Below are 60,948 nucleotides of genomic sequence, written 5' to 3'. Positions count from 1 at the left end.
AAAATTCTTAAAATCTTTAACAAAATAATGCTTTTAAATATATAGCAGCTATTTCTGCTTTATTGTATAAATGATGTTTTGTAAGTTTTTTCCAGTGTTAAAATGAATATATTAACCCAGTATGTCCCCACTTTTCAAATAAAGTCATAAGTGCTTGTTAAGGAACAAATTAGTTGTTCAGCAACCTTTGGAATATAAATACCAAGTGTTTCAGCATCAGACTGTGAAATAAGGCAAAAATCAAAGGCTGTTTATGTTCTTTCTGAAATCTAGAATTTTTATTTGATTCAGGTAACTGGACAACAGACATGATGAGATGTTTTCTCTTTGAATAAATAACAGCTTAATTACATCATTGAAATAAAATATACTATGGGCTTAATACATTGTAAATATTACAGAAGTACTACTTTGTTATAGTAATTTAATGACTGAAGCTACATTTAATAACAATCTTACCAGTACTTGTATACAAAGTATTATACAGATTACCAACGAAGATATTGCAGCAGGTGCAAAGATGTTACCAGCTCAACAAACATCTAACAATACAATATTCTTCTAAGAGGAAAAGTAATAATGTTAGATTTACAGACAATAAAGAGTTGTTGTCCACTTGAAACACTTGAAATAAGAATCCAGATAATCTGGTATCTTGAATCATATTATTACAAGAAAAGGTTTTCTTTCTTGGGGACTCCAATCCCCAGTCAGCCTAGTACAGTAAGTTTACATGAAGATATCGTTTAGGATGCCACAGCAATGTCAAGAAACACTCCTATCTGAAAATCACTGATTTGTAGGCCACTGCTTAAACATCTGACTCTTTTTAAAACCTATTTACATACATTCAGCCCAAATCAGTAGATAGAAATGTTTTGAATATATTACAATAGGCATTGTTAAACATTTCATCAGAAGGCCAGTGCAAGACAATTGTTAATAGCCTTGGTCTGGCATTGAGGAGATTTTAAAATATCATACAAATGTACAGGTAGAGTGTGAGAAATTTAGATAAGTGTGTGATGTCGGTGGTCTTTTTTACAGATATGGAATGGCAAAAATTAGTCAACAGGACAGTAACAGAGTGCTACTCATCCAGGGCCTAATTCTCATCTGGGGGCTGGGCCTATTTCCTGCAGAGTCTGTTCAGGCAGCAGAAATTCCTCATCATCTAATAGTAGATAGACCTGACTCCAAGTGACACAGAGGGTTGGAGAGCCACTCCAGTGCAGGCACACATCTGCAACACTTCTCAAGCCCCTATCTCTTCTACAGATATTTCATAGGTAATTTCAAAAGCAGAGATTCTTGGAGACAGCATTACTTGTCTACTTGAAACTGTTAGTCCAGGACTGACTCCTCATTACAGAGACTTGCACAGGTCGGGAATCTGGCCCTTTCTGAAGATGTGTGATGGAGAAAGCAGGGTCACGACAAATATGGCATCCTCAGAGGAACGCACACAACTCTGATGTCAGGCCTGACAAACGCTTAAATTTAAATCATACTTAAATTAATTTGCCTAATTAAGGGACTAATTAATGAATGATACTAATGAATTGTATTCTCCAAGGGTAATACATTGGAGGGAACATTTTACTCACTGGGGTTAGGAAATGATATGAGTGCCAAAGTGAATCCAACTAATTTTAATGTTTTTTAAATGAAGGTAGTATAACACATACATGATATTTCACAGGTATTTCTTAGAATATCAATAAGCACCAAGTTTAGTGCTGTCAGCCCCATTGTCCCTTAATTTATTATATATAATTTAGGTCTTGAAAGCACAACACACTATAAAATCTACATGGCATATGCACAGATACAGTTTCCAAAATGAATTCTGGGATTTTTCTACATAAAAGAAGAATTTTGTCTCCACCAGTTCTTCAGCGCTGAGAGAGGAGAGGAGACACAGCCTGGTGAGCTCTGACACATGTGGATTAATGTTCAGGCTGATGCAGGTCAAAACTCTGGCAATTCTGAAATGAAAACTAGACCCTGGTGAGTTTTTTAGTCAATAATCTTCTCTCCTTCTAAAGAAATCATATTTATCCTCTAGCACCTTGAACCTCATCTGCATATTGCAGAGAGGTAAAGTGAAGGAACAAGCAGGCAGATTCAAAAGGCATGGAAAACGGAAAGGGTCCACACTTGGTCCATAGACCATTTTCCACCTTAGACTATGAATTGCATGAAAGGAGCTACTCTAGCAGGCTGCTTGGGTATCCCAAGAGTTGGAAATCACCAGATACATGCTTGCTCTCCTAGTTTACTTCATGCTGTGCCAAATCTTAGGGCCCTGGAGGAGTCGTGCTTTTATCTCTATAAGGATATTTCTTGCAAGCAAGCTTTGGGAGGGTCAGGTGGCTTCTTAAGTGATATCATTCCTTACTGGAAAAGGGCCCAATTCTGAGCGTCAATGACACCATTTAGAGTATGAGAATGGGGCTTAAGAAGAAAGCAAACCCCGCTCCTCATTATGCCTTAGCATATATTGCTAACCATGAGCAGAAGAGGAAGCAGCCCAAAGTCACCCAGAGAAACCAGGTGCTGAGCTGTCACCAATGCATCTTGGGAAGACGCTCAGATGTCACAATCCCAGGTGTGTAGCTCCGCACTGCCCTTTTCTGTTTACCTCCTGCTTATTCTGGCCTCGTTAACCATCTGGGCCAAGCCTGGTAGTCCTCCTTTAGTTCAACACATGCACAGGGCCACTTAATCCAGAACCCACAGGCACAGTTGAAAGCTGTTACCATTAGAGATCTTTAAAACCATCTTCCTTTTAATGACTTACATATCCATAGCCTAAATCAAAACACTCTCATTTCTTGACAATACCACTGTAAATAAAAACCTCCTTTTCTGAATATCTGTCATTACTTATTCCTTGCTAAACACAAGTCTTACGTAATACCTGAAGAGAATTTTGTTACTACTTGACTCAATCTCTTAAGGGATGTGTGTGTGTGTGTGTGTGTGTGTGCGTGCATGTGTTGGGGGTTTGGTGGTTCTGTATGGTTGTGGTCAATATTGTTTATCAACAAGTTTCTGGAAGAACTCAATTTTAGAAACTGAATTCATGTGCAAGAGTGCAGCAAGTGGTAGGATTTACACTTGGTCACAGTTTTCTCACTTTATGACATTACTATAATGGTTACAGTAGAGAAACACACATACACACAGTTATATTCACATTCACACACAGTATAATTTTACTGATCCAGACAATGCTTCTTTTCAGTTAAAAAAATGAAGACTGTTGTTTGGCCACCCAGGCATGAAATCTACTTAAACCTGGGAGATAAGAATGCAATACTTGTCAAGTAAACAGCAACTGCACAGTGACAACAATATACATTAAGATTGACACATGCTGTCTTAAGAGGTCCAGTAAAAAGCTAAAGACTAAAGAAAGTTAGAAACGTCAGCCCAAAAAGTCAATATGCTTTCTCTCTTCCATTCTGATTATAACCCAGTACTTGACAGAACACTATAGTCCAGCAGATAATAAATGTCCTTCTAGGAAAATGAAAGGCTAATAAAATATTAAGTGTAAATGAATTCTGGTCAATACTTTGAATAGTCTTCAAATTCTTCCTGTTATAACAGTAAAATCAACCTTTACTGTTATTTCAACATCAAATTTAAATAGAGATATTTTAAGAAGTAGTAGGATTTCTAAAGTCATATCATGGGCAATAATACAAAAAAGGGGGTACCATGGGCATATTTCTATGGCACGCATTCCATTGTTCTCATGAAAGTTGACCTGTCAGTTTTTCAGAACAAGACAAATATAAACAACACACAGTAAACACTGACACACAACTCACAGGACACAACACAGTTTATAAAATGCCTCTACTTTAGTACTATAACTTGTAAAAATGGACACCACTGATACTACAGATACACTTCACATTATAATGAAAGTTGCAGTGACAAAGGCATTACTCATTTGATAGCATTTTTCTATGGGTACTTAGACTTCAAATTGTGTAGCCAAAGATTTCCCTCCTATTTCCTTAATACTTTGATTGACTGTTCAGTCACACAGGCAACAGCCTTTCTTCACTATAAACAACCTGGTGAGGGAGTCTGAGGACCTACACTACTGAAACGTCAGCAAAAACTAATAAATGAGTGTGGTGGCAATCACCTTTCACTGAGCATGATAGACTTAAAAAAATATAACCGATGAGACCACAGACTCTTCCAGGTTTTGAACTTAAAAAAAAAAAAAAAAAAAGAATTTCTATTCTATTCCTGTACTGCCAGGGAGGCATCAGGCTCACAGAGCCTCGGCAGACGTGTCTGTGGATACAGACATGGTCACCTTGGCAATCTTGACGGTGCTCTTGATGCAGCTCTCCGCAGCCCTGTGAACACTGGCAGCGTTGTTTGCATGTTTGTGCAGGCAGTCCGAGTCCCCCATGCTGTTATCCAGAGGCTGGGCGGTGCCTTCACACGAAGGGAACATGCTCCGGAAAGCATGCCTCAGGTCTTTGCTCCTCAGAGCATAGATGATGGGGTTCACGGTGGAGTTCAGCAGGCAGAGCATACTACAGAAGGCAAACACCGTCTTAATGAGTTTGTTCATCTTCCCAAAGACATCATACACCATGATCGCAAGCAGAGGGCCCCAGCAGATGATCAACACCACCAGGATCAGGACCAGGGTCTTGGCCAGCCTAATGTCCATGCGGGCTTGGTCTGGCCGGGTCACCTGCACCTTGCCATCCTCTGATGTGTGGATGATGATGCTTTTCTGGGTGCCGCGCTGAATCATGCGGACCGCATGGCTGTGAGCCTTCCAGAGAATGTACATGTACGCATACACGATGAACAGCAGCAGCACGCTGGTCACCCCGATCCAGAACATCAAGTAGGTTTCGTCAATGAGCGGGAAAATGTCTGAGCAAACGGACTGCAGTTTCTTGCAGTTCCAGCCCAGGAGAGGCAGCACAGCGATCACAATTGCTATGGTCCACATCAGGCAAAAGGCCACCACAGCCTTGGGCCTGGTGACGATCCTCTTATAGGCCAGGGGCCTGTGAATCGATATGTACCTGTCGATGGCCGTGAGGAACAGGCTGCCCACCGAGGCAGTGAAGGAAGCCGTGACCCCACCCAGTTTGAACAGAAACACGTTGGGGCTGTCTTTGCGGTGGAACACATGGAAGTCGACGAAGCTGTAGACAAAAATGACGCTCCCCAGGAGATCTGCCACTGCCAGGCTGCCGATGAAGTGGTAGGAGGGCCGGCAGCGGAGGCTGCGGGAGTGCAGGATGACACAGAGCACCAGCAGGTTCTCCAGAACCGTGAAGGTGCCCAGCGTGAGGGACAGCACGGCGATGGCCAGCTGCTGGCTGGGGTTCAGGATCATGAAGCATTCCATGTCCATGAAGTTCTCCCCACACTGGATGTTCTCCTCATTCTCCTTGTAGGATGAGAGAGACTTGTTGTAAAACTCTGTCATGTTCAGCGGATCTCCCGGGACCAGCTGGGCGTTGTCTCCCGCAGTCATCTTTTCTTGGAAGGGACTTCCACGAAAGGAAGTTAATGGAAATTTCTGTGGGAAGTAGCCTAACTTGGACGCCATGTCGCCTTTGATGTCTTCGTACTGAATGTCATTCGAGCCCACGTAGAGGAGGTCTGTGGTGATGGTGCGGAACGTGGTGTCTGCGAGGCCATCTAGGATGGACTTCATAACCTCAGTCTTTGATCAGGCCAAGCTCAAAACGACTGAGAAAGAGACCCACAGGAGGGAATCCTAACAGGAGGGAAAAAAACAAGCTGAATGGAGAGAGAAAGCCAGAACAACAGAAAGCAAGCAACACTGAATACACTGCAAACGTGCACCCTCATGGTATTTCTCTGAACACAGGTCACATCTTTGTCAGATTCAGCCAACAAAAGGAGCCAGTCATCAGAGAAAAGCCCCTCCCCCCAAAAAAAGTTAGGGGATGGAGCAGCACACACGAGAGACATATGACTCTTTTATTATTGAAGCAGTCAGATTGAAGTCGCCATGTGAAACCTGCTTGGGTCTCCAGGGTTGAATAAGCCAAGCTAAATCAAATGCTTCTTGGGCACAATGTGCACCTCACAGTCATGTCAGGAAGCATTCAGCACCCGGCTGCTGTTGTCACATACACAAAAGGTCCTATGCCATAGGGGCAGAAAGAGCAACAACATGTCACCTGGTCTCTGCTTTTGAAGACTACAGCTTATCAAACGGGTAAGACTAAGTGTATAAGAAAACCGGAGTCTAACAGAGTAGAGAATCAGGTGTTGAGTTAGGTAGTCTTTGTGTTAAGTGTAAAGGAGGAGGAGGCTGTTAAGAACCAGGGTAGCTCAAGGCTATGGTGGGAATATGTGCTCCACTAGGAAAGTTTTCACCCAGGTAAGGGGAGGTTTGGTCTACACCCTGGCTGAGATGAACTGTCTATCCAACTGAGAAAAATAGCCTAAAGGCCAAACTTGCATGAAGGCATAAGGAAGACCAAGATCTCTAATGCTGGGGAGGGATGAGACTGGAGGATGCTTCGTGATAGCACCCCTACTGGGCACTGTGGGGATGTAGCATGCCAGGTGACAGCACACAGGCCTGATGGAGTCCAAGACTTTCCATCTGGATGACGAAGAGGAGGGGACCAAATTTTAACACTCTTCAATTCTAAGCTAAGTGATTTGGTTTTGTTTTGAAATAAATGGCCAGAAATTAGATTTGACGATTTATAAATGTCCATTTAAAATGCAACTATTTGGCATACTGGTTAAGACACCTTGTGGGATGCCTGCATCCTATATCAGAGTGCCTGGGTTCAAGCCCAGGCAATGCTTTTGATTCCAGCTTTCTACTAATGTGCACCCTGGGAGGTGGCAGGTGATGGCTCAAGTACTTGAATCCCTGCTACCCATGTGAGAGACCTGAATGGGCTCCTAGTTGCAACCTTGTTGAGCCCCAGCTGTTGAAGGTATTTGGAGAGGGAGCCTGCAGATAGAAGATGTATTTCTTTTGCTCACTTTCTCTCCTTCTCTTTCTTTTTATCCTTCTCTCTCTCTTTCTCTTTCTCTCTTTCTGCCTTTCAAATAAATTTTTTAAAGTTTTAAATAAAATATGCCTGTTCATCTCTCTAGTTTATAAAAATATTAGAAGCCTTGAGTGACACAATTAATCATAAAAACAATTTTTATTAATTATTGTCTGTTGTCTTTAAATATAGCACTATATATTGGGGGCTGGAGATAGTTTTTACCTTGGAACAAATGAAAAAGTTCTGAGTCCTCTTGTTCAAATGCAAAGATCCTAACTTTCTAAATTCATAAATCATTCACGAGTGTGTTCATCCAGTCAACAAAGGATGGAGCACCCACTCTGTGCCAGGCACTGTACGAAATGCTAGTGTCTGGATAGCATCAAGAAAGAGTCCCTGCCCACAGAGTGATGATGGGGATATGCAGGGTACTGTGGGGGCAGACAGTCTAGGGGGCTGAAGGAGGCTTCCCCAAGGAAAGAATGTTTATGCCAAGAACATGTAGCATTCATGTGGGTGGAGACTGGAAACGAAACCAGAGATGAGTTTTAAATTAATACCTCGGTGTCGTGATTTAAAAAAAAAAAAAAAAAACAATTTGGAGCAGGCATAAAGTGCTAAATGTGACCCATCTTCCTACTGTCACTCCAAATCCAAGGCAGCATCGATGCTCACCAGAATTAGGGCACCTACCTCCTGACCAGTTTTCCTGTTTTTTTCTGGTCCTAGCCCCTTATGATCACTTGTCACACAACTGCAGGAGTGATCTTTGTAAATGTATTGCTGATTACATGACTTTACATTTGCTGTAAAGACCAAATATAAACTCTTTCATGAAATTTCCCTCCCAGGCTCACAGTGCAGCTCTTGTTTCTGCCTTCTATGCTGCAGCCCACCTAAACTCCTTCCAGGTTCTGACCCTCAGTCCCTTGCTCTCTATCCTCCTCATTTCCTGTTCTCCCTGAATGGAATAGGTTCTACCTCCCACTTACACACCCACAGGGTGAAGTTCAGTGAAAAGATCCCTGTGATAGAGTTCCTGCCTTTCTCTCCAACTCTCTTGCCACCTTGTTCTCATCACTTGGGCTGTACAAAATGATTTAAATCCCATTAACACATGAAATTAAATACTTTTCAACTTGGTGTCTTTGTGCCCTCTGCCCTGGATACTCCTCTGCCCAGTCACCTCTTCCTTGACAGTTTGCTGTAACCACCTCCTGTTGCTCTCTGCTTCCCATGGTTGCAGAACCCAGAATACCCAAGTAGAGTTCTACCATGGCATTTACTAAATTCCCTAATATTTCCTTTGAAGCTGTTCTACCTCTTCCTCCCACCCACCAGATGGTAAGCTCATTAAGGACCCTTTTGGGAAACTTATTTATCTTAGTATTTACTTGCAGCATTTAGTACAATGCCTGGCACATAAAAAGGGTCTCTAAATAAGTTGGTTAATATATATACATACAACATGTATGTATATAGACTCAAAACAGCTCTTTTATATTCAATGTAGAGGAGAGATTTTCTCAATTGTAATGAGAAATAAATTACATGTAACTCAAATCCAGGTTTCTAGCCTGTGAAACTGCCCAACTCATTTGTGCTAGAAAAAAAAACTGTTCTATTTAGGAGAGGCTATTAGCATTTTAAATGAAACTGCCTGTATTCTCAATGTTCATGGACTAAACTCTATGACCTGGGCAACCAGGGCTCAGGAGGTAAATGTGAATATTGGCAAGACAATACTAAATGGTGAGTAGAGCAGGCCAGAGGGTGACCCAGCCCCTCCATGGTCTTAGAGCTCTTTTACAGGAAGGGTTAGGGCCTGAATCTCCCAGGAGTCATTTTTGTTATCAGTCAGAAAATTGAGTGTTTTTCCTTAGTGTGGGTTCTGGAGCCGGTTCCTGTACTGTCATAGAACAAGGCACGTGAGAGCCAACAAGTGCTTTACCAGAGACAGAAGTTCCAGGATGCAAACCACACCAGGGGACCCAGTGTGCAGTGAGAGGCTGCTACGCCAAACCGAATCAGGGCAGGGTCCCAGGGCAAAGGCTAGCTGCTGAAGCTGTCCAGATAAAGGGAGCAGAGACAAAGACCAGAGCCAGCAGGCACACCGTTGCCCATTTTGTCTTGGTTCCTTTTCCCTAAATCTCCCCCTAGTTTCCACCCTCAGCCAGGACCCAACTGTTAGTTCTTAAGATTCCTTAAGTCCCCTGTTTCTCTCTGTCTGGCAACTCTCTCTCAGATCCTCTTCTCTACAGAACTCAATCTGTGTGTCTCACCATTAGGCAGTTTTTCAGGAGGCAAGTCTTGCTCTTTGCAAACTTGTCTGCTAATCAACTCTGTTCACATATGAACATTTCATTCACAGTCAAAGGGACACAGAAGACAGTCAGTCACAGGCTGGGAGACAGCTGTTCCTTACATGGTCCTGGCATATTTTCAAACTTAACTTTGGCCTCTCAATCCCTACCCACACTGAAACTCACAGCTCACAGGCTGAGGGAGCTAACTCGCTGCTCTTTGATGAGACCATCACATCCACACACCTTCTCCTTCCACTTGTTCCTGCATACTCATTTCCAAGATGTTAAATTGATCTTGCCAGACCTGTGTTGCTGCTGATTCCACATCTGAGCCCATCGTGACCAAATCTCCCCACCAGCAGCTAGTCTTCCCAGCTTAATCCTCATAAAGGCATTTCATCATAATTGCCATGTTCATTTCCTTAGCTGGATGGGGTTTCCAAACACAGAACAGTGACTTTTTTTCTTATGTGATTTACTACCCTGAGCGGAAGGGAGAGGGCTGGGCTCAGACAGCAACATTCACATGCACCTAATGAGAAAGCAGTTAGATTCTATCAGCTGATACATTAACACAGGGATTTAATTACTTATTTGTCTTTTCTTAAAATGAGAGGAGAGATAAATAATTAACTCAGTGGACTTTCGGCCTGAAAACCAAAGCTTGAGCCCATATTTCTAAGTAGTTGCTGGGAGTCATCTTCCCTCAAGTAACTACCTCTCCCTTCGCACTTCCCAATTAGCAAATAGTATGGAAACTTTGACTATGTATATACTAGATTCATGAGATTTAAAATGCAAAAGGTACTGAACAAAATAGCCTGAGAAATTACTCTCTCATTACATTATTCCAGCCAATCGGTTTTCCTCTCAGATGCAAGAAATAAGTTTTGTGTTGATTTTTCCAGAGATATTCATTGTTAATTCAAGCAAACATACATGATGTCTCAGAGTTTACGGAAAATGAAATTAAGAGATAAGCATGTGGTGCAGTGGATGAGGCCACTGGTTGGGATGTCTGCATCTCATATTGGAGGCCTGCTTCCTCTCCAGCTTCCTGCTGATGCACCTGGGAGGCAGCAAAAGATGGCCAAAGTACTTAAGTTCCTGCCATTCGTGGGAGACCCTGGCAGAGTTCCCGGCTCCTGGATTTGCCTGGCCCAGCCCCAGGTATTGAAGGCTCCTGGGGAGTGAAAAATCCATGAGTGGAAGACCTCTGTGTGTGTGCACAGACGTGTCTGTCACTCTGCCTTTCAAACAAATCTTTTTTAAAAGATAAATCTATTTTGCTGCTGAAATTTTTGAATTCCAGGCCTAATTTTTTCATAATACACATTTTTCATGAAACTTCTGAAGGCCCTGCTTCTGGATTTCAAAAATTTTTGTAACAAAATCAACTTATCTTTTAACTCCACTTTTCCATGAACTTTCCAAAGTACCCTCATATATAGGCACTATTTATTTTCTTTTTAGCAGTCATATACTATACAGAGATTGTTCTATACTTTCGTTTTCCACCTAGAAGTACACACTGAAAACAGCTCCATATTAGTAGATAGAACCTCCCTCATTCAGCAGCTGCCTTCAGGAGCTGCTAGATAAGTGTGACCAGCCTCCTACAGATGGGGGGCCTTAGAGTAGATATCATATTTTGCTATTACAAATGAATCTGCAATGCATTTATTCTAACCACATTGTTTTGTCACATTTCTTACAGTATAATCATCTAAGCTCATGACTTGCACTTTCTGTGACATCTCCTCCTTGGCCTCTACAACAGGTTACCACTAAGTCTTGTGGATGTTTTTTCCCTTTTAAGCACCTTCTGAGAGTTTGAAATCTTAAAATGAGAGCCTTTCACATCTATCAATAATCTTATTTTCACAATGTACCCATGAGGTGGGCAAGTGTTATTATCATCATTTTCAGATGAAAGGCACCAAAAGGGCAAGTAATTTGCCAGTACATGTCTAGTACATAGTATAATCAGGCTACAGATCTCCGCTCCCTTTATCTGGCTACATTTCAAGCACTAGGAGCGAGTGGCCACATGTAGCTAGTGGTCACCACACTGGGCAGTGCAGAGCTGGAGTCCTTGTTCTTAACCTTTATGATGCTTTTCCCCGTAATTCCAACCAAAGCAGTAGTCAATGAGGAGAACACTGCACTGGGATTTAGGAGACCAAGATTAATGTAAAACCGTATTTGGAAAGCACTTCTTTTTTCAAATTCTCAGTACTTCATCTGCAAAATGGGGATGATGATGATGATGATGATGATGATGATACTGAAACCACAAAATTACTCTGCAAGTTATATGAAAATAAATGCGTGTGTAGTGCTTAGCACATCGCCTTGCACAAAAGATGTCAATAAATAGTTTTACTATGACTAAGTACTTATAGCTTTGCTATATGCAAATGTTAGGAAATATAATCCTAATGAGAATATATAGTAATATCTCAAGATACACATTATTTTAATTAAAATGATAGGCTTCTTAATCAATTTTATTTTTGTCACAGCACTTAAAGGATGAAGCAAATAGAAGAAGCATCCATGGGTGAGGGAAGGAGAACATTTAATGAATGTTGTTATGTTTAAGCATTTGTAACACTTTACACATTGTTCTACAATTATATTGCCATGGCAATCCTGTCTGGTGCTTATCAATCTTCCCCATTTCACAGATGAAAAAATGTAGACTATTAGACATTAAGTAAATGGTCCAGAATATGAAGGATCTGCAGATGAACCAATGTTCTTCAAACTCCAGAGCATCTGTTTTTAGACTTCTATGCTGTATTAAGGATTTAGTAGCCACTAAATTAAAGCTGTTTTGCATCCCTTATTATAGTCAAACCTTCTGAACTCTTAAAGCAAATTAAGGTTGTTTTCCAAAAGTGATTACGACTACTTCCTACTAGATCATTATTTCCTATCCCAACCCAGCTAGGTAAATCTTCCTACTGGCATGATCTCAAGGATTAAGAGTTTAGTTAGTATTTGATTTGCAAGAACTATAAAGCTTTCTCAGTGAAGACAAAGAATCACAGACCTTATTCCAGTACTGCAAAACATATGTTCCTGTGATTTACTGTTTATTAAGGTCACCACATATGTGACCACAATTTCCCATTTTAATGCAACTGAGCATTTTCATTAAAACAAACCAGTTTGTTAAAATCTAGTCAGGGCATGGTGTGGTTATAAGATATACAGTAATTTCTGTTCAATATAAGCCAACTTTAATTAAAGAATACAGTATTTAAAAAAAATAACATGGATTTTGTGCAATTCAAGGATCTTGGTAATAACAAACTACCACTGTGCACAGACTATTTTAACAGTTAATGGGATCATGACAGGAAAACTGTTCTCTGTATTTTGGTAATTTTTTCTTTTATTTCTACATTTGGATTATTACAGTAATTTCCATGTTATTATTTTTTTGCATAGAGAATTTTCTTTGAGAGTTCATTAGTAATATAGATTAGGCTTTGGGGGATGTGGTTGCCATTAATTTTGTTTTTGTTTGCTACTGGGAAAATTATAATTGGAAATTTCTAGCAAGATGCACCTATTAAAGAGGCAGTTGGATTTTATTACAATTATAGTAAAAGAATGATGGAATGACATTTAAAAGATTTTCCTAGAATTCTGCTTTTAAAAATATAAATTCTAACAATGTAAGCTATAAATCATGCTTTTATAGTAATAATAAGATATTTTAATGCATGAATCTATTGTTTTTTAGAAATCACTTTAATTTTTAGAATAGTATCACCTGTTCTTTTTTTCTTCAAATCTTTCCATATACACACCTGCTTTTCCATATCAACCCCCGGAGAAAAACACACATATAGGGTACTTCAAAAAGTCACTGAAAAACAAAATTATCAGATAAGTTTATTTTGGTGCAAATTTCTTTTGGAAATCCATGCATAATTTTTTCATAATATGCACTCCCATGAACTCTTTGAAGATGTCTCACATGTATGCATTTCAAATTGTTTTGCACCAAAATAAACTTACCTGTTAATTCTATTTTCCACGAAGTTTTTGTTAACTTTTGCAGTTCATCAGCTAGCAGGCTATGGTATCATCAAAGAAATGTTGTGGCTATACAGCAGCATTATATATATATATATATATATATATATATATATATATATAGGGGCCAGCACTGTGGCGTGGTGGGTAAAGTTATCACCTGCAGTACCAGCTTCCCATATGAGTGCTGGTTCATTTTCTGGCAGCTCCACTTCCGATCCAGCTCCCTGGTATGGCCTGAGAAAGCAGTGGAAGATGGCCCAAGCCTTTGGGCACCTGTACCTGTGTGGGAGACCTGGAAGAAGCTCCTGACTTCTGGCTTTGGATAGACACAGCTCTGGCTGTTGTGGCCATTTGGGGGCTGAACCAGCGGATGGAAAATCTCTCTCTCTCTCTCTCTCTCTCTCTCTCTGTGTGTGTGTAACTCTTTCAAGTAAAATAAATAAATCTTAAAAAAATCAAAATATATATATCCAGAGTCCAGACCTTTATTTCTATAAGCATTAGAGTATAATATATATATATGTTTCTGATTAGACTGAGCATGAAATAATATCTTCAAAATAAGCCTTCAAATAGAATTACAGCCATTTCATTTCAGTATGATTTAGTAGCAGGGATTTTAGTCTTCATTGCCCCAGTGAAGACTTTTGTTTTCGAGAGATGTCTCAGTACTTTAGGTACTTAAACTGTTGCATCTGGAGTCAAGTCCATGTAATTCTATTCTGCATAGCCTCTCTGGGGAATACAGAGTAGCTAGGTATTTGCTACCCCCCGTGGTGTCATGTCTGGGAAAGAACACTCTAGAAGCGTCAGAGGGATTGGTGATTCCTGATAGATATGTAGACTGTACAGGCCCTCCAAATTCCTTCTCTAACAAGTGAACTTGAGAAATGCTTGGGAAGACAATGCCACACTGAGTGTCTGATAGGAATCAGAACATCAAATGCCCTTGCTTAACCCTGCTGTTTTCCCCACTTTGTTATCTCTGTATGGTTCTGCTTGGCTGGCCTCACACAGGAGCCCTGTGAAGGGATCAAGAGAATGAAGGCCCCAGTGAATGTATTTGTTTGTTATTTTCCATTCATTTCTGGGAACAAGTCTGGTTTCTACTAATTTAATCAAGAAAATACCTTGCTAATGTATTTCTCTAAGGTTAGTAGGGAAAATTTTAGTTGACTCTTCTAACTACATTATGTCTAAGTCATGCCCTCAAAATACACAGCACATCTCTTGGGCCAACAACATAACTCGATGAATGATGCCTCTTCTCTGTGGAATGGGCAATGAGTCTTTTCTCAATCTTACCTAAATTAGAGTATTGGAATTATTAAAACAGCTTGGTCATTTTTTCCATCATCTTTTAGGCAAAGTATAATAACGAATAGACTTAATTATCCTGATAATTCAGGCAAAAATACATAATCCTTCTTCCTTGTATTAATGTCAGCTCCTTTTCCTATATATGAAAGAAAATTCCATTATGCTGGTAATGCTTGGTTGGCTCTCAAAGCTTCAGCTCTTCATATATTTTGTGACATAAAAGGAAAGTTATTAAAAGCACTATTTTCCCTGGTCTATTCTTTACTAACAATATGAGTGTTACATTTTTCATTAAAATATATCCATTTGTATAAATTAAAGACATTAAGACAGTTATAAGGCGATGTTCCTTTTCAAATATAAAGCAAAATATACCTAATTATTTACCACTGAAAGGCTTATTAAAACTTAATTTCAGGTCTCAAGAAAATCATGCCTTGAAATTAGTCTGGTTTGTGCAGTTTTTGGTGATGATGCCATAAGAAAGCTTGTTGCAAAAGTGAATTAATGATACAAATGCAATGATTTGTTGACTTCAATAACAAAGTCCCATTTACCATTGAATTTTGTTCTGCCAGATGTTACCTCCTACTAAGCACTGTGATCTTCTTTTTGAGAAATACCTTGTTTTTTTACACAGTCTGTAAATAAAACAATTGTTTAGGCAGCCTTCTCATAGAGAACATGCAACATTTTCAATTCAGTAAAAGCCATGATATCTATATATAGATATAGATAAAGATGATATAGATATACACACAAGCACACACACACACACTCTATAAGATTGTCCTTATCTTACATATGATATTTGAGCATTAACAGCAGAAAGCAATTTATTCTGGTCTATATTATGTCATACCAAGTAAAGCAGCTCTTGTTTTTATAGTTCAGTATTAAAGACTCCATAGAAACGGTTGGAGGCATGCTGCATGATGGTGGTTGTGCTGCATAGCTTTCAGTTTCTTCTCCTTTCATCTATCAATGAAGGGGTACTTTCTCTTTTAATCAAATTAAGTTCAACTAAAAGCCAAGTCTTATTTTGCCATATCTAAAAAAAAAAAAACTTTGCAGAAAATCCCAATTCCCATTTTAACCTAAGAAAATCTATCATGTGCCAGGCATCATGTTGAGTGTAAGTTTTATTTTTCTTTAATATTTACAAGAAATAGTTGTCATTATAATGTCTATTCCATACACAAGAAAACTAAGGCTTACAGAGGTAAACGTTCTTTCCCAATGTCCCCAACTAGAAGGGCCACAGCTGGAACTTCAATCCAGATCTGCATAACTCAGAACTCTGCTCTTGAGGCTGTTCAGGAACCATTTAATAAGATACTTTTTCTTTCATTTATAGGGAAAAGGAAGAGTTGGTTTAGGGGAAAAGAAGTCATAGGTAGCATGAGCCAGTTTTATATAACAAACCACTGAAATCTGAAGGAATAATCTGTTGACAACAGAAAGGTTAGCCCTGGCACTGACAAACCATCCTTGCCCTATGGTGGTCAAGTTCAAAGTACAACAGCTAACTATAGGCTAGAAGCCCTGACCTTGGATAGCCTCCTTGTTTATAGTAACTGTTGGCAAATAACAAATGACTTATAAGCCATTTTTGCCACTATCTTGATTTAATTAGTGAGGTATTTTTGTTTTGTTCTGTTTTGCTTCATTACTCAATTATAAGGGCTGTGGATGGTTATGTCACTTTCCACCATACCCGTGAGACAAGAGGGGGCCTTTTCCAGGCCTGAATGAGATATGATGGTTGTCAGTAAACAAGAGTGTGAGACGTCCATTCCCTACATAAAGAAAAACAAACTCACTTAGTATCACTCAACTCAAGCAAGATGATTCTCTGTGGCCAGTTCCTAAGCTCTTGGCTAGAATTAATGTGGACAAACTAAGTAAGTGGTATTAGGACTCCAACAAGGAGTGATTGTTTAAGACTCCAGATGCCCAATGGACATCAAGCTATGTTACTACTATTATCACCAACATGGCTGATGGGTGCAGTTATAGGACATCACATGCTTCATTAACACATTTTCATGGGGCACGTACTCTGTGCCTAGCACTCAAGACACATTCCAAGCCCTGAACGCTGTCATAAACACCTCTGAAGCATACTCATGTTTCACATCTGTATAGTGAGCATGGGTTGGGTCAAGGAAGCAAGGGAAATGATTCTCCACTCCCTCAAATAAAGCCCACCATTTGTTCTCCTCTTCCCAAAATGAAAGAAAGGAATAGGATGTGAAAATGTGCAATATAGACATATAATGATACTTCAAAAATCTACAGAAAATAGAAATAAAGGTAAGTTTATTTTGGTGCAAAAATTTTTTAAATCCATGCATTAGAGGGTCCTTGAAAAGTTAATGGGAAATGGGCACTATGAAAAATTGCATTACTTCAATTTTTTTCCACCAAAATAAAATTATTTTTCACTTCCATTTTCCAGGAACTTCTTGAAGCTCCCTCATATATGCTTGAAGCTTTCTCCCAGGGGAAATGATGGGTTATTCTGAGCCATCCTGTAGCAGACTTTGTGTATAAACCCTCACATTTATGAAGTCTCATATGGCCTTGGAGGTCCTCTACCTGGCACAACGCCTGGCAGAGAGCAGTTATTCTGTTTACTAAAGCAATGTTGCCATGCATTAGCAACACGGCAGATTTCACTTAACAGAATGGCATTTAACCATGGATACCTTTCCTTGGCATAAAGCCAACTGATCATTAAGGGATTAAGTCTACAAACATCCATCTGAAAAAGTGCCCAAATGTAAAAATTACATAAAATGCATCAACAGTGATTTACTCCAGGATCTTGTATCTCTGCATCAAATGGAAAGTATATTGAGGGCAAAGAACAGGTATTTAGTTTTTATTTTTATCCTTGTCCAGCCTGTATGTACATTATGAACTATATGTGTGTACATACACACACACACACACACACATAAATGCATTTATGAGAGAGAGGAGAGGGGAGAGACAGAGAACGAGAGAGACAGAGATCTTTGCAACATGAACAACCTTGAATGAACCTAATTATACACTGTTGGTAAGCCTTTAGACACAATATATGAAATTATTATAATAGACATCCTCCTTCTCCTAAATGCATGTTATTCTGCCTTGATCTTTCCCAAATGGGTTTATTCATTTGCCAGTGTTTTCAAAACTTGTCAAGAGAAATTATGTGAAATTTCAACCACTAGATGGAGTGGCTTTTATCAACCCTCAGGAATAAATCTGTTATTCTACTCAGTGGACACGGTTCTTGCTTTGGTTGAGCAATTTCTCCTCCTGCTACAACATTTTATGAATTTTACAACTGAATTAATTAAAATATAAATAAGAAAATATGTTATGGAGGGTTTAAATAGGTTATTACTATTGCCTACAAAAAGTGAATATCTAATTGCTTTTCTGAGGGAAAAGGGCATTGAGAAAATTTAATATATTGATAAAAATTAATTGTGGATATTTGGAATTCTGCTGGAAGAAAGTAATTAAGAACTAGTAAAGTAGTTTTACTGGAAACAAATATGTTTATATCAAGAGATGCTAAAAGTAAGAGGAGAGATCTCAGGAGCCCCAAATCAATTCTAATAGCAAACTCAACTCATTTCTATTTCATGAAATATTTGGATTTCCAGTTTCCAAATATGAAATCACCAACATAGATCATAATTCTGTGATAAAAAAGAGTGGAAAAATTATTTTTTATTATTATGAAGAATAAAAATCAGATATTTCAGAAGAGAAATGAATATTGGTTCAAATACTCATACAAATTGGGGACACAGTGACTTTCTAAATAGTTCAATTTCCTTCCTATAATTCTCTCATAGGAACAATGTTAAATAAGTTTTTTTATTACTGTAAAGGTACAGGGGCCCCTTTAAACGTTATTTTAAAAACTCGGTACTTAACATAGCACCTATCTCTGCTGAAATAGGAAAATCTTCAGTGTGTACTAACATTGCAAGAAATAAACAGGAAAACATACATTCAAGATGTAAATAATTACATACAAACAGAACTGCAAGATCTATGTTTCAAAAGTGATATAAAATGTGCTTTGAAAATATAGATGAGATTAAGAAGTAAGCATGAAAATTGGATGCAAGTACAGAATTTTTATGCCATTGAAACCACAAGGTAGTACTATTATACTCACTCAAGGTCAAATCTTTCCCAGGTTTATGTAATACAATTATGAGATTCTGACAGAGCTGAAGAACTGTAAATGTTCAGAAAAAGTGACATGAAGAGTTAGTGAGCAAGACAGACACAGAAGTGCTGGAAAGACTGGTGTACGTCTTAATGAACAACTTAGGTTGCACAGTGGTTTGTCACTGCATGCAGCACTCTTCTGTGGGTCAGTGGCTCTCAAAGGGTCATCTCCCAACCAGAAGCCTGGCATCTTCTGAGACCTTAGGAGTCTCCAGCTTAGATCTTTGGAATCAGAAACTTTAGAGCTAGGGAGCATCTGTGTTTTTAACAAGACTCCAGGAGATTCTATAACATTCTGAAATTTTAGAAGCATTGTTTAAGATTATGGAGACCTACAGAAAAAGGCTACATGTTGGGGGAGGGGAGAAAATGAAATAGAATTAACCTTTAACAATAAAGGTTAGACAGAAATAAAGAATATTCTATGAGTATAGGTTCTGAGATCATTGAATGGATTGCTAAGGGAACTTGTCCATCATAAAGTGTCCTCCCTCAGAAGATCTCTAAAACCAAGGTATTCCTACTGGGCTGGAATAACGTAGCCTTGCCTGAAAGACAAGCGTGAGGAGTGTGGAACTGCTCCAGGTTTTTCAGTCTACAATTTAGGGGTTCTCTGGACTTTTTTGGGAATCTTAGTGTTACGTACTTGATGCAGCAAAGTAATGTGACTTCATGATGTCACACATTCTGATATAGTATGTGGCTATACATTAAGAAGTCCACAGCTCTCCTGATTCCATTTACAAAGTCCATGCCAAGCCTTACTGGATTCCTAAGCCTTCCCTTTAACATCTCTGCGAAGGAACCTGTGACTACTGAGCGTAACAGAGCAGGAAGAAAGAAAAAGTAATTAACAGCTCAGCTTATTTTTAAGCTACAAAATATTTCTATTTCTGTCCTCCTTTTCCCCAAAACTATATATCACCAGAGATGAACCCAAGAACAAACAAAGCAAAAAGTAGAAATTATGCAGCAGGCCCAAGTCATACAGGCCCACTGCTTACTATCCTACACGGTTACTCTGGTAATTATACAATTTCTACTACTTAGTCATAGTTGGTCAGCATCTTTCAAAAATATCTAAAAGTTATAAATATATGGAAATGTATCCCAAGCCACTTAAATGTACAACTTCGGGAAAACTGTTCCCTCTCCATTTCTTAAAAAAGAAAATGGGTCACACATTACTCATAGTTACCTTATAAGGATTAAAATTATTCAAAATGCTTGCCCTTTTTTATTTATAAGTTATATGTCTTTTACAAAGGTACCTGTGTCTCTTCCAAAGCCCAATTCCCACATAGGCAGAGATACAAAATTCTTTGGAATATCTTTTGCTTACTTTAGTTATGTGCTAAATTGTCTAGCTTTCCCTCTTAGAGATAACACTTTATCACCACAACTTATACAAGCTACAGAAAACATTTACAAATTCAATAATTCTCATTTAAGCAGTCTCAAATTCTGACAACAATGCACTGGAATGAGTTGAAAATTTGGTCTATTTAACCATCTGTGGAATGGACCAAAATACTCAGATCACAGTACCTTCACAGTCTCTCTTATAAGGAATAAATAAATACTTTTTATTTTTAAGTGTATTCTAGTTAAAAGTAAATGCATGTGACAAAAGCATACTACCTAAATAATCATTTTGGGAGATATCAATATTATTTTGCTTGCTATATTGAAAACATTCCTTTTAGTCTCTTGATCAACAAAAATCAAGTTATATGAAATTACCTGGTATAAATGTCCAAATAAGTAGAAGTTTATTTAAAATAATTTTTTAAAAAGCAGACAAAATTTATCACCTGTTTGCATGTAACATTACTTATAACAACTCAATTTGCAGAATTGATATTGATTCCAATTTTCATTTTTAAAGATATGGCTTAAAATGATGAAGAAATGAGAAAAAGAGGAGAACTGCTACATCTAACCATAAACTTTGAGAGATGTGAATTCTTAACTATATTGTATTTCAATTATATTTAAATACACTATGGACATACACAGTTTGTGAAAGCATTTGTCAGTATATTAAACTACCACAACAGATTGCCTGGCACATCTTTGAAAAATGCCTCTGCTTTTCTTTAAAAAGCAAGAGCAAAGAATTTGCTAGTAGGAAAAAAAAGATACTACATTATCATATTTAGGAAATTAAACTGCACCTTATCTCCTGAAGTTCAAAAAAAAAAGTTGAAATTCTCTTCAGAGTTGATCACAGTAGTTAAGAAATCAAGCCAAAGTCACCAAATCTCTATTAAATGAATTCAAATTCTAAACAGTTATGAATCCAAATAAGAGTGGAAAATAAGACATTAAATGATAAAATATTGTACTCTTAAGGATAAACTATTTGTCATCTATGTTAGAAGAAACAAGAACTTCAATCCTTTCTTGCATTCAAACAATGCACAATCTACTTTAGGAAACTTGTTAAACAATACATACTATAATGGCATAACAAAACAGATTTTTAAAAGAAGAGAGAGAGAGAGTTGGCTAAAAAACAATGATTCCCATGGGACCAATCTCTACTCACATACCCACAAACTAAAGAAAAGCAAAACTTTGAAATCTTTCCTAAAGTGCAGTGTGAAAACTCCTATAGCTGGGACTAAACAGAACTCAAAGTATTCCCAGAACAACTATGATAACTCTGCCAGGTCCATGGGCATAGGGTTGAGGGGCAAAAAACTCTCCCCTGAAAACTCCACACAGGTAAAACTAGGAACCTCTAGAAGTCCATGGCCATCAAGTTATTAACCTGTCCTAAGGAAATTTTTAAGTTAGAAACTACTCCACTATTCATTAAAAGTTATACGGAAAATACTTCAAATATATGGAGAATATCAACAGAAACTAGATCAGAATAAACCAACTATCCTAGGAAGATGATTTATAATGGAATATATGCACCTTTTCACCATCTAGCACCCTGTTGAGTGAAGAAATATGACTCCAGAAAGCTTTTAGTACATACTTTACGTGAAGAACAAGAGGTAATCACACTGATTACTTTATGTAAGGACTCTGACCTATTACTTACTGATATGTTGTAAGCATACCTATTGGCCATGTGGGCAAGTTTCAGGTCCAAGTTCATCTAATGTCAAACAATGTGTGTAGCAGCAAAAGGAGCAACAGGGACTACTGAAAAGCCTCCCTATTCCCTTTTATAGATGTCCTCTAGTTTTAACTTATTTGGGACAACATTACAATGCATTGTATATAATAAATGCAAGGATCTTAACATGAATTTTGTGACACAATAATAACCTTGCATATTTTCTTCCAACAGGGATAGCCCTATTCCCAAAAATTATAAGCAAAGAGCAAGATGTGTAAAAAGTGGCCTTAAACTCAACAGTGTTAATGATGAAATTAAAACTGATTGCAGTGATGCTCATCCTGGCTTATCTGCAAGATTCTTAGAACACAGAGCCTGGGATGGATTTCTACCTATCCTGGAAAACAAGAACAGCCTTGTTTTGATTTCAGGTGGATACTTCCTCTTGCTTTGAGTTTTCAGTGTCCATCTGCACAGCTGCTTTCAACTTGGACATTTAAAAAAAAAACTTGCAGTATTTATGAAAGTGAGGATTATATGTTCACATATATAAAGACAATGTGTCTAAATTTTTATTTTGGTCATGGTCTATATCTATGGAAAAGTTTATTCATGCATGTATAGTGTGTTTATACTAGTCATCTAAAGTTATACAAAAGATAGTTTGATACTATATATATATTCTGAATAACATTGTTTTGTTTAGTCTAGAAAGTATTTTGGAGAAATCTGAGATACAGATAAGAGCATCAAATGGTTATCAAAGCATGAAATAGCAATGTAATGGCAAGATGTTGAATGCTCCGAACACTCCCCCCTGACAACATACACACACGCTTGCACACACACACACACACACACACACACATACCACACAGTATCCAGTCAGTTACAACACTAAGTTAACATTTTTATAATAAAAGAACCAGGGAAGAACTAGAGATTCAGGAGGGAAAACATGAAGCTAAAATTTTGCAAATACAAAATACCTAAATTGGTTTGTTTTCCTCTTATTTTTTAAGTTCTCTACCAATCCTCGGTCAGTAAGAGGAAAAAATAAGCAGAGCTGGCTGTCTCACAAATGACAGATATACAATATGTAAACCTGGCCCTAGCAGTTTTTCAAACAATGTTGGATCCAGGCTGTTTCAGAGTCAAAAGCAGAATTATAAATAATTTAAACTCAAAGGCTGATTCCACTCTAACTATTTGTCAGTTCAATTAGAAAATGATGAATACGAAAATAGAAGAGACAGACTTACACTGGTGGAGACATGGCATCCTTTTTAGCAGAGAATGCAAGCTCTCATCTGTGTTCTTTATGCAACTGAGCTAACATAATTATCCCAAGAATAACAGCCAACAACCTGAAGGACAGGCTCCATCTTACTAACCAAATTCAAGAAACTATAACCAAATCTCTATACTAATTATGTGTCGTTAGGTATTTTACAAATTCAATTTTTTTTTCTCGCAGCATTCCTGGATAGCTAGTTACAGGAAATCAACCCTTTCTTTATTAGAACAACTGTTTTCTGGAAAGAAACATTTGATAAGTGTAGTGAACTCCAAACATCTATTAGCTCCATTTCATAATAATATATTCTTATACAGCAAAGTATCCCAATTGTAATTCATAAGACTAACATGCAAGACAACCAAGGCACCTGTCTAAACTTCCTGCATGGCTAATGCTAATTCTGAGTCAAAGCAAAGGAGAATGTCACAAGACTGTTTTGAAAGAGTTTCTCAGGCTTTGCCTTAGTAATTAATAAGCTGCCACTGCATACTAAACACTTATCAACACAATCAATGGGGCTGCTTCCTTCTTGAGAAAATAGGTAAACTCACTCAAGGAGTTTTCTTTTGGGATAGACTATAATACGCCACAAATATAGTGGTTCTTTTGGAGAATTTCATTCCCAGCAGTCGCATCTTGGTAACATTTAACAATTTCACTATTTTAACATTTTGAAATGCCAAAAAGAACACACTGATCCTGCAGCCAAGCTTATTAGAGAAGAGCAATCTCACAGGCAAGACAGAGAGGAACACAGTCCACTGGGAAAAGGGTAACAGAAAAAGACAGAAAACAGTGCAGAGCAAACAAAGCCAAGCACGACTCCAACGTGAGAGCTGCTTCTCTCCAGAATGTAAAACTTCACACACTCAATTAAATCACATCACCTACCGCTTGTTTAAGGTTGTAGTCATAACATTCTTTTTACATACACATAGACTGATCCTCCTGAAATTCGGGGACCTGAGTATCTCCTTTGCCTTCCTAACAAGGAGCATGCAAGCATTGCAATTTTATTTTTGAAAGCCCAGAAGGGAGCCCTTCCACCCCTGGCACTGGTTCACCCCCAAGTAGACTTGGCAGCACAAGGAGCTCTCTCTCCAGCAGACACTTCATACATACCTCAGTCAAGGGTGCCCCTTGCCTGCAGTGGGAGACATCTTTGAAACAAAAAAGAGTCTGTTTACAGTAAGTTCTCCTGATAACCCAAATGGATTAGTTTGTAAAAAACCATGTCCACCATTAAGCCTCTCACCCAACTGTGGTCATTGCTTCTGTGCCTACAAATCACCATTGGCAGCACACAATGTTGAAAATGCTGGAGGTGCATGTATTCTGTTCATGTAAGGATATAGTCAGAAAATAATTTGCTCGTTTGAGAAACTATACACAGCCTTTATTTTGATAAAATTGCTCCTAAAGGAGTTAAAGGGAGCGGGGGAGGGGGAAGGAGTGAGGAAGGAGGAGCTGGGAATGAACAGGAAAAAAATCAATCAGTGTATCTTCCCTTGCAAACTGTCAGAAGAGTGGGATTAGAAAAGCAACACTCTAAATCAGATAAAATCCTATGGGAACCTTAAAGGTTGGTTGCACTGAGCTTCTCAAGATTCTGCAAAACAGACTGATGTCAATAGTGACCCCACTAATACCCGATGGCCACTGAGTTTCCACTAACGAATTCCATTTCCTCCATTGTTCAAAAGACGTTAACTTGGCAATAAAGATGAGAAGTTAGTTATTTGACCCATAGAGATACCTTTCAGCACCTTTAAACCAGTAAATCTGCTGTAATCTTATTGGCTTAAATGCCCAAGAAGGATTAATGTATCAAGAAATCAACAACAAAGGCCATAGTTACACTTATTCGGAGGAAGATTAGGAAAGAAAAAAAAAAAGATGGGAGACAAAATGGTTAATTCTCTTAGGTTACTAAATAGGTGGTTCTTCTCATCAGTTCAACTTAAAACCTTCCAGAAATAAATAATCTATCAAAATTAGAAACATGCACGTAGCTGTTAAACTTTCAAATGATCAAACGACAGCTTCTTACGTCTATCACAGAAGCACATTTGCATTCGGGTGGTGATCCATCTGTGATTTGCGAAGCTTAATAAGAAAGGTCTTCTTAAAACGCAACATCAACTTTATTCACCTAATGGTCAGTTCTGAGTTCAATGGTTGCATCAACATTCACAATTAGGTATTAGCTAAATGCACATTTGTTTTCTTCTGAGGGAAGTGGTGCCTGTAGCTATCTTTTCCTATAACAAAACTTTATTATCTGACATGCGTTTCTTTATCTGACATTTCATGTTTTAGTCTATTTCTAGGTTTGGTGCAGAGATCGATGGATTTCTCTGCGAAGACTCAGTTGCTGACATAGTCTATAGACATTAAGCGCCGATTCTAGCGCCTGTTTTTCAAACATGCACAATTACACATTTCCTACAGACTGACAATGCATACAGAGAGCCAGGTGCACACACATTCAATAAATAGTAAACGGTAGAAACCTCCAGAAGTAGCACAGAGGTAAGTAAATACGAACACACGATTCGCTCCCAGGACTGAGAACTCCACGAAGGACACTTGGGGACCACACTGGTCAGTACCCGAGGGGGCGGGAGGCGGAAAAAAAAAAAGTCTTTCCAAACGCAACTCTGTCAGGTCTTACCCTTCGCATCCCCCGGTCCGCGGGGCAGAAGCTCCCTCTGCACCTTGCGCCCAGCTCAGGGGCTGGTTCTCCGCTAGAATGCAATGTGCCCCCAGACTCTACTGAGAGCTCCGCAGGGAGCCGAGGCGCCCCGCCCGGGCCAGGGGAAAGCACCGGCGCCGCGGGAGCCCAGAAGAGGCGGAGGCGGAAAAGAAGTGGAGAAGGAAGGGGTGGCAGAGGGAGTGGCGGGGGAAGGCGGCGCCGGGGCGGGGTGGGGGAGCGGGGTGCGCCGCCGGCGGTCGGTCAGTAAGTCAGTCGGTCCGCGTGCCGGCGGTCCCTGCCTCCAGCGCCCGCCGGCGACAGCGACAGCGACAGCGACGGGGACCGGCGCGCCCTCGGCTCCGGCTGTCAGCGGGCCTCGCCCCCTTGCAGGGCTCTGCACCGGCTCCTTCCGCTCGCCCCGCCTGGCCCGGCGTGGGGCCGCCCGTCTCCGCTGGCCTGAGCGCCCGTCGCCTCGCCCCGCTCGCGCGGTCCCTGCCTCTCCCTCCGCTCGCGCTCTGTCTCTGGCTCCCTCTCGCTCCGGTCCCATTTATGAAGCGCGGTCCCATCACGTGTTAATGAGCCTTTGTCCTGCCCTGGCAGCGGCGGCGGCACAGACCCCGCCGAGGGGACTGCGCGGGGAGGGACCTGCGCGCGGCGCCCGCGGCTCCAAACTTTGCTGGCGCGGGGCACCCGCAGCGCCGCCCGCCGGGGGCACGAGGGGACTACCCTCTCCGGCCCGCGTCACCTTCGTCACCGCCACCGTCGCCGCCGCCCGCTCCCGGGGGACCCCGCTGCCATGACCCCGCTCTCCTCCCGGATACCCTCACACACTGGCCGGGCCAAGACGGGGCTCGTGCCTGCGCCGACCCCGACCCCGGGGCCATTAATCACGCGCGCCCCGGCTCGCTCAGCGCCAACACCTTGCGCGGGGGTCACGTCTGGGCCACCTGGCTGAGCCAGAAAGGGTAGGGGAGCGGGAGCGGAGAGGCTGAGCCGCGCCGGGCAGGGGTTGGGGTGCGGCCTCGGGTCCCGATCGCCTTACCCCAGGCAGCCCCCGCGGCCGCCAACCGCGAGCCCGGCCCGGTAGCGGGCGAAACCCGAGGCACGCGCCACTTAGTCCCAGAGCCATTTGCTACCTGGCTGCGGCCAAGCGGCCACCTGTGCTCCGCCCTCGGGGCGCCGCTGGGCGCCTTCTCTGGCCTCCGCCGCCCCCACCCAGCGAGACCACTCGGGCGCGCCCCACCCGCCAGTCCCCTGCTGCAAACAGTTGGGCTCCGTAGGCGGCTGGCTCCGCGCCTCGGCCGGCGCGCCCCCTCCCCAGCCACCCAAAGTCCCCCTCCTCGCACCTTCGCGCTGGAGGACGCCCCCCTGCCGGACCGGGGGGTGGGTCTCAGGGCTCGGGGGCGGGCGCCTGGGGAATCCGCTGTGCGTTCGGCGGCCGTGGCAGGAATTAGGGGACATGCTCATTAATTGGTTCCACTATCAGCCGCCGTCTGCCTCCCGTGTGCGCGGATCAAACCTTAATTGGTCTTTACATTTATCATGGTGAATTGGGAACCTACAAACAAGCCCCAGCCGCGGCCTCAGCCGAGAGGGCGCGCCCGCCCCCGCCGGGCCGGCGGGTGGCGGCGGCGCGCAGGGTGATTTCGACGTCTCAGCGGCTCCGGAGCGGGATCGGGAGGCTGCTGCACGGCCTCCACCTGACGGCACGCATCCTCTCCGCTCCAGCCCTCCGCTGGGGGCCGCCTTCGCGTTCATTTCGTGACCCCCTCGCCCGAACCCGCCAGTCTGTCCCGGACGGCGCCCCCCCCCCCCCCCCCCCCCGTCCTGGGCCTGGAGCCCGACGGCCACCCGCAGGATCTGGGCTCCGTATTTGCACTACGTGGCGAGCACTCAGAAAAGCGAGCCTCTCCAAAAGGGCAGACATGAAGCTGCGGATGGGTGGGTCCGAAGTCCCGGAGGAGGGAAGGCTGTAAATCCCGTTTTGGGGAACCTCAGGCCAAATCCTGGAAAGGCTTTTTGCAAAGCGTCAATTGAGCCTTGGAAAATCCCCTTACATCGCTTTGGGTGAGGAAAAGTATCCCCCCATTTCACCATTGGGGAGATGGCCCCTTCAGGATAGAGTACACCGCTGGCAGATCAAGTTATACTCACTAGGCAGATGGAATAGGTATAAACAGAGATCGCATGGCCCCATCGAGAGGTGGAGGAAGATGGAGGGTGGCGAGATGTGGGACTAGGCTGGACCTTATGCGTGCCGTCCAGGGAGGGCTCGCCTTAATCATCTTTAGCTGAGATGGCACGCTGAAGGTTTAAAAGGCTGGGGGCGGGGAGCGGAGGGCTTTGAAATACATGGCCTCTTTTCTTTCGGGGGTCTTGGTTGCTAGCTTTCACCCTCACCTCACACCCTTAGCAGGGGATAAAGTTTACAAAATGTTGCCTTCCCGGGCTCTTGACAAATAATATTCATGTCCCCCCCAGTGCCTGGTTGCACAGGTTCAAATGCTTGCTACCCTTCAAAAGGAAAGATCCAGGGCGAGCCGTTCTTCCTCTTCCTAGGATGAGGACCTCGTTCGGTCACAAGCTGGGGGAGTTTGGCCCCTAGAATGCTTCCGGGCGCCAGGATTTGCTCCTGGGATGCCACCTCCCTGGTAGGCGGCCCCGTATGCTCTTGGGGTGGCACAGCTGTTTGGGGTCCCTCACACAGCCCTGATGCACCTTGGTGAGGCAGCTTACAGGATATCCTCCCACACATGGATCCACCCTCCTGGTGGTCAGTATCAGATCAGAAGGTGGGAACAGTTTACAACCTGTGGACTTACTCCATGGAAGTCTCATATCAGCCACACCAAATTTTGCTTTGTCATAAAGTGGGAGCTATCTAATGATCATTTGTGTCTAATACATCCCAGATCTCTCTGGATTGATGGATTCTTCGCTGAATCCTATGAAATTCCAAACAGAAACCTGGGATCTGAGTGGGTGGAAGTCTGTTTGTTGACTGACTGGCTGAAGTGCCCCACGGACTGAGCCAGTCATTAAGGACCTAATCAAGTACTGACACTGGCAGCTATAACCGCTTAGCCTGGGATTCTCTTTGTTGTTCAGGTGGGGGAGAAAGCTGGAGCTTGACAGCTGGTGAATTGTACTGACTTTCCATTTAGAACTCATGGATAATGCTCAGTAATGGAGTCAAAATTTGACTTGTGACCTGGCATTTTATTACTGCAAGTGAATGCTTTGTTGAAATTGAGAGTTATTATGTTGTTTGGAAAATGCTGTTGTTGTGAGTATGTAGGTACATCTTTAAAATGTGTCTGTCCTAGACTCCTCAGGGTATTGTATTAGACTGATAGTCAAAGAGCTGTGGTACTTTTCCGACTGAAGGGGGCCAGGTAGATGACGGCGTGAAGGCAGGATGCTCTTTAGAGCCTTGGTGTTCACATTTTGCAAGAATCAACTTTATATGGGATGAAAAGATTCAGGATCCACATGTGCTGGCCATCTAGGGTACTCCTGAGAGAGTCAGTGAGAATAACAAGTACAAGCTGTCAGGTCCATAGCAGGCACATTTTGTTGAAGACACATATAAATTTAACACAAAAATGCGGAGTGGTCCTTGATCACTACAAACCTAGGCTGAATTTGAGCCCGTGACCTTTGGGAGAAAGACCCTGGCACCTCCCTCACAGGCTTCACTAGTTCCTTCAGTGTTAGGCTGTCTGGTGTTTTAGATCTTTATCCTTTTAAAATTAGAACAGGGCGATGATGAGCCAATTTACTGTCGTTCTGTGTAATTTGGATTATTCACTCAATGAAATGGAGAGGATGAGGACACAGTTCAGGCTGCGTAGTTCAACTTCAAAGAAAGATGTCAGTTTATGCCTGCCAATGTGCTAATCGTTACACCGGACATAGAACACGAGAGCAGCACGCCTGCCTCCCTGGAATAGCTGTCGATCCAAAAGGAGCTGCACTTCAGGCTTTCTTTTTTTACTTGTCGTGTGGTTTGTCCTGTGTCTCTCTCATTCCCCAAAGGGTGGTCTGTTGGGAACCATGAGTAATGATTTCCTGACTTGGGAACTGGTGAAGCAAACACATCACTCTCTTTTGGAGTTTTGGGTGTTCGGTCCAAGTTTGGCCCTCATGTTTGATTTGGTATTTTCAATGTGATGCTCACGCCACAGGGCTGGAACGCGCGCTGATTAAAGACATTTTTGGAATGATATTATGACTACATGATTTCATTCTAATTCGGAGCATCGCTTTAGACTTTTGACAGCTGTTATTGGCTCTCCTTTGAAGCATTAAAGCATTTTTGTTTCTCTGTGGCTGTGGCTTGCTGGAAGGAAGCATTTCCTCCTTCCTTCCCAGTCTAAAGGGTGAGTGGCAGTAAGGCTGCAGACTGGACTGGGGCTCTGCCGTCTGCAGCGCAAGGGCCGAAATGCCTGCCCCTGAGCTGCTCCACCGGTGAGGCAAGCAGCCTGCACAACCTCCCGCACCACTTCTGTGTGCTTCTCAAGCACAGCAAGTTGGCGATGAGACGTGAGATGCTTTTCACTCTGCCATCAAAAATGAAACTTCATGAACCCTACTGCAGGTGAACAAGCTGGTTGCCAGGACAGGGAATGAATGGGTGAGGAAGGAAGGATGATGAGCTGCTTTGACCTTGGCGATACTGTGTTATATTCGGCACAAAGAAAATCACTGCCGCTTCTCAGTGATCTTTCCATATAACTAAACACACACTCATTAGGGCTTTTTTTTTTCACCTTCTCACCTTCTTTCATTAAACTCCAATCTTTAACGTCCCAGCTGAGCAGCGGCAGAGACGGCTGAGCAATGACAGGAAGGCATTTTTCCTTTGTTCCTATGTTTTGTTTTGTTTTTCATCACCAAGCAGAGGATCAGTAATGAGGAGATGGATCATCTTTTCATTTCAAACCATGAGGGGAGTATGCTGTAACGGAGGATAAACAAGCATATAGTGCAAATAAGGTGGGGAGGAAACCGGTGATGGAAGCTTTTGTTCCCCGTGATTAAACTCTTACAAACTAGACATAAAAACTCTATGATTGAAAAAGCTATGAGTATTATAGGTCTGAATATTTCCCGTTAAAAAGTAGGGCAAGCAGCAGTATTATAATATCAAAAATATGACAAATAATAGAAAAATAGTGCTAGGAGATGGATACTCCTTAAATAGTCACTTGGTCTTCCTTCTGAGTAAGCTCTCTTCCTAGAGTTCTCCATAGTTTATTTCAACCTGAGGTGGAAACTTGAAAAAGAAAAGCAAATGACTATCCATCCTGGACCATGAAGAGTGAATAAAACAGTAGACATAAAACCCTAGCCTGGTGACCGGAACTTAGGTGCTCAATAATTGATAGCTGTTTTTATTTCTCCCATGACTTGTGTTTTACTATGGTTGCATCTGTATTAAGCGTATGGAGAGGACCACAGTATGGCTGAAGCTCTTTAATTCTCCAGCCGGAGGGCGGGCAGCTGATTTGTAAACAAAGCTCTCACATTTGGAGTTTCTTGGGGCTCAGCTGTGACTTCTCTGCTGTCTCTTCCATTCGAAACAGATGCCCTAGATTATCTGCTTTGCACAGTGGTCTGGATGTGCTGATACTTGGAGAAGTCCCCATTACCTACTCCCTGCAGCTCACTAGCTTTTCCTTGAAATGCAGCTGCCAAGAAAGATTGAGGATTGGAAAAAGCCATCGAGGTGTATTATTGGTCTGTGGGTTCATTGCTTTGTCTGCTGCATCTAAAATATTGTTAAAGAAGCAGCTACAGCTCAGGTCGTGTTGAAGAATGGCAAGTATCAGAGCATGTTCTAATTTTTTTTTGCTTAAAGAACTATTTATTTAGACAGAATGTGAGATTTGGGAGCCTAGCACCTGGGGATGGAGCTGTCACCTGCCTCCCTCCCACCTCTCCACCCCCACCAGTTCTAGTGCTGATGGCCCTTGCTATCACTGACCATTTCTGGACCTCATTTTTCTGTGAAGATGAAATGACATTATTCTAACTTCTCTTACACCATTTTTGAGATTGTCTAGTAAGAAAGTACAGGTGGAAATACTTTGGAAAAATTTCAGGAAAAATTCCAATGAAAGATTTTATTACCAGTACCATATTTGATTTAATGGTCCACTGATTTCTTAGTTATATAAAATTACATTGACTGTTCTAGTTATTATGCTCATTTCAAGAAAAAAATTAATAAAATGTGAATCTTAGAGTTTTGATGGCAAAGTTTCTATAGCAAAGGCCCGGAGGATAGGATATAAGGTGCTCACAGACAAGTTAAAGACCCAAGCAAGAATCCTTGACGTAAGTAATGATGATGAGCTTGGGAATGGAATTTCAGTGTATAAGATGATGGTGCACCTCTTTAAGCTGGGAAATTGACTGGTCAATGAGTAAATCTTGGCATTCCTCCTAAATTCAAATGTTGAAGCCTAACCCACAGGGTGATGGCATGAAGAAGTGGGGCTTCTGGCTTAGTGTCTTTATAACATAGGCTGAAGGGTGCTACCCTGACCCTTCTGTCACAAGAGGACTTAAGAGCCTCCAAAAATGTGATAGATACAATTCTATTGTTTATAAATGACCAGTCTAAGGTAGTTTGTCATGCATAGCAGTCTGATCCACCTCTGACTATTGCTACTGCTTACTACACACTAATGTCCACTAGGGGTTACTTTTTCAACTTAAGCATGCATAGTTTCCTTATCCATAACAATCCAGGAACATATGATTGATTGTCCTTTAAAGATATCATTTTCCTCAGAACTGTTTGTTGAGTGTTAAGGCTGCATAACTCATACCCTTGTAGTAGGCACAGAGCAAAATGATGGTAACTTCAGCTCTGTGTTTTTTGCGGTTCTCAGGCACCAGAGAACTCTAAGTGTAGAAATCTTATGTGAGAAATTAAATAAGAAGCTATTAACAATTTCCCAGATGTGATCTCAGGTATCAACTCAACATAACTGTGTAGGAAAAAGATTGTGTGACAATTGTGTGAAATTTATTAAAGAACATCTGGCAGTGTGAACCATTGGTAAATGTCATTTAAAAAATAATCTTTTAGGGTGAGCATTTGACACAGTGGTTAAGACACCGCTTGATGCTCACATCCCACTTTGGAGTGCCTGGTTCGAGGCCCAGCTTCTGACTAATGTGCTTCCTGGGAGGGGGTGGATGCTGGCCCAAGTACCTGAGTCCCTGCCACCCTTGTGGAAGACCCACATGGAGTTGTGGTCTCCTGGCTTTGGCCTGGCCCAGCTCTGGTTGTTACAAGCATCTAGGAGTGAACCAGCAGATGGAGATTTCGCTCTCTCTCTCTTTCCTTTTCAAATATTGCCTTCTACAGGAGGGCTTTGTTTATCTGTCCTCCAGTTCTGTTTCCTTTGATATTGGGTTTTTTGTTAATAAGGAGCCTAGGTGAGGAGGGTGTGTTTGTGGAGATTTAGTAAAGGGAAAATGAACAGAAGGAAAAAAGAAATAGGAGAAAATTTTCAAAAAGTAAGATTTTTCAAGACTATTTCTATCTCTTAGAGTCCTTTAAAAACCACATATGAGAAACTTGAGATGATCTGTGAAATTTGTGACCTGACGTTTTGCCTAATAAGAAGCGATAATGGCGCTCAGCTTTCACAGGGCAGCCCCCAGAGTCTGCCTTTGGAGAATTTCTCTGAGTCTGTGATGGCAGGCCCCTGCTTAAAACATTTTTGCTCCAAAAGACCTCAGAGAAATAGACTGGTACAGAATTACCCCCTGAAAGTGAAAGCACACTGAAACAAAGAGTAGATATTTAATTCTCTTTGATTTTTAAAGTGATTCAAAGATAATATGATGTCAAGATCATATCAATCAGACACATACTGTTAATATGTTGGGGCTAGTATGCTTGATTGATTGAGTCACTAAATAAATGCATGGGTTCAAAACTCAAGCTGGTCATTCCATTTTCATGCCTTTATTCTTTTTGAGTAAAAATAGCACTTAAAAACTGCTTGTAAATATGCAGCAAAATGCGATCATTATAAAAAAAACTATGTAATAGAAAGTTTGAATCAAACTCCCCACCCCTTACTTCATTTCTGTGCTCTTTACCCAGAGAAATTTGCTGTAGTATCATTGTACACACACACACACACACACACACACACATTTCCTTTCAAGTGCTGAATGAAAATGTCAGCTGTGTACCAAGCCCTTCAAATAGATTTGATCAACTCATGTAAGCTCAGGGCTGGATTCAAGTGAAAATGCATTTAGCCCCTGCTCTAGGACAGCATTGGACTGGCTCAAAGACATAGAGCAGAGGGCCCCAGGGGCTGAGGAGGTTTGTAGAAGAAGGGATATTCTGTTGTCATCATGATTGGAAGCGTGCAATACGGTTCTGGGATATTAGACATGCAATATTCAGACAGTTCCACAGAATTCAAAATTGTCCTGTGTTAACAAATGTTTTCGTGGGCATTCAAGTTGGTGAAGAAACTGCTTATTATTCTGGGAAGAGTCAGCCTTATTTTATACGTAAGCTTTTTTTATCATGATGCTAATATACTTTGAATTTTTTAAGAATATAACCACTAAGTAAGTTGAAACTTAAATGTTTTTGGAACATTTCATTACTGGGGCAGTTAAGCCCTAAGCCAATATGTCAATGTGTATTTACAATTGGTCCATACACAATGATCTTATGTATAAACTGACTATGCTACTACTATATCCAATCTTACACATAGTGATGTAATATTATATAAATTACTTTTCTTTTAATTCATTTTATATTTTATTTACAGCATTATATTGACATTTGAAAACATGCATGGAATAAACTACATTATCTATGATTTTTTATTTCATTTTAGGGTTATACTATAAAAATACTTGTTAAAAAAGATCTGACATTATTGAAACTCACTGTTCTGGAGGACATTCACATTTACCTGTTGAGATGAGCTGTGCCAGCTCACATAGCTTCCAGTTCTGATTCCTCTTGGCTTGCTTTTGAGACCCTCCCGTATCCCTCCATGCCCCAGAACTCACAGGCCAAGAGTTACTCTGGTATTATTTACAGAGAACATGGCCCAAACAGGTCAACTGGGCCCAGTGCCCTCTGAGTCAAAAATGATTTGTCAGCAGAAGAGCTTTTCTTGGTTCCTAAGAGAACACAAGTTAGCCAACTTAGTGAGTATGAAGCACGGAGAAGGGGAGTGATGGCAAGAACATCAGCATTCCCTGCCTGTGCTTCTTTAGCTTTAGGAATGGAAGGAAGTGTGCAAGTACAAGATAAATATGGCTTACCATACAGCATGCTAACAATAGCTCCAGAATCCTCTATCTTCAGAGCAAACTATTGTGTTTAATTATGTAATTAAATATATTTTTGTTTTCTCTTATTCTTCTAAAATGACATACTACTATTGACTGAGTTTCTCTAAAATACTATGTATATTACCGCGAGACTCTGAACTGTTTTTTCAAAAAACTAGGAAATCTATGATCATCACTCAAACTTCAGCTCCACTCACCAGAATGCAGGTCCCATGAATGCAAGGCTCTGAACGTTTTGCTCAGCACTTAGCACCTATACCAATGCCTAACCAATTGTCAATAATGTTGAATTAATGCATTCCATCATTCTGTAAAGAATCCCTACCATGCTTCGGAGGTTGCAAAGATTTAAGAGAGGCTACTTTTGTTTCACCATGCAAGTATGCTTAAATTTCAAAGGCCAGAGACCTTTATGTTCAACCTTTTATATCCCTAATCTGCTAATCCACGCTAATGGTCATGAAGAGCCAGTATTGTTCTGGATAACTGCCACATAGGAATATTACACACATTTTCCTATCATGTATTATATAGGAATCACGAAATCTCAATTGTGGAATTTCATTCTTGACACTCATTTGTTCTCTAGCTTTTTGTTTGCTTGTTTTTCAGTCTTTTTTTTTTTAATTTATTTTTTGTTTAGTAAATATAAATTTCCAAAGTACAGTTACTGGATTATAATGGCTTCTCCCCCATAATTTCCCTCCCACTCACACCCCTCGCATCTCCCGCTCCCTCTCCCCTTCCATTCACATCAAGATTCATTTTCAATTATCTTTATATACAGAAGATTGATTTAGTATATATTAAGTAAAGATTTCATCAGTTTGCACCCACACAGAAACACAAAGTGTAAAATACTGTTTCAGTACTAGTTATAGCATTACTTCACATTGGACAACACACTAAGGACAGATCCCACATGAGAAGAAAGTACACAGTGACTCCTGTTGTTGACTTAACAATTTGACACTCTTGTTTATGGCATCAGTAATCTCCCTAGGCTCTGGTCATGAGTTGCCAAGGCTATGGAAGCCTTAACGGGGCCAGTCTTTCTTTTACAAATCAAATCTATTCCCTTATTTCATTTTATTTATTTGTTTATTTAAATTTAGCTGCATTTTCCAGTTTTTAAATATATTTTTACTTATTTATTTGAAATGCAGAGTTACAGAGAGAAGGACAGAGAGAGGGAGTGATGGAGAGAGAAAGAGGGATCTTTTATCCACTGTTTCAGTCCCCAAATGGCTACAACAGCCAAGAATGGACCAGGCCAAAGCCAGGAGCCAGGAGCTTCTTCCAGGTCTCCCACATGGGTGCAGGAACCCAAGAACTAGGGCCATATTCTGCTGCTTTCCTAGGTGCATTAGCAGGGAGCTGAATTAGAAGTAGAGCAGCTGAAACTGGAACCAGTGCCCATATGGGATACTACACTGCAGGCGGCAGCTTAACCCACTACATCACAGAATAGGCCCCCCTATTTCATTTTAAAGTTATGTGAATAATCCAGTGAGGCTCCTGTTTATTGACATACACAAGATAGTATTGTGGTATTTGTGGATATGGTTCCTTAAGCTTAGTCACCTATGCTCAAGGGTGGTGTGCCCTGAAATGGATCAGGCCATCTCCCATAAGTCTGTGCTGTAACTGGTACAATTTTGAAGTTTTAGGTATGGGAAGAGAACACAAGTGGCAGTTTACTGATGGCTTGGCATTGTTCCCAGCATGCTGTATCTCATCAAAGGAACATGTTTGAAAGATTGGTTGGTTCTCCATCCAAATGGTAGGTAACAGGATATGGCAGCCCAATCAAAAAAGGCCTATGGAAAAGTACTAATTGATTCCAAAAGAAACAGCAAAAAAAAGGGCCTCTTTCTGTGTTTCTTCATTTATGTATTTGCTTTTTGGAGACATTTTCTTAAAATTATGCAACCTTCAAATCTTTTAAGCAGTTGCTATCATGATATAACCATCATATTAGGAAATAAGTTAGATGCAAACATAAGGAAGATGAGGATCCTGGCCTTGAAAATTTTAGAGTAGTAGACAGACAGACAGGGATGCAGGAACTGACATGCAATAGGAAATGTCCTTTAATTGGGTAGAGAGTGCTGTGGAAACAGAAAAAGGAGTCATTATTCTTTTAGTGAGAGTTGGAGTGATGGGAGAACATTTAGAAAGGCCTGAGAGGAATAAATGTGATGTTGGCCTTAAAGAATAAAAGGAAGTGCAACAGACATTCCAATCACAGAAAACACCACATGTAAGGCTTAGAAGTACAAATAAGGGTGACATAATAGTGAAGGGAAGGTTTGGAGTGTCCAAATGGATGAGTCTGAGAATGAGGCAGGAGATGAGGTTGAATGTGCACGTTTAGAAACTTTTCTTAAAGTATATTATATGTTGGTCTAATAAATTTGGGCCTAAGGACTTACCAGATTAACTCATAGAAGATGGAGTGGAGAGGACATAAGATGAAGACACGGAGAACACTACAGAGTGCTTTAGGACAACTTAGAAGGAAAGATACCAAGGGCATCAAGCTAGAGCACTGGACTCCTTTAGAACTGAAAACCTCAATAGCCTTTTTGAGCTCTTCACTACCTTGAATGATCAAAGAGCTTAGTGTTAGACAATGTAGAGGTGGAAAATCCTGGGGAATGAATACAAAGACAAAGTGCCCATAAACGCTCAAATTCAATTTAAAAAGTAACAACAACAGCAATATGTATTTTGCTTTAATAAAACTCACCAGGGAGCAGATTTAATCTGCAGGTATATTTGCTACCCCTTATCAATATAGAATTATTTATTTATTCTCTTTTATGCCCTTTGCTAAGACAGAACTTCCCTGGTCTCCTCCAGTGGACCATACTGGTGGTGTTTAGTCATCCTGAATGTCTAGGACTTGGTACTTTCTCAGCTTCTGCTTCTTTGGTTGAAACTAACTTCCTCTTATTCTAACTTCAGTAGAGCTAGAGTTTATTTGTTGTTGTTTCTTCCCTCTTCTTTAGAGGCTTCCACATTCTTTACCTTCTAACTCAAATAATATTTTTTTAAAATCAGTTCAATGCATGACATAACAACAACTAAGGCTTGCATAAGGTTTCACAGTTAAAGTTCCCTTTTATCCTCTTTTATTTTGAGGGGATGAGATGAGGTAGATTTTTTGGATAAGAGAATTGAGACCTCATTTAAGTGACTTGTGCAAGTTATACAACTAGAAGGATGAACGTGGGGCTTGGACTTCTCTCTCACTAGATCAGTTTGCACTTTGCTTGACATCACCATGCATCTCATGGCCTATTTGCAAGTTGGATGACTCATCTGCATATTTGTTCTGTCCAAGTACAGGGGAAAAGTATATTGATTCAGAACTCAGAAAACAATGGCATTTTAATAAAAATGACACTTTAGGACTTAAAAACATCAAATTATTCTGTTCTTTAAACCCTCAATTGTATTGTATTGACAGTATGTTAGGATCATGAATATTTAAAAGTTTGATTTTTTTCTTAATGTGAAAAATTTCTTCCAGTGACTACTTTAAAACATGTTGAACTTTGAACTCATTCATTTGTTCATCCATCCATCAAATTTTCATTGCCAGATACTATGCTAGGAATATAAAGAAGACTAAAACATAGTTTTTGGCAACAACTCAAGCTCCAGGGTCATTTCTGAATTCTTTCATGCTGGACCCAAGGAATGATATCTTCTAAAACTTTTTTCTTTAATCCAGACCCTGATGACCCTTTCAAAGAAGAATTCAGACACATGCTCACACCAATCTTTGATAGAATCCATCACAAGTTTTTCTTAATCATAAGCAAAAACTGGGAGGCATATAACACCCTCTGAATGATGGGGAAGCAGAAAAATCATGTTGCCTGCAAATATATATGTGAAAGATTTACTTTTTATTTATTTGAAAGGCAGAGTTACAGAGAGAGGAGAAGAGACAGAGAGAGTGAGAGCAAGAGCAAACAAATGAGAGAAAGAGAGAATCATCCATCTGCTGGTTCAATCTCCAAATGTCTGCAATGACCAGAGCTGTGCCATGCCAAAACCAGAAGTGTGGAGCTTCTTCTGTGTCTCCTACATGGGGCAAGGGTACAAGCACTTGGGAAAGCTTCCATTGCCTTCCAGGTGCACCAGCAAGGAGCTGGATTGGAAGTAGAGCAGCTGGAACTCGAACTGGCAACCATATGGGATTCTGGCATCAAAGGCAGAGGCTTAACTCGCTGTGTCACAATGCAGCCCCTGAACATGTATTTTTAAACAAAAAAGAAAGATAGGGGAGATCAAACTCAGAGAACAGACATTTTCAGTATATTATTTTGAAAAATAACTGGTTTGTCTTCTCATTAAGATTCAAAAGGGAATTGCATTTATATAACTTGAATTAACAATAATGAAAACTTGAAGTAACCAAGGGTTGCTTGAATTTGAATAACACAACTAACAAATTTAAAACAGAGATGGAAGCAGTCAGTTGAAAGTCAGTATTGAAGAAAATCAATTAGCAGAAGTATAAAAGAATTTCCAAAGCTCTCCCAAGACACAGTTAAAAGAGGGTTATAATGAAAAATATGGACAAAAGATCATGGAGAGGAATATAGAAGGAATGTAGAAGGAACCAAGGAATATAGAATTCTCTAAAGAGAGAACTGAATAGATGAACCAGAATCAAGACCAGAGTGTTAAATGGAAGAAATTTGGCTGATCCAATGACACTCAACCTAAACATATAAACATTAAAAACACAAATATTCCCAGGTAAATGTCATAATAAAATAACAATCCTCAACCATTTGTATTAAGAGAGTATAGGGCCGGCGCCGTGGCTCAATAGGCTAATCCTCCGCCTGCAGCGCCGGCACACCAGGTTCTAGTCCCGGTTGGGGTGCTGGATTCTGTCCAGGTTGCCCCTCTTCCAGGCCAGCTCTCTGCTATGGCCCGGGAGTGCAGTAGAGGATGGCCCAAGTTTGGGCCCTGAATCTGCATGGGAGACCAGGAGAAGCACCTGGCTCCTGCTTCGGATCAGCGCGATGCGCTGGCCGCAGCGCACCGGCCGTGGCAGCCATTGGAGGGAAAACCAATGGCAAAGGAAGACCTTTCTCTCTGTCTCTCTCTCTCTCACTGTCCACTCTGCCTGTCAAAAAAAAAAAAAAAGAGAGAGAGAGAGTATAAAACTGCCAGACATTTTCAGGAACAACCTCCCACTCCCACACACAAACAAAACCAACAGCTCATCAAGTTATCTGTTGTTTCAGGTGGGATCCCTACAGAAAGAGACTTTAATGAGGGTACTACTTACAAGAGAATTATAAGTTCAAACAAGAATTGTAAGGCATGGAGCTTAGCAACAATGCAAGCTGGTGATATTTCTTAGGTTGAAGAAACAAGAAGAAAAAATAGAGTTAGCACAGCTCAGTGGGCCTGAACCCTGGAGGAGGGGCCCTTGGTACATTCTAATATCACAAAGGGACACAGCTACTGCCAAAGATGCTGCAGTAGGCAGAAGGTAGTGGGAAAAAGTTAAATTTGACCTTTTCCTCCCCTCCTACCATCTTATCTCCAGCTAGTACATCCCATTGGCTGAAATCTAACCGGGAACCAGCCATCAAGAGTGTCAACAGGGGCAGAAAACATCTATCAGCCTTCTAGTAGCCAGTGCTAGCTAAAGAAACAGAGCAGGCTTGGAGTATGGGATAGGGATTTGGAAAGCGTAATTGGTATAACTACTAAGGAGCAAAGAACTAATTCAATTGAAAAATATCCAATTAGCTTTGAGGAAGAACAAGACTGTAGTGCATGCATTCTATATCCAATTAATTTACTGTTCATGTGTGAATGAAATTTTTAAAAAGGCACACAGTCAAGGATAAACATGGGCCCAGGGACTCCTCTGGAAGCTTCAGTAGGTGTATGACAGAATCAGTCTTTGCTTTCTAAGCTTATAGTCATTTAAAATCAAGTTGCAATAAATAGTGCCATTTGCCAGCAGGAAAAACTTCTGCTCTACTAACTTAGGTTCTACTGGTGGTGGGGGGCAGGGTAGAATGGGGGTCTGTGAACTGGTGAATTATAAGGAAAAAGAAAACTATTATGCAAGCAGGAGTACCCTATGGAGATAGTAGCTCCCAGAACAGTTAAGGGTTTCTATACCAACCAGAAAGTGGAGCAGATGTTAGGCCTCCAAAGGATGGAAAGTTCTGATGAGGTTTATTTACACAATTTGTTTGGATTGCCCTGGTGCCCAAAAGCCAGTGCCTTCCTTAAAGGAGACCTCCTCAAAAGGGGTTTTGCACAGTTGACTCTCATGAAGTTCTGTTCTTGTTAAATAAGTGAAGATCAGGTAAAATTTCTTTCTATATTTTCTGCAGCTCAATGGTTTTCAGTTGAAATAATCCCTATACCATTTTCATGGGTGATTGGTCTCTTCACATGGCTATGAAAGTTAAAGTACAACATGGTATGAGAACACCTTGGAAGGGAACAACCAAGTTCAGCACAACCAGAGATCCTTCAGAAGAAAGTGAGATTTAATTTATTTAATTTGAAGGGCAGACAGACAGAGATCTTCCATCGATTAATTCACTTCCCAAATGTCTGCAGCAGTCAGAGTTGGGCCAGGTTGAAGCTAGGAGTTGGGAATTCAGTTGTTAGTGGCAGAGACCCAGGTATTGAGCCATGACCTGCTGCTGGCCAAAGTATGGGTTAGTGAGAAGCTGGATGGGAAGTGGAGGATTCAGGACTGTAACAAGGCAAGCTGATACAAGATAAGTTATCTCAACCAATGTCTCAACCTCTGCATCAAATGCTTGCTCCCAAGAATGAGTAAATGTTAATCAGGCAAAGCATCTTGGGAGAAATTCAGAAAAGCAACCTGCTGTTTGTACTATCAGGTTGGCATTCACCAGGTATTGAGTAACCATGATACAAGAGTGAATCAAAGTAACCTAATTAAAAGCCCTAAGAAAATGTTCATAGGGAACTGATGTCATACCTACATTCAAGAATACTGTTTATAAGGAACTGATTTCATACCTGCATTCAGGAATACTGATCATCCATTATGGATCTGACACTTGAAACACAAAAGCAAGTAAAGCATATTCAGCCCCTTGGCTTTGTCTGAGCATTTCCAGAGGGGAGTAAGCAAACACTATTAGAGGAACTTTGGATGAGAGCTGTGTGTTCAGAGCACCATAAGTGACAAAAGATACTTCAAAGTATACTCTCATTTGGCAAGAGGTTTGATTTGGTGTGTTGTACTTGACCCTCAATCATCTTGTCCTCAAAACTTTGCTGCTATACTTAGAGGGACTCTAAATAAAGTGTCACTAATTAATTTTACATTAATGTCATTCTTGTTGATGGGAATTGCAGAGGAAAAAGATTTCTCCCTATGGGTAGGTTCATGGCTATAACAAAAGGCAGATTAACAAGAGAAAAGGATACAAATTTATTTAATATATGTGTATATATCTAGGAGTCTTCAGAAATGAAGAACTAAAGAAATAGGGAAAATTGTATTTTTTGCTAAGTTTGATGAAGATAGTTGTCAAGAAGCATGCTTTGAGAAATGGAATACGATCTAATGATGATCATTTGGAGGGAGCTTGGCAAGGCCTGTTTGTTTAGGTTCTACTCTATGTCCCTGTGTCTCCAGAGCTCACATGAGGGTCCTGTGATCTAAGGTCAGAATTTTTTTCCTAGATACAAAAAAATATATTTACTTATTTGAGAGGCAGGAAGATAAAGATGGATGATAGGCCCATCTGCTAGCTCATTCCCCAAATGCCTGGCATGACTGGGGGGTGAAGTGGGGCACCAAGAATTCAATTTAGGTCTTTCACATGGTGGGTGACAGGGACAAGTGTCAAGTCAATTCAGCCAGAACTGACCAGCCTGGATATCTGATTGAATTTGCTTATCCTCCACCATCCCCCAGGTGGAATCTGATCACCTGGCCTGCCTTCCTCAAGAATCTTGTTAGGTCAGTTTAGTGAACAGTTACCCTAACCTCTTATTAATCTACCCATTGATCGTTGATTTCCTAACTCCGCTTGTCAGCTATAAAACCCCACTTTCCTTTGCTGTATTTGGAGTTTACCCCAATCGTCTCCTCTACCGTCAAACCCCATTAAAGCAGTGCCTACACCCATCCTGATAGTCCTGAACAAAGTTTGCCTTACTGTTTTAACAAATATTAAAATAATACTTTTGTAACATGACACACATTTCAGTAGATGTTATTCTTAACAATTCTTCAAGGACATACCAAGAAAAAAAAGCAAAAACAAGTAAACCCCCAAATGAATGTGGTAAAAAATTACATGTAGCCTGAAATTCAGATCCGTTATTAATTAGAATTGGAAAAGCAAGACTTATTATATTTATAATTAAGGACTCGGTGCATGTCCTGTATAAAGGCATGTTCAGACAGTGTAATTTTAATCAGTTTTCATTATTTCTCAATAAATGTGAGAAAAATGCAGGAGGACCTTGGAGTTCAAAACACAGAATCTTAGCTCTATCAGAGAGTTTGTGGGGGAAATGTAAACTGTTAGATAAGAAATATGGTGATTTTGACTTATTTTCAATTTATGAAAATAATGTGATTTTATATATGTATGTATGGATCTGAAAATAGAATAGTCTTTAATAAAATATATGCATGAAGGGAGCCATTAAGTCATACTCTGTCTTCTTTGTCTAGTCTTGTGATAAAATGTTTCCTACTGTTAAAAAAAAAAGTGCTGTGAATTGAAGAGCTAAGCTCTCTCCATCAAGGGACTAATGATTCTCCTGTTAAAATGTAAATGGAGCAGCCTTGAGTGCTTTAAAATTTGTGAGGAAAGACTATGGAATTGTCATTATCATATCATTACTGTGACTCCCCACCGGAGGGGAGTGGTGAACTGAACCTCTAAGTGTTAGGGACGCTTCCTGAGGAGTTGAGACAGTGGGAAGAAGCCAGAGGAGGCTCACGGATTGTGGAGGCAGCAAGTGAGAAAGCAGGGACAGGGAAGAGGTGTAGAAGATAGATGAGAGAGAAAGTGCAGAGTAGGTGCAAGAGGTGCAGAGCTCCACAGCCACCAGCTGAGTGGTGATGTCGGGGAAAGCCCGAATGGATCACTCTGAGGCTGATCTCCAGTTGGAAAGACCTATTCTTCCACTTGCAGAATGGGACATAAAGACTAGGAATTGTCCTTGGCCTGGGAGCTAGAAATGCTGCAAAACAAGGAAGTGGTCCAAGCCTATGAAATCGTGTGCAAAACATTGCGTCTGGGTGATTTCCCAGGCAACAGACCTCAGACTGTCACAGGGGTCAATGAGTCCCATCTTCCCTTGCCTCTCCCCCACAGAACACTAGCAAAATGCCACTGCACTGGGAAGGAAACTTTGCATTTGGGGAATTCTTTGCATCTGCAAATGGAACACCAATGGGGGCCTCTTGAAAGAATGCATTATTTCAGGCTGTTCCTAGAGGACTGACAAACCTAAGAGCCTATCTGATTTTTCTCTCCTCAACTCTGTTGTTTACCCCTAAATCAATGCCCTCATACTGTCATGAAATTTAACCAGGCATTTGAAGTGAATCTGGGTTAAATGAAGGATAGAATGATGGTTTGTCTCCTGAGAAGGAATACAACTCTAGAGTTCAAAGTCTGAACCTTCAATCTATCATTCTTGTACCCATTTTGGCCCAAGTGTCCCTCTAGAACCCATCCAGGGTGTGGCAACAACTAGCTTTTTCCTACCCATAGTCCTTTGATGTTTACTTATGAGACTCACTTTCTTTACCTGGGTACCACAGAGGAGGAGAGTGCTGTTCTCACTGTGGCATTTGCCGTCCATGTCAGGGTGAGTTTGCCAGGCATCTGGCAATTGGCCTTTGTGCAAGGTTAGACCTGGTGCAGTTCTTAGCAGCTTTCTTGGGAGGCAGGTAGCTTCAGAGGCACATAGAAATGGAAATGGTTGGCACTGAACTTGGTGACTGGGATCCTTTTACATCAGTTGAGGATTTATTCATCATCTAGCTGGAGGGGAAATGTGTACGTGTTCTCAATAGTTATGAGTTTAATGCCAAAATATAGGCACACATTGCTGGCAGTCCTTTTAATGATAGGATGAAAAGCTTTCAGAGATGAGAAGGTAATGGTGGGGAGCAAGAGACTGTGACAAAAATAGGGCCTTCATAATTTGTCTCTCCTCCACACTCCTGAATTAGAATGTATGGGAAATTGACTCTGGGGTAAAGCTATTTCTGCTCCTCCCTGTTCTCATCCATTTAGTGCAGATGAAAATGCCGGAAAAATTATGAATCCAGAAATTGTAATGTACAGGAGGTAACATAATATTAGAGAAATTAACAAGAATGTCTGAAAATATTTTACTCATTACAAATCTGATGTAACCAGAAAAAAAAATAAGGCTGGCAATTAACCTATTTGTTACTCTGGAAGCAAAACTACTTAAGGTTAAGGATGTGGTACACAATGTGGAAAAGAAGGCTTTTTCTCTCTCTAGAAATATTTTTTAAATAGTATTCATGTTTTTGAAGAAATTGATACCAGAATTTTATGTACAAATCTTTCGTGTGCTGAGACTTTTAAAGTAAAAAACTTAATATAGTTCGTGAATTTCTTACAAAAGATGTTGAATTACATTTGTAAGGGTACTTTAAGTATATTTCTTTCCTGTAGTATCATACTTAATGAAAATCATTTTGTGATGTGTTTACTTTCTATATTTTACTTTCTTACAAAATATAATTGTGTATTTTTTAAAGATGATTTAAAAATCATTTTATATTATAAACTGTTCTCCATTTTACAAATTAATTTAAGATTTTGATTATGCTTTTCAGCTGCACAGTTTGTCTAGAGGGAACCCATATCAGAAGAACAACTGTTCAAAAGAAGCTCTTCTCAGATATTAACTTCTACAATCATAGCATGAAGTTTAGAAAACTTTAATAATGTCACTCCAATGTGAAGATAGTCTGTTCTATAAATAAAATAGCTTAAATAAAATACATGAAAATATTTACCATCATTTTTGTTTATTTAAAAATTTTTTTTTTGTTTTTGTTTTTTTTTTTTTTCACCATAAATTTATTTTTTGAAGTTTACATTTGTAACATTTCAAAAAAATCACATTAGTAACAGAGCAGTGAGGTATTGAATAGAAACAAAAATCAACATTGGTGATTATGAATATGAGTTTGGTTTACATCAGTTTGGTATACATATTGTTTTTGTAGTTTGTTTTTTTTTTTTTAAACTTTTATTTAATGCATATAAATTTCCAAAGTACGACTTATGGATTACAATGGCTTTCCCCCCATACCGTCCCTCCCACCCACAACCCTCCCCTTTCCCACTCCCTCTCCCCTTCCATTCACATCAAGATTCATTTTCGATTATCTTAATATACAGAAGATCAGCTTAGTATACATTAAGTATGGATTTCAACAGTTTGCTCCCACACAGAAACATAAAGTGAAAAATAATAGATGATTTTTTAAAATGATGATGAAATCAGAGCAGACCTATTGTCATGTTTAATCCCAGTGAGAGTCAAGTTGGGAATTGATAATTTCTTTTTTTTTTTTTTTTTTTTTTTTACAGAGGATCCGTTTAGTATGCATTAAGTAAGGATTTCAACAGTTTGCACCCCCATAGAAACACAAAGTGAAATATATTGTTTGAGTACTCGTTATAGCATTAAATCTCAATGTACAACACATTAAGGATAGAGATCCTACATGAGGAGTAAGTGCACAGTGACTCCTGTTGTTGACTTTACCAATTGACACTCCTGTCTATGGCATCAGTAATCTCCCTATGCACCAGTCATGAGTTTCCAAGGCTATGGAAGCCCTCTGAGTTCTCCGATTCTTATCTTGTTTAGACAAGCTCATAGTCAAAGTGGAGGTTCTCTCCTCCCTTCAGAGAAAGGTACCTCCTTCTTTGATGGCCTGTTCTTTCCACTGGGATCTCACTCGCAGAGATCTTTTGCCAGAGTGTCTTGGCTTTCCATGCCTGAAATACTCTCATGAGCTTTTCAGCCAGCTCCGAATGCCTTTAGGGCTGATTCTGAGGCTGTTTTTGTTTTTTTGACAGGCAGAGTGGACAGTGAGAGAGAGAGACAAAGAGAAAGGTCTTCCTTTTCCATTGGTTCACCCTCCAATGGCCGACGCGCTGATCCGTAGCCAGGAGCCAGGTGCTTCTTCTGGTCTCCCATGCGGGTGCAAGACCCAAGCACTTGGGCCATCCTCCACTGCATTCCCAGGCCACATCAGAGAGCTGGATTGGAAGAGGGGCAACCGGGACAGAATCTGGCACCCTGACCGGGACTAGAACCCGGTGTGCCGGCGCCACAGACAGAGGATTAGCCTATTGAGCCGCGGCACCAGCCTTAAAATATTTTAAAATACTTATTCATTCATTTCTTTCTTTATTTGAAAAGCAAATGATGGGGAGGGAGGGAGAGATCTTCCTTCCACTGGTTTACTCTCCAAATGGTTCCAACAACCTGGACTGGGCCAGGCTGAAACTAGGAGCCTGGAATGCCATCTAGGTCTCCCATGTGGGTGGGAGAGGCCCAATTACTTGGGTCATCATCCACTGCTGTCCCAGGCACATTAACAGAGAGCTGAATTGCTGCAGAGCAGCTGGGTCTCCAACCAGCTCTCTGAAATGGGATGCCAGCATCCCAAACAGTGGCTTAATCCACTGCATCACAACACTGGTTCCTGCTAACAATGTTAAAATAAATACGTCTTACAAACTAGCCCTGTTGAAAAGGTCAAGAAACACTAATCAACCCAGTAACAATGAAAGTCTACCAGCCAGATTGTAGTCTCTAAATAACCATTTCCCAGTAAAACAAACCAGGGCTTATTGGAGAAATAGCTCATTTCAGTCAAAGGGCAAGATGAGCCTGTTACATCGTGTATGAAAACCAGGAAGCTCTAACAGCCACTTAGTCTATTGGAGTCAAATCTAAAGAGCTCTGGAGAGGCTGGACCTGTGGCACAGCATTTTAGGCCATCTCTTGTGATGTCAGTATCTCATATGGAAACACTGGCTTGAGTCCTGGTCCCTTCACTTCTGATCCAGCTCCCTGCTAATACACCTGGGAAAGCAGTGGAAGAAAGCCCAAATGTTTGAGTTCATGCCAACCATCTGGGAGACCTGGATGGAGTTTCAGGTTCTTGGCTTCAGACTGGCCCATTTGGGATGTGAACCGGTGAATGGAAGATCTCTTTTTCTCTCCATCTCTCCCTCTCTATCTCTGTCTTTCTGCTTTTCAAATGATTAAAATAAATCTTTTTATTTTTATTTTTTAAAAGAGCTCAGGACACAACTTAAATTGTTACCCACCCAAAGATGAGATCATTGGATTATCAAATATAATTAACATTTTTTTTATTTGACAGGTAGAGTTATAGACAGTGAGAGAGAGAGACAGAGAGAAAGGCCTTCCTTCCGTTGGTTCACCCCCCACCACCACCACCACCAATGGCCACTATGGCCGGTGCTGCCTATCTGAAGCCAGGAGCCAGGTGCTTCTCCTGTTCTCCCATGGGGTGCAGGGCCCAAGCACTTGGGCCATCCTCCACTGCCTTCCCAGGCCACAGCAAAGAACTGGACTGGAAGAGGAGCAGCCAGGACAGAACCGATGCCCATAATGGGTGCCGGAGCCACAGGCAGAGGATTAACCAAGTGAGCCATGTCGCCGGCCCCATGGATTATCAAATATATTTAATGCTCAAATTGAAACAACTAAATGCATTTTAATTCTGAAGTTCATAATACAAATGGGAGAAACTCATTGGAAAAACACCACATTGTTCGAATTTGGAGAATACTAGGGAATCAATTCACTATTGTGAAAACTGGTGAATAAACAAAAAGAGTCAAACAGTTGTTCTGATTTCCCAGTATGAACTGTACACAGGATAATAAAATATTTGAAAAAGGAAGTTTATTTTTACATATTCTAGCCAGTAGTTGTAAAAGGAATAGTAAAATTAGAATATCATTATTTTGCGATCCCCAGTGAAATAATGGATCATGAGCCGCTAACATCACACATAAGAAAAGACATCCAGATATGTTTGTCTCCTGACAGAGTGCACTTTACTTGCCATAGAACTGATCCAATCAACATCTAAAGGCAGCAACAAAATTTTAGGAAATACGTAGGATAGATGAATATGTTAAACTATTCCCTGGGGATGCAATCAGAAAATTCCAGAAACTAATGGACAAAAAAATACCAAATCAAAGTTCTTTTCAACAAATACATTTCTATGGGTGAGTCACCTATCAAACGAGACTGAGGTACTTCAATCAATTGCAGTGCACGAACCTTATTTGATGCTGATTCAAATAATTAAATCATTTAAAATGATAAAGTAAAAATTCAAAAGCTAACAGGAGATTTGATGATCGCAAGCAATTATTGTTCAATTGGTTAGATGTGATAATACTGTCTTAAATTGTTTTTTTTTTTTAATTTAGAGTTAAATTCTAAAACATTTACAGGTAAAGATTGATTTAAAATAATCCAGGTGAGGCAGACATATGGCTTAAAAGATCTTAAGAGATCCCACCATCCCACATTACAGTACCTACATTTGATACCCAGCTCTAGCTCCCAATTCCATATTCCTGCTAATGTGAGCCATGGGAGGCAACAGCTGAGGGCTCAAGTAATTTGGTTCCTGGCACCTGCATAGGAGAACTAGATTGCCCTCCTGGATCCAGCCTCAGCCTAGCTCCTACCATAGGGACATTTGGAGAGGGAAGTAGCTGATAGGAGCTCTCTGTTTATATCTGTCTTCATCTCAAATAAATTAAAAAATTTTTTTTCTAAAAAGGGCAAAACAATTCAGACAGTCAGCACAGAAAGAGGAGATACAAGTAGTGATGTAGAGGAGACAAATTAGGCCAAGATGATTGCTGAAGTTGGGTGTTTGTCCACGAAAATCCACTATTTTTACTGACTCAGGTCTTGTATATGTTTCAATTTTTCCATAAGTAAAATTTCAACAAATATTTTAAAGTTTTCTTAAAAGATTTTTTATTCATTTGTTGCAAAATCAGAGGTAGAAATGGAAAGAGGGAGAGAGAGAGAGAGAGAGAGAGAGAATCTCTTCTATCTCTTGGCAAGCTCCCTAGTTGGCCACAATAGCCAGTGCTGGGTGAAGTCAAATCCAGGAGCCAAGTGCTGCATTTGGGTCTCCCATGTGGGCATTAGGGGCCCAATCACTTGTGTCATCCTATGCTACCTTTCCAAGGGCATTCATGGGGAGTTAGAATAGAAGCAGAGCATTGGGGACACAAAGCAGTGCCCAAATGGGATGCTGGCATTGCAGGGCCCTACTTTACCACAACACTGGCCCCCGGACGTTTTTCTTAAAAACTATTTTAATATTTTTTCTAACCTATCCATATGTCTTAAATGTTTATTTATTTATTTGAAAGGCAGAGAGACAGAGAGGCAGACAAGCAGAGATCTCACATCCTCTGGTTCACCACCCCCAAATGTCTGCAACAGATAGTGATCTATCAGGTTGAAGTCAGCAGCTGGGAACTCAATCCAGGTGGCAAAGACACACCCACTTAAGCCATCATCTACTGTCTCCCAGGGTTTGCAGTCCCAGAAAGCTAGAATCGGGAGCAGAGCTGGCACTCAAAATTTGGATACGGAATGTGAGCATGTTGAGTGGCATCTTAACTGCTGTGCCAAACATCCACCCCCAAGAATAATTAATGCATTCACACTTACTAAATGCCCACTTATTTAGTCTTCAAAGGGAATTGTAAATATGGAAACTGAACTCAAAATTTCAAAATGTCATAAATAAAAATATTATTTATTCATATACTAACCACAAGTTTATTGTAAGATTCATCATATTGGTAAACAAGATAAAATTTCTATCCTCAAAGAATCCAAAATATTAAAATGAAAAGAATCAATGATTATGAAAAAAAATATAAATTTCCAAGTACAGCTTTTGGATTACAATGGCTCCCCCCCCCCCCATAGCTTCCCTCCCACCCGCAACCCTCCCATCTCCCACTCCCTCTCCCATTCCATTCCCATCAAGATTCATTTTCACTTATCTTTATATACAGAAGATCAATTTAGTATATATTAAGTAAAGATTTCAACAGATTTCACCCACACAGAAACACAAAGTGTAAAATACTGTTTGAGTACTAGTTATAGCATTAATTCACATTGTGCAACACATTAAGGACAGAGATTCTACATGGGGAGTAAGTGCACAGTGACTCCTGTTGATTTAACAATTGACACTCTTGTTTATGGTTTCAGTAATCACCCTAGGCTCTTGTCATGAGTTGCCAAGGCTATGGAAGCCTTTTGAGTTTGCCAACTCCAATCTTATTTAGACAAGTCAAAGTCAAAGGGGAAGTTCTCTCCTCCCTTTAGAGAAAGGTACCTCCTTCTTTGATGGCCCGTTCTTTCCACTGGGACCTCACTCACAGAGAGCTTTCATTTAGGTGTGGGGTTTTTTTGTTTTTGTTTGTTTGTTTGTTTGTTTGTTTTTTGCCATAGTGTCTTGGTTTTCCATACCTTAAATACTCTCATGGGCTCTTCAGCCAGATCTGCATGCCTTAAGGGCTGATTCTGAGGCCAAAGTGCTGTTTAGGACATCTGCCATTCTATGAGTCTGCTGTGTATCCCGCTTCCCATGTTGGATCGTTCTTTCCTTTTTAATTCTATCAGTTAGTATTAGCAGACACTAGTCTTGTTTATGCGATCCCTTTGACTCTTAATCCTATCATTAGGATAAGTTGTGAACTGAAACTGATCACTTTGACTAGAGAGATGGCATTGGTACATGCCACCTTGATGGGATTTAATTGGAATCCCCTGGCACATTTCTAACTCTACCGTTTGGGGCAAGGCTGATTGAGCATGGTTATAATTTATTTTATAAATACTATAATAGTCTGCTTCTTCACTATTTTGCCTTAGCAACCTGCACTATCTTGCACACAAATAATCTAAAGAAATATTTCATGGATGGGTGGATGGATATGAAGGGATGTGGTGGGAGATAAATAGACAGATGAAAGTTGGACCAAGGGCCAGGAACACAAAGATAGAAAACCAAAACTTTTGATTGTAGTTTAGGAGCAAAAAACACTTCATATTTTAGAGTAGTTTTTGGTTCACAGCAAAATTATGATAGAGAAGTTTGTCATCTATGCTGTACTCTCACAGGTGGGACAGCCGCCCTCATTGTCAACATACCCAACCAGAGGGGTATACTTGTTATAGTGGACACCTCATCATCACCCCAAATCATTAGTTTCCATTAGGGTTCACTGTTGGTGTTGTAATTTCTGTAGATTTTGATCAGTTATGACATGAATTCACCCCTATGGTATCTTACAGAATAGTTTTGTTGCCCTAAAATGTCCTCTGTACTCCCTCTTCCTGCTTAATCCCTGACAATCAGTGATTTTTCTACTGTCCCCAAGGATTGTTTTTCCATGATGTCGTGAAGTTGGAATCATACAGTATGTAGCCTTTTCAGACTGGCATTATTTTTAAACATCAATATGTATTTAACTTCTTTAATGTCTTTTCATGGCTTCATAGCTCATTTTCAGTGCTGAATAATATTCCATTGTCCAGACATGCCACCTTTTACTTAGCTATTCCCCTGCTAAAGGATGTCTTGCTTCTTTCTCAATTTTGACTATGATGAATGAAACTGTTATGAAATTAATGTACAGATTTTTGTGTGGATGCAAGTTTTCTTTTTCTTTCTTTAAATTTTTTTAAAATTTATTTGAAAGGCAGAGCAACAGAGAGAAGAGAGACAATAAGAGATCTCCCATCTGCTGGTTCACTCCCCAAATGGCTGGGGCTAGGCCAGGCTGAAGCCAGGGGCCTGGAGCTTCCTCCAGGTCTCCCAGGTGTGTGCATGGGCACAAGGACTCGAGTCATCTTCCACTGCTTTCTCAAGCACATTAGTAGGGAGCTGGATCCGAAATGGAGCAGCCTGGTGGCAAACAGTGCCCATATGGGATGCCGGCATCACAGGTGAGGCTTAATCTGCTATGCCACAACACCAACCCCATGGATGCAAATTTTCAAGTTTTTGAATAATATGAAGAAGTACATTAGCTGGAAGGTACAGTGCAGGTTAGAATATATTTAATTTTGTAAGAAGTTGGCAAACTATCTTCTAGAGACTGTACCCTTTTGCATTCCCACCAACAATGAATAAAAAATCCTATTGCTCCACAGCCTTGCCAGGAATTGGTGGTATCAGTATTTGGGATTGTGGCTACTAATAGGCATATATTGATTGGTACCATGTTGTTTTAATTTGCAATCCCTAATGACACACAATGTTGAGCATCTTTTCTTATGCTTATTTTTCATTTATATATCTTCTTTGGTGATGTGTGTATTCAGTCTTTTGCCTATTTTTAAATCCATTTATTCATTTTTTTATTGAGTTGTAAGAGTTCTTTGCATATTTTGGAAAAAAAGTCTTTATCAAATATGGTTTTTGCAAGTATTTTCTTCCAATCTGTGTCTTATCTTCTCATTCTCTTGACGGTATCCTTCACAGAAAGAAGTTGAAATTTTAATGAAGTCCAGCTTATCAATTATTTCTTTCATGGATTATGCTTTTGGTGTTCTATCTAAGTATTTATCGCCATACCCAAAGTCATCTAGATTTTTTCCTATATTATCTTCTAGGAATGTTATAGTGTTATATTTTACATTTAAGTCTATGCTCCATTTTGAGTTAATTTGGAAGAGTGTAAAATCTGTGTCTAGATTTTTTTTCAAAGTAAATTTCCAGCTGTTCTAAGACATCATTTATTGAAAAGACAGGAGGCGTTTTAACATTTTTAGGGATGAGACAATATCTGCTAAGAAACCAAAGAGAAACTATCAAAAGGTCTTTCATTTGCTGTTCCAAGGTAAAAATATGCTCTATAATAATCAAATAAGGAACTAATTTACTAATGTTGAGTATAAGACAATTAAATTCCCTGGCCCAGGCCTCCCCAGATACTTATTTATATATTCCACTGTCCACAAAACAGAGACAAACCTCACTGTTTTCAATTGCTCTACTGGAATAAAATATATTATTATGAATTTAAAACATATAATTTAGTTAGTGAAGAAAAAAATCACATACAATTTCTAAATTCTCAAAACAAAACGTTTTAGAAACTAAAGAAAAAATATCAATTGATACTTGATTTTTGTTTACAATAACCATTTCAAATGACAAAATGGGATTTTTATTGTGTAATACAAATGTAAGCTACAAAAGACAATTCTCTCTAATAAAGTTATAACTGATGGCATGAAATTATTGGTGCCACTTTAAAAACTGCATAAGAAGGAATAACTTTGTTAAAAGAAAAAGACAGACAATACCATTAAATACAATTTCTATGGTGTTTTGTACTCAGATTCTAAAACTGGAAATTTACACTTACAGTGCTTTTAAATGTACTCTAGATAAAGCTAGTTAGTTCATGAGCATGACCCATTCCTTCTGCTAGGATTTTGAAACTAAAATAAAAGCAATATTCCTTCATTCACTAATATTTATTAAATCCTTACCACAACAAAATAGAAAGATAAACAGTATAATGTTAGGTACAAAGTTACATCTGACAGAGTTTCACTCTCAAGGAGCAAAATTCTATTGGGGTACTCTCTTCCTACTGGAATGACATAGTTAAAACAGAAGTAGATCTGGTACATATCACCGGCCATAGCCCTTCTGTTTAAAGCATGCTTGTTTCTTAAACACCACAGTGTGAAGAGCTGGACCTGGAGTCTGTCCTTGCAACTCACTCTTCTACACTGTTACTTCTCCTTCGTCTCATGGAAGTTCTGTTCCCCTGAGGTTCACACCAGGGGAGGGGAGAGGGGGGTTAAAGGGAGTGGGGAGAGGGGGAGAGGGAGAGAGGGAGAGAGGGGGAGGGGGGAGAGGGGGAGAAGGAGAGGGGGAGAAGGAGAGGGGGAGAGAGGAGAGGGGGAGAGTGGAAGAGGGAGACAGGAGAGGGGGAGGGGGGAGAGGGAAACAGGGGGAGAGGGGGAGAGGGAGACAGGGGGAGAGGGGGAGAGGGGGAGAGGGAGTGAGGGAGAGAGGTTGCTGTCAACCAACGGCGTCTGAACATTCCCCTTCAATCATTGATGACCTTGTTTCCTGGAACATCATCCTCTTCACCCTGAACGTTATTCTGCCAGATCCAACATATAGATAGGTCTGACGTCATGGCTGTGCAGGGACCAATCCAACAATTTTGTCATCGCTGATTTATGCACATATTTTGAGAGATTCTTGCAGATATGATAAAGCCTCTTGAGGAGGGATGTAATTTTTGAATTTACACAAAGTCACAATCTTGGTTAGTAGTACAATTGCATGTGGATAATTCATTTAATACTATGATCCCTTTGTTCCTTCCCACCAATTACCTTGAACACTAGCCCATTTCAGCTCTATGGTCCTAGAGTCATATCTTGGATATTATCACTCCCGGAAATTAGACCATCTCCAAAACAATGAAATCTAGAAACTACTTTCCTACTTTAGCCTCCTGTATTTCTAACATACTTCCATAAGCATCTCTTTTTTTTTAACTTTTATTTAATGAATATAAATTTCCAAAGTACGGCTTATGGATTACAATGGCTTCCCCCCCATATCGTCTCTCCCACCCGCATCCCTCCCCTTTCCCACTCCCTCTCCCCTTCCATTCACATGAGGATTCATTTTCGATTATCTTTATATACAGAAGATCAGTTTAGCATACATTAAGTAAAGATTTCAACAGTTTGCTCCCACAAAAACATAAAGTGAAAAATAATAGATGATTTTTTAAATGATGATGAAATCAGATCAGACCTATTGTCATGTTTAATCCCAGTGAGAGTCAAGTTGGGAATTGATAATTTCTTCTTCTTCTTTTTTTTTTTTTACAGAAGATCAGTTTAGTATACATTAAGTAAAGATTTCAACAGTTTGCACCCCCATAGAAACACAAAGCGAAATATACTGTTTGAGTACTCATTATAGCATTAAGTCTCAATGTACAGCACATTAAGGACAGAGATCCTACATGAGGAGTAAGTGCACAGTGACTCCTGTTGTTGACTTTACCAATTGACACTCCTGTTTATGGCATCAGTAATCTCCCTATGCACCAGTCATGAGTTTCCAAGGCTATGGAAGCCTTTTGAGTTCACCGACTCTTATCTTGTTTAGACAAGGTCATATTCAAAGTGGAGGTTCTCTCCTCCTCCCTTCAGAGAAAGGTACCTCCTTCTTTGCAGACCTGTTCTTTCCACTGGGATCTCACTCACAGAGATCTTTCATTTAGGTTTTGTGTGTTTTTTTTTTTTTTTTTTTTTTTTTTTTTTTTTGCCAGAGTGTCTTGGCTTTCCATGCCTGAAATACTCTCATGGGCTTTTCAGCCAGATCCGAATGCCTTTAGGGCTGATTCTGAGGCCAGAGTGCTGTTTAGGACATCCACCATTCTATGAGTCTGCTGAGTATCTCGCGTCCCATGTTGGATCACTCTCCCCTTTATTTATTCTATACATTATCCCTCTTAGTAGTTTTTTTGTCTGTTCTACTTAATATGACTGGTTTAATTCTGTAATTAATACACAGTTATTCTTAAGTGTTGAAATTTAACTGAAATGTGATCCCTATTACACATAAGAGTAGGAATAAGAGAGGGAAGAGATGTACAATTTGGGACATGCTCAAGCTGACTTGCCCCAAATGGTAGAGTTAGAAACATACCAGGGGACTCCAATTTAATCCCATCAAGGTGGCATGTACCAATGCCATCTCACCAGTCCAAGTGATCAATTTCAGTTCACAATTGATCATAATGAAAGGACTAAGAGTCAAAGGAAGCACATAAACAAGTCTAGTACCTCCATAAGCATCTCTTAACCACCACCATATGGTAGTCTTCCATTCCATCTAGTAGTCTTTTAATAGGTCCTACAAAAAACTGAGTTCTTTTGTATTTGAGCATACTCTCTTGGAATGCTTTTCCCTCAATCATGGTTAGCTCTACTGTGGCCTTCATGTCTCAGCTTAGTAATAATTCAGTTTTGTGTTTCCTTACAATGTTTCAGTCAATAATGTACTGCACTCATGATGGTGGTTCCATAAGATTATATCATGTGGTGATATTGTAGCTGTTTTGGTTGGCGTAAGCACACTCTATGACATTTATGATGTTCATATAACAATGAAATTGTCATTTCTCAGAGCATTCCAAGTTGTTAAGCTGTTCATGACTGCAATTAGTAGGTAATATATACTGAGCACTTTCTTTGTGCCAGGAGTTTTGTATAAATTAGTCCTATCTTCACAAGATAGGTAGAATGGTAGATGGCTTTATTACCTTTGTTTTATATATAGGAAAATTAAGGATTAGAAAAGTCAAGTTGGGGGACTGGCATTGTGAAATAGTGGATAAAGCCACCACCTCTGATGATAGTATCCCATATGGGCACCGGTTCAAGTCCATAGCTGCTCTACTTCCAATCTAACTCCCTACTAATGGCCTGGGAAAAGCAGCAAAATATGACTCTGCACCCATGTGGGAGATCTGGAAGAAGCTCTTGGCTCCTGGCTCTAGCCTGTCTCTGCCCTAGCCACTGCGACCACTTGGGGAATGACCCAGTGGATGGAAGATCACTCTCTCTGTTTCCCCCTTTTTATGTAACTCTGACTTTCAGATAATAAATAAATTAAAAAAGAAAAAAAAGGTCAAGTTGGGATGGGCATTTGGCCCAGAAGTTAAGATAGCAGCTGGGTTGCCCACATACCATATTGGAGTAATTGGGTTCAATGCCCACTTTGGCTTCCAATTTCAGCTTCCTGTTTAAGCAGAAACTGGGAAGCAGAAGGTGATGGCTCAAGCAGTTGTGGTTAACCATGTGGGAGACATGGATTGAGTTTCTGACTGTTGGCTTTAGCTAGACCCAGTTACAATCATTTCAGGCATTTGGGAAGTGAACCAGTGTACGGAAGCGCGCTCTCTCTCTCTCTCTCTTTCTCTCTCTGTCTGTTTCTCTTTTGGGCTGTCTGTCAAATAAATCAATAAAATAAAATAAACAAAGGTCAAGTAACTACACAGTTTTACATTCACAGAGAGTGATGACTACAGGATCTGGTCCTATTATAACTGACTATGAGCAAATGTGTTTAGGTATCTCATTATGCTGTTTCTTTCTTCTGGGGCATCTCTCCCCCATCCCATTATTTTCCACAGGTATATCTTCTCAGTTGTGGCCTAAAAATCATTTGTAATAATTTTCTCAGTTTGTAATCACACATGTACTTACTTGTCTGATGCTTGCATAACTGTGCCCCTCCTTTTTTTAGACTTAAGCGCTGTTTGGGGCCATATGTCCATTTCACATACCATTATGTCTTCAGAGTCTAACAGCCTGGCCTATAGGAAGCACCAGTCAATACTTGCTAAATGAAGAAAGAAATTGGGTATGAGCACAAGTCAGCCACAGCAGGGCATTCCAGCAGGACTAAGCATGAACAAAGGCTCAGCTGGAAGATTTGGGACATGTTAATGTGATAACCTGATGCAACTGTGGCGTGATAGACTTCTCATTCTGTAAATTGTCATAATGAGATAAACAAGGATAAGAATTGATTGATACCATGTAACACTAAAAAGTGAAGGGATCTACTGGAGGTGGGGACCAGTTATAAGGCCACTTCTATTGGCAGGGAAGATGGGGCTAGCTCCTCCCAGCCTAAGAGCTGGGCTGTAGTGGCAGTAGAGTGCTGTCCTCCTGCCCCCATGTAGGTGCCTTTTAAAGCTCAAGGGCAGATCTCAAACAAGTAAGAACTGTACTCTCAGCACACAGATTGCCACACTGGCAAGTTCTGTGAGTAGACAGAGAATTTGAGATGGATAATAGAGGCAAGATAAATAGGCTGCAACGGAGTAGAATTTTATTACATTTCACCAAAAGTCATTCTAAGGCACTTAACACAGCAAAGGGCTGTGTATATGTAATCTTCAAAATAATGTAAAGAGATCAAAATGGAACAGAGCTGAAAGGAAATTCTGGTGAGCAGAAAGGTAACATTGCAGGATTAATTTTATGAAGAGAATTTTCAAGGCAGTATAATACATCACTGTGTCATTTTAACTGCAGGGTCTAACATAGCTTAGACTCTAAATTTTAAAGTAACAAGTCCAGAAAGAGAATCTCTAAAAGTTAACCATAGATTTATGTGTTACAGTAAGTCACTTGCCTTTTCTGATGTGGTTGAAAAGTTGATAGAGTTTTGTAGTGTCCCCGAGAAACCTGCAGCTCGGTACTACATGCGTAACACTGAGAACATGTGCTGAGGTGATGTAGGTTTCAGTGGGCAGAAAATCAAAAACTGAACTGAAATTATAAGGAAAACGAAGACAGGGAAGACAGCAGAATGTTTCTCATAACTGACTAAACCAAAATCTTTAGGTTTCCACATTCAGCGCTGAGCACCTATTTTTTTTAATTAAAAAAATTTTTTTATTTATTTGTTTGAAAGGCAAAGTTACAGAAAGGCAGAGGCAGAGAGAGATAGAGAGAGAGAGAGAGAGAGAGAGAGAGAGAGAGGTCTTCCATTCACTGGTTTACTCCCCAAATGACTACAACGACTGGAGCTGAGCCAATGCGAAGCCAAGAGCCAGGAGCTTCCTCCAGGCCTCCCACGCAGGTGCAGGGGCCCAAGGACTTGGGCCATCTTCTACTGATTTCCCAGGTCATAGCAGAGAGCTGGATTGGAAGAAGAGCAGCCAGGACTCAATCCAGCACCCATATGAGATGCTGGCACTGCATGCGGCAGCTTTAACCACTATGCCATAGTGCCAGCCCATGAACAGCCATTTCTAATGTGGAATCCAGAGCTCGCCTTGGCTGCTAAGAATATTTTCTGTGGTAAATAAACCTACATATTCTAATTTGTCTCAGCTTTCAGGAGGGATTTACGAAGAGAAATGAGGAGGGCCACAGTTGGGGAAACTCATCCAACTACTTCCTCACCCACGGCTGATCACCAATAATTTAGGAAGGTAGATGGTTGCTCCCGAGTAGTGCCTTCGGACTGGTGTGTTCCTGGAGTTTACACCAGCAGTGTGGAAGAGCTCACTGGTGCCTGGCTGCAGTTCCATGCTGTCTTCTTCCTGCAAGTACCCACATTTTCCACCACAGGTATACGTGTGACCCATGTGAGACAAGCTGGAAGTTTTATGGAATAGATAAATGCCCTTGGGATCAGCCCTCCAAAAAAGACAGATGGAAGTTAGTGGATAAGCTCATCTCTCATGTGCACTGTTGAGGTGTGTTGAGTCCTATACTTCCATAGCTGTCCCCTCTTGTTTGTTCCCTGGTGATGGCTTCCTTCTCTTCCTTGTTTCCCTTACCCACTCTCCTGCCTATGCTCC

At 40.5% G+C, this 60,948-nt stretch overlaps 1 protein-coding gene across 3 annotated transcripts; it reads right to left on the bottom strand.

The window, feature by feature from the left end:
• Positions 1–250: 250 nt before the first annotated feature.
• CNR1 (cannabinoid receptor 1) lies at positions 251–27,725 on the bottom strand. 3 transcript variants are annotated; one of them, XM_051854481.2, is made up of 2 exons: positions 27,397–27,725; positions 251–5,782 (listed from the first exon to the last, which is right to left on the bottom strand). In XM_051854481.2, the coding sequence occupies exon 2, from the start codon at positions 5,717–5,719 to the stop codon at positions 4,301–4,303; it is 1,419 nt and encodes a 472-aa protein (XP_051710441.1). In that variant the 5' UTR covers positions 5,720–5,782; positions 27,397–27,725; the 3' UTR covers positions 251–4,300. The 3 variants fall into 3 exon arrangements, with proteins under 3 accessions (XP_051710441.1, XP_008261420.1, XP_069930741.1); XM_008263198.4 differs by lacking the exon at positions 27,397–27,725 and adding an exon at positions 26,030–26,567; XM_070074640.1 differs by lacking the exon at positions 27,397–27,725 and adding an exon at positions 24,247–26,000.
• Between the last annotated feature and the right edge of the window lie 33,223 nt (positions 27,726–60,948).

This window comes from Oryctolagus cuniculus, chromosome 5 (genome assembly GCF_964237555.1).
Source record: "Oryctolagus cuniculus chromosome 5, mOryCun1.1, whole genome shotgun sequence".
Taxonomy (NCBI): Eukaryota; Metazoa; Chordata; class Mammalia; order Lagomorpha; family Leporidae; genus Oryctolagus; species Oryctolagus cuniculus.
Note: the sequence above shows the minus strand (reverse complement) of the source record. Positions and strands in the feature narration are given on the sequence as shown.

What these genes read in the sequence shown, in the direction of transcription:
- CNR1 (XM_051854481.2), bottom strand. Translation starts at nt 5,719, where the DNA reads ATGAAGTCCATCCTAGATGGCCTCGCAGACACCACGTTCCGCACCATC.